This window comes from Piliocolobus tephrosceles, chromosome 10 (assembly GCF_002776525.5).
Source record: "Piliocolobus tephrosceles isolate RC106 chromosome 10, ASM277652v3, whole genome shotgun sequence".
NCBI lineage: Eukaryota > Metazoa > Chordata > Mammalia > Primates > Cercopithecidae > Piliocolobus > Piliocolobus tephrosceles.
The window spans coordinates 57694215-57766303 of record NC_045443.1 but is presented as its reverse complement, the minus strand read 5'-3'; positions in this window follow the sequence as shown (position 1 = coordinate 57766303).

The following is a 72089-nucleotide window of genomic DNA, read 5'->3' as shown; positions in this document are numbered from 1 at the left end:
CACCCTCCCACTGCTTTGCTGGCTTGTATGCACACAGACAGACCTTGTCTCCCCTTCCCCACTGGTGTGAATGTGTACCTACTGGGCCACTGCTGACAGAGTGAGTGCATACCCCTGGGCTCTCCCCCCACCAGCAAGAGCCACTGCCAACTTAGGTGCCAATACTGCCACAGGTACAAATTTGCACACAGAGGTTGGTGTAGCTAACAGCACCTTGCAGCAGCCAATGAGCACACACCTCACTGTGCTGCCACTGCTGCTGTCATGTGCAATTGAGCACAGATCATGCAATCATGCTGTCACCTCCCTGATGAAGCACTTTGACAGGCACCACCCATAGGAGTGTTGTGGCCAGCAGTCTGGGAATACCACAGAACCTCCAGCACAGGAGGTTACTAACCTTGAGAGACTAGAGAATAAAGCTGTGGGCCTAATACCAGTGCCCCAGAGTTTGATCATGCAGATGAGGAGTGCTGAGCTAAGCCTTGTCTCCCTATAATCTTCCAAAAATGAAGCCAGTTGACTAAACCCACCTTATACCACAATCAAACCTGTAAGGGCAACAGAGAAGATCCCAACCAAAGGACAGCAACATCAAAAACTGAAGGAACATCAGCTCACACAGATGAGAAAGAACCAGCACAACAACTCTGGAAACTTAAAAAGCCGGAGTGTCTTCTTACCTCCAAATGACTGCACTAGTTCCCTAGCACTGGCTCTTAACCAGGTCATAATGGCTGAAATGACACTGAGTTTTAGAAAAAAGGCAAAACTCAATCCAAACTTTTTAAGGAATACAATAAAATTATACAGGAGATGAAAAACAAAATGGCCACCTTAAGAAAGAACCAAATTTTTCTGATAGAGCAGAAAAACTCACTTTAAGAATTTCAGAATACAATCACTACTATTAACAGCAGAATACACCAGGCTGAGGAAAGAATCTCAGAGTTTGAGGACTGGTTTTCTTTAATAAATCAGCCAAACATAAATCAAAAAAAAAATGATTAAAGAAGAAATAACAAAACCTCTGAGAAATATGGGATTATAAAAGAGACCAAACTCTTAGAGGAAATAGAGAGAAAGCAAGCAACTTGGCAAACATATTTTAGGATATCGTCCATGAAAATATCTCCAACCCCACTAGAGAGTTCAGCATTCAAATTCAGAGAACTTCTGTGAGATACTACACAAGAAACCATCATCAAGGCACATAGTCATCAAATTCTCCAAGATCAAAATAAAAGATGAAAAGTTAAAGAGAGCAAGAGAGAAGGAGAAAGTCAAATACAAATGAAATCCCATTAGATTAACAGCAGGCCTTTCAGCAGAAATCCTACAAGCCAGAAGAGGTTGGGGGCCTATATTCAGCATTCTGAAAGAAAAGAAACTTCAATCAAGATTTTCATATCTAGTCAAACTAAGCTTCATGAGCAAAGGAGAAATAAGAACCTTTCCAGACAAGCAAATTCTAAGGGAATTCTTTACCACCAGACCTACCTTAAAAGAGGTCCTGAAGGGAGTGCTAAATATAGAAAGGAAAGACAGTTACCACACACCACAAAAGTATGCATGTACTATTGACACTATAAAGCAACTACACAATCAAGTCTGTATAATAATCAGTTAATAACATGATGACAGGTTCAAATTCATACATTTAAATATTAACCCTGAATGCAAATGGGATAAATGTTCCAATTAAAAGGCATAGAGTGACAAGTTAGATAAAACAGCAAGACTCAATGTTATGCTGTCTTAAGAAACCCATTTCACATGTACTAACACCCGTAGACTCAAAGTAAAGGGATGGAGAAAAATCTACCAAGGGAATTAAAAACAGTAAAAAGCAGAGGTTACTATTCTAATTTAACAACAAAAAACAGACTTTAAACCAACAAAGATAAAACACACACACACACACACACACACAGACACACACACACACACACAAAGGAAGGGTATTACATAATGTTAAAGGTTCATTTCAACAAGAAAACAGAAATATTGTAAATATATATCCACCCAACACAGGGGCACCCACATTCATAAAGCAAGTTCTTAGACACTTATAAAGAGACTTAAATTACTACACAATAATAGTGGGAGTTTTATTTATTTATTTATTTATTTATTTATTTACTTACTTACTTACTTACTTACTTACTTACTTATTTACTTATTTTTTGAGATGGAGTCTCACTCTGTCCCCCAGGCTGGAGTACAGTGGTTCTATCTTGGCTCACAGCAAGCTCCACCTCCTGGATTCACACCATTATCTTGCCTCAGACTCTCAAGTAGCTGGGACTACAGGAGGCACCTGCCACCATGCCTGGCTAATTTTTTGTATTTTTAGTAGAGATGGGGTTTCACCATGTTAGCCAGGATGGTCTCAATCTCCTGACCTCGTGATCCACCTGCCTCGGCTTCCCAAAGTGCTGGGATTACAGGCGTGAGCCACTGCACCCAGCCAATAGTGGGAGATTTCAATAGCCCACTGACAAGATTAGACAGATCATCAAACCAGAAGATTAACAAAGATATTGGGGATGTGAACTCAACACTCGACCAAATGGACCAAAGAGACACGTATAGAACACTCAATTCAAAAATAACAGAACATAAATTCTTCTCATCTGCACATGGCACACACTCTAAAATTCACCACACAATTGGTCTTAAGATAATTATCAGAAAATTCAGTAAAACCAAAATTATACCAGCCACACCCTTGGACAACAGCACAACAAAAACAAAAACCAATGTTAAGAAGATTGCTCAAAACCACAGAATTACATGGAAAATAAACAACTTGCTTCTAAATGACTTTTGAGTAAACAATGAAATTAAGGCAGAAATCAAGAATTTTCTGAAAATTAATGAGAACAAAGATACGATATACCAGAACCTCTGGAACATAGCTAAAGTAGTGTTAAGAGGGAAGTTTATAGTACTAAATGCAAACATCAAAAAGTTAGAAAAATCTCAAATTAACAACCTACCATGACACCTAGGGGAACTAGAGAACAAAGAGCAAGCCAACTCCAAAGCTATCAGAAGACAAGAAATAACCAAAATCAAAACTGAACTGAAGGAAACTGAGATGCAGAAAACCACACAAAAGATCAATGAATTGAGGAATTTGTTTTTTGAAAGAATAAATAAAGTAGATAGACTTCTAGCTAGACTAATAAAAAAATGAAAATCCAAAGAAACATAATCAGAAATGTCAAAAAAGACATTACCACAGGCCCTACAAAAATTTAAAAAAAGGAAAAAAAAAAAAAAAAACACACACACACACACACTCTGAGATGACTACAAACAACTCTATGTACATATACTAGAAAACCTAGAAGAAACGGGTAAATTCCTAGAAATATAAAGCCTCTCAAGATTGAATTATGATGATATTAAATCCCTAAACAGACTAATGTTGATTCCTGAGATTGAATCAATAATAAAAAGCCTACTAACTATAAAAAGTGAAAAATCAGAGAGATTCACAGCTAAATTCTTCAAGATGTGTAAAGAAGAGCGGCTACTATTCCTACTAAAACTATTCCCAAAAATTGAAGAGGAGGGACTTCTCCCTAACTCATGCTATGAGGTCAGCATCATCTTGATACCAAAACCTGGCAGAGACAAAATAAAGAAAAACAAATAAATAGATAAACAAACAAACAAACTTCAGACCAATACTCTTGATGTACATAGATACAAAAATCTTCAAAAAACATTAGCAAAAAGAATCCAGCAGCAAATGAAAAAGCTGAACTATCACAATCAAGTAGGTTTTATCCCTGGGATGCAAGGTTAATTCAACACACAAATTAGTAAATGTGATTCATCACATAAGCAGAGCTAAAAACAAAAATCACATGATCATCTCAATATATGCAGTAAGGGCTTTCAAATAAATTCAATATCCTTCAATGGCTAAAGACCCTCAACAAACTAGGCATTGAAGAAATATACCTCAAAATAATAAGAGACATTTACAACAAACCCACAGCCAACATCATACTGAATGGGCAATAGAAGAAATCCTCTTGAACAAGACAAGGATGCCCTCTGTCACCACTCTTACTCAACATCATATTGGAAGTCCTAGCCAAAGCAATCAGGCAACAGAAAGAAATAAAAGGCATATAAATAGAAAGAAAGGAAGTTAGGTATTCTTGTTTGCAAATAATATGATCCTGTATCTAGAAAATTACATAATTTCTGCTCAAAAACTTCTTGATCTGATAAACAATACCAGCAATGTGTCAAGATAAAAAAATGAATACACAAAAGTCAGTAGCATTTCTATATACCATCAACATAAAAGCTGAGAGCCAATTCAAAAATGCAATATTATTCACAATAACCACAAAAAAGAAGAAATGCCTAGGAATACAGCTAACTAGGGAGTTGAAAATCTCCACAATGACAATGACAAAACACTGCTCAAAATAATAAAAGATGACACAAACAAATGGGAAAACAGTCCAGGATCATGAATAGAAATAATCAATATTGTTAAAATGGACATACTACTCCAAATAATTTATAGATTTAATGTTATTCCTATCAAACTACCAATGACATGGCATCTGCACAGAATTAAAAAAAAAAAAAAATCCTATTTGGGCCAGGTGTGGTGGCTCACGCCTGTAATCCTAGCACTTTGGGTGGCTGAGGCAGGTGGATCACAAGGTCAGGTGTTTGAGACAAGCCTGGCCAATATGGTAAAACGCTGTCTTTACTAAAAATATAAAAGTTAGCCAGGCGTGGTGCCGGGCACCTTTATTCCCAGCTACTTGGGAGCCTAAGGCAGGAGAACGGCTTTAACCCTGGAGGCAGAGGTTGTGGTGAGCCGAGATACCACCACTGCACTCCAGCCTGGGTGACAGAGCGAGACTGCCTCTCAAGAAAAAAAAAAAAAAGACTATTTTAAAATTCACATGGAACCAAAAAAAGAGCCCAAATACCCAGGACAAGCCTAAGGAAAAATAAAAGGTGGAGGCAACACATTACCTAACTTCTATGCTAAAAAGCTACATACAGTATCCAAAATTTCAAGAAACTGTTTCAAAAACAGACACATAGACCAATAGAACAGAATAGAGAGCCCAGGAATGATTTTGGACACTTACAACTACTTGATGTTCAACAATGTCAACAATAGCAAGCAATGGGGAAAGGACTCCCTCTTCAATAAATGGTGCAAGGATAACTGGCTAGGCATACACAGATTTAAACTGGACCTCTTCCTTATATGATGTATATTATAAAAACACCCTCAAGATAAATGAAATACTTAAATTTAAAACTTAAAACCATAAAAAACTTGGCAAATAATCTAGGAAATACCATTCTGGACATAAGACTGGGCAAAGACTTAATGATGACGATACCAAAAGCAATCACAACAACAAGAACAAGAACAACAATAACAACAACCCTGACAAATATGGTATCTAAAGTGCTTCTGGGTAGCAAAAGAAACTATCAACGGAATAAGTTGACAGCCGACACAATGGAAGAAACTATTTGCAAATTATGCATCTGACAAAGGTCTAACACCTAGAATCTATAAAGAACTTAAATTAACAAGCCCCAAACCACCTCGTTAAAACATGAACAAAGAACATGAACAGACATTTTCCAAAAGAAGACATACATGTGGCCAAATAGCATATGGAAAAAAAGTTCAACATTACTATTCACTATAGAAATCTGAATCAAAACCACCCTGAGATCCCATCTCACATCAGTCATAATGACTATTATTAAAAAGTCAAAAAACCACAGATGCTGATGAGGCTGTGGAGAAGAGGGAACACTTATACGCTGCAGGTGGGGATATAAATACATTCAGTCACGTATAAAGCAGTTTAGAGATTTCTCAGAAAACTTAGAACCACCATTCGGCCCAGCAATCCCAATATTGGGTATATACTCAAAGAAATATAAATTATTCTATCATAAAGACACATGCATATGTATGTTTATCACAGCACTATTCACAACAGCAAGGACATAGAATCAACCTAAATGCCCACCCATGGTAGACTTGATAAAGAAAATGTGGTACATATACACCACAGAATACTACACAGCCATAAAAAAGAATGAGATCATGTCCTTTGCAGCAACATGGATGGAGCTGGAGGCCATTATCCTAAAAAAAAAATAACACAGTAACAGAAATCCAAATATGCTATGTTATAGGTTATGAGTAGGAGTTGAACTTTGAGTACATGTGGACACAGAGAAGGGAACAACAGACATCAGGGCCTACTTGAGAGTGGAGTGTGGAACAAAGGTAAAGATTGCAAAACTACCTATTGGGTACTAAGCTTATTACTTGGGTGACAAAATAATCTCTACACCAAAGTCTCATGACATGACATTTGCCTATATAAAGAAATCTGCACATGTACCCCACAACCTAAAATAAAAGTTAAAAAAAGAAAAATGAAGGACCTTGTAGTCCTAGGACCACCATAGTCTATAAAAAAAATATGTTTTTCCATTAATATTAATAGAATGAGGAATACAAAAGTTACTACTATTTATGGAGAGGAAAATAAAACTTCCCCCCAATTTTAAAAGGAAAAGAGTACTATATAGTTTCACTTATGTAATATCTAAATCATTACAAACCTATGGGTTTCAAGAATGAACTCTCTTCTGAATTTTGTAATGCACTCCTTGCAGGTAATGCCTTCAGAAGAGTCAACAGCAGTTACAGTGGCCAGCTTGTTTATTATTTTTTGATATGGCCAGTTTACAAGATGTTCAACAACTGAGTGTATAACGTTTTGCTGCAGAGTAAGAAGAAAGCCAAGTAGCATGGGCAGTGGGGAATGTGAGAGAAATACAAAAATATACTCTACGGGGCTATAAACATATATCTCCTTTTCTACAATAGGGGAAGGGCTACAGAGATTTGATAGGCAAGAAAGACTGTCATGTAGAAGGCTTTCTGTGGGGAAAAGAAAGAGAGATCAGCCTGTTACTGTGTCTATATAGAAAGAAGTAGACATAAGAGACTCCATTTGGTTTTGTATTTGAAATGCTGTTAATCTGTGACCCTACCCCCAACTTTGTCCTTGCAAGAGATGTGTGCTGTGGTGACTTAAGGTTTAAAGGATTTTGAGCTGTACAGAATGTGCTTTGTTAAACAAGTGCCTAAAGGCTGCTTGTGGTTAAAGGTCATCACCATTCTCTTAATCTCAAGTAAGAGAAAAACATTTGTCTCCTGCCTGTCGTCCCTGGGCAATGGAACATCTCCGTGTAAAACCCATTGTGTGCTTTGTTTACTGAGCAAAGAGAAAACCGCCTTTAGGAATAAGGTGGGATTTGCTGGAGCAGTACTGCTAAAAGGTTTATGGAGATGTTTGCATATGCATCTCAAGGCACAGCATTTTCTTTTGAACTTATTCAGGTCACAAAGATCTTTATCTATATGTCTTACTGCTGATTTTCTCCCTAAAATGATCCTATTGTCCTGCCACACCCTTATCTTTTTGATGGTAAAGATAATTATCAATAAATACTAAGGGAACTCAGAGACCCGGCCGGTGTGGGTCCTCTGTAAGCTGAGCACCGGTCCCCTGGGCCCCGCTTTTCTTTCTCTATGCTTTGTCTCTGTGTCTTATTTCTTTTTTAAAGTCTCTCATTCCACCTAATGAGAAACACTACAGGTGTGGAGGGGCAGGCCACCCCTTCAGCTTTCCTAATATATATTTGCTTTAAAATTAGTAGACTTGGGGTCTTGTGGTTATTTTAATATCATTACTTTTTTCACTGTTTCACTTCACTCGACTTTTTTATATATAATCATAAGAACTCATTAAAATGTAATAATATAAAGATTTATATACATGTATGTTTTATTATAAACTTCAGAAAGACAAGGGCGGCACTGGCCCTAAATTATGAGTCTGTGAAAGACTTGAAATTGAGAAGCTGGAAAGCAAAGTGAGCGTATCAGGATGTGCAGACTTAAATACTGCTGTTTGTAAGATCATTTTGTTATGACTGCTAAACTATTCTGTGGATAGAATCATTATAGGAACACTTTTACACTGTTGGTAGGATTGTAAACTAGTTCAACCATTGTGGAAAACAGTGTGGCAATTCCTCAAGGATCTAGGACTAGAAATACCATTTGACCCAGCCATCCCATTACTGGGGATATACTCAAAGGATTATAAGTCATGCTGCTATAAAGACATATGCACACGTATGTTTATTGAGGCACTATTCACAATAGCAAAGACTTGGAATCAACCCAAATGTCCATCAGTGACAGACTGAATTAAGAAAATGTGGCACATATACACCATGGAATACTATGCAGCCATAAAAAAGGATGAGTGTGTCCTTTGTAGGGACATGGATGCAGCTGGAAACCATCATTCTCAGCAAACTATCGCAAGAACAGAAAACCACATACTGCATGTTCTCACTCACAGGTAGGAATTGAACAATGAGATCTCTTGGACACAGGAAGGGGAGCATCACACACTGGGTCCTATTGTGGGGAGGGGGTAGGAGGGAGGGATAGCATTAGGAGATATACCTAATGTAAATGACGAGTTGATGGATGCAGCACACCAACATGACACATGTATACATATGTAACAAACCTGCACATTGTGCACATATACCCTAAAACTTAAAGTATGATTTAAAAAAAAAAAAAAAGACAACAACAACAACAATCAAAACACCTCACATAATTGTATGTTCCTTATTGGTTCAATCACAAAGCTTTTTTTATGTAATTGTTATAAGCTTAACATTTACAATTACCAAATTCTTTGTTCTTGTTGGAATCTCCAGAATATTCAAACTCACAGTAAAGCTAAATTGAGCCAAAGATTAACTGGTACTATATAACAATTACACAGATTAATTATATTATTAAATGACTACCCCCCAAATCATTTGTTTTGGTAGGGAAGGAGAAATTTTAAAAATAAATAATAAAATAAAACAAAACAGCAGAACTTTATTTATTCTTTTATTAAATACTGGACTCCATGGAACAGATTTTTATTTTTCTTGGCCACATGAAGATTTCCCTAGCATTTAAGAGTCTCATAGATTTCAATGGAACTGAACTGCAAGATAGGGAGTGAAGTGAAAAACTAAACCTGTCTGATGTTTCTGCTTTTGTCAGATATTTACTTTCTACGTTTGTTTTACTCTTTGTCAGGACAACTCCAAAGCAACACTTTATATCAGAAAGTTACTTTCTTGTTTCACCTTTCAACTGCCTGATTTCCAAAGGGAGTGGTTTTGGCTAGGAATAATTAAAGACAGACCTCAAGAAGCTTAGTGAGTCTTACAATCATCTACACAGTAGTAAATGACCAGATCAGCTTGAGGAAATAATGAAAGCACTGGCATCATGTCTACCCTATTCACTTCATTCAGAAATTATTTATTCCAATTCGGAGTTTCTGCTCATCAGATTTCTTCAATGACAATCACGTGACAAGAAAAAAAATTTCAGTTTTTATTGAAGTACATGTGTAGTGCCTGCAGTTCTGTTATTTCACCGCCCTTCTTTCTTCCACAGATATTTGAATAACAGACCTTATTTATTCCTGCCTCAGGGGAAAAGACCCTTCCTAAAATACGAAAAAAAAATCTTATTGGTCATTAAACAAAAACATGAAGAAGAAAGTTTGAATAGCCACTAACACAGCAACTTTTAGGATGAGAACTAAATATAGAAATCTCTAGAATGAGATTTTTTGGTCTAAATCAGGGATCAGCACACTATAGTCCACATACCAAATCTAATTTAATAGCTACTTTTGTATAGTTCCTAGTGATATATTTTTTTACATTTTTAGATGGTTAAAAAAAAGTCGAGACATTATTTCTAACATAAAAATATGTGAAATTCAAATTTTATTGTCTATAAACAAAGTTTTATAGGAACATAGCCCTGCTCATTCATTTGTGTATTGTTCATGGTTGTTTTTTTTCAATTCAGGGGCGGAGTTTAGAAGCTGCAACAAAGAATATATGGCCTGCATACCTGAAATATTCACTACCTGGTCCTTACCAGAGAAGAAAAAAAAGTTGTCCAACCTCTAATGTAAACTTTTCTCATTCACTCTCTTTTTTAACTTTACTAAACATGGTCATGTATCATGATAATGTGCTTGACTGGCTCCAGAGCTTCACTCTACCTGCATACTACAGTCAGTAAAATACTTACCTTCATTGTTACTGAGTCATTGTTTATATAGGAAGAAATGTTAAGAAGGCAACACGGTATAGAGTGATGCGGATTTTGAAATCACAAAGAGTGGGAATAAAGATACACAAAACAAGAGAATGGGAAGCGATAAAAATAACACAATTTCACGGTTCTCATTTCACTCCAAATGCTGTCCCAAATACTTTTTACAACTGTACATCCATTGAAGACTTACAACAATTTATTGTTATTTACTAATATTGGTCCATTTTATAATGTAGAAACTGAGGCAGAGAAAACACATATGATGACCATGTCCTGTATCCAATAGATGACAAAGCCCACAGTCAAAGCCAGAAAGTCTGTTCTTGACAATTTTGTCATTCTGCCTGATTAAGGAGAAAACTCCAATCTTACATTTGCTAGTTGTGTGGTCTTTTTTTAATGAAAAAAATATAATTAATTAATTTATGCATTATGATTTAATTAACAAACCTTATTTTATTTTTAAAAGTTTCATTTTAGGTTCAGAAGTATATGTACAGGTTTGTTTTATAGGTAAACTACATGTCACAAGAGTCTGGGGTACAGATTATTTTGTCACCCAGGTCGTAGGCATAGTACCCAATAGGTAGTTGTGTGGTCTTAAAGAAGTTAGATATGCTCTCTGAATACTGTCATTATGGTCTGTATGTAGAATTACAATACTTAATGCAACTTTGTATAGTTGAAAGAAAATAAGACATTTCTAAGAAGTTAAATTAATTTAATGCACATAAAGCACCTCTCCCAGGACCTGTCAAATTGTAGATACTAAATATAATTATCATTTTCTCCATAGGTATCATCAGCATCAATGTCATCACATGTTAAAGAAAAATGTACATGGAAATGCAAAGCAATGAATATCAGCCCCTGAAAACTGTAAAAGAGAGAGAGAAAATAAGATCAAAGACATAGAAGGATGACCATGAGAGAAAAGTCTACTTGATAAGACAGATGTGTAATCCATCAACTACAATAGCACACTGACAAACAACAGAGACATTTACAAAGTGCTACAGGAAAAAAAACAAAAAAAGAAAGGTCTTATATTCACCTTCAAAAAGAAGATAAAACTACTCAAAGACAATGAAACTGCAGCCTACGTATTGAAGTTCGAATAAATGTTCACTATGCAGTTGAGAATAATCCATACTAAAATAACAATTTCCTAATTTCTAAATGAAGGAGGGAAAGAATATGTGTTACTTGGAGCAGTCTGATATCTGCATCATGTGGTTGGTGATCAGACAATGAAAAAGAGGAGTTGAGATAATCCCTAGATACAATAAGTAGATGCAGATTTTGAAAGGTCAGTGCCACGATAAATAACTTGGAATGTATGTAAGCTTGGAAAGCCATTAAAAAAATTTGGCAAGAAAATGATATTACCGAGTTTGTCTTCAGAAAGAGCATTAAGATGATGGTGAGGAGAACGAATTACAGAATGGTGGTTCCACAAGGAAAATATACCAGTGAAGGGGTCATTGCAACTTTCTGAAAGAAAGAAAAGAAAGAAATCGTATGGTGCTGGGGAAAAGGAGAAATTGGTAATATATCAGAAGATACTTAGAATCCATTTCGACTTGGTGTTCCAATTCCTTTCCCTTGTATGTTCAGTCAAAGTGAGGTGGTTTCCTGGTCTAGGGCATACCCAAATAGTTTGAAGGGACTGGGGCATGTGAATGTTATGGAAAATATTCCTGACTTCAATGTGAGACATAGAGAAAATAGATAACATCAGAAATTGCGCCAGAAGTGAAAGCCATATTATAAAAATGACAGTGGAAGAGTAAAGGAGATAAGTATATGAGGTATATATGAACTTAAGTGATCAACATTTCATAAAAATATATACAATGCTTAACACATATGAATTGTATAAGGAAAGCGTATTTCTAGTGGAAAGCAAATGCCTTCTTATCAAAATATATTTCATTTACCTTTGTAATTTCTGCCTTTGATAAGTACTGAAGAAAGGGTTTAGAACCATTATTACAGACACTGAATAATTACACAGTGGGTTGAATATAATTAAACTCTCTTTGGACTCAGAATAAATATGACTTAAGAGATTTTTATTTAACTATAGGCTGTTCATTTATTTCATTTACCTTACTTCAAGAGAGCACCTGAGCGTAGTGAGTGGCCTTCTCATTGTGATGATTATGGAAGGCTGGATTTAAGTAAGTTAAAGAACTGATCCTGATAATCACAAAAACAGCCAAATGACGGTTTTTAAACACTATGCCACAAAATTACAGCCATTTAAACTTCTTTGTTTTATGGATTTCTAATAACTATGAAAAAGAATGTACAGATCTATAAAATGGTGAGAATATAACTGAGTTTACTACATTTATAAGCATATAATATAATCCCATATATCATGAATGATAAAATATTTATTATGAGTGAGTTTATGCTTTCTTTGATATGTAACAGACATCAAATCTCATTGTAGGAAACTGAAAAGAATTCCTGAACATATTCATGTTATTCTGTTTTTCAATATTAACAGAAAATTTCATAAGTTGCCATAGGTTACAAAAAGGTAAATAAATTCTACTTTGAAAGTAATATTTCATGTGAGCACTATATGTTCACATGTAACAGGATGACAAAAAAATGTAAAAATTTAGGCGAATTAGACTATCTCTGGCAATTGCTTGTTCAGTGCTAAATTCTAACAGGACATGAAAACATGCCATGGGAGCATATGTTTCAGGAAAACCTATAAAATATTTTATTCTGAATAGAATTATTTCTTTATAGTCAATAGATTTTTTATTGCAGTAAAATTCACATATATACAATTCAACATTTTAAAGAGTAATTCAGTGACTTTTATAACAGTCACTATATTTTGCAACCTTCACCATTATCTTATTCTAGAAATTTTTCTTTACTCCAAAGGGAAATCTGTATCGATTAAAGTAGTCACTCCCTATTCTCATCCTCCTCCATCATGTGGCAACTGCTAATTTGCTGTTTTGTACCTGTGGATTTGTCTAGTCTGGATATATCGTATAAGTGGAGCTATAGAATAAGTGACCTTTTGTATCTGGCCTCTTGCCATCATTTTTCTAATGTAAATTAATGTTACAGCATTTATTAGGATTTCTTTCCTTTTTGTGACTGAATAATGTTCCATTGAATGGTACACAATATATTGTTTACTCAATGTCCACCACTTGACATTTGGATTGATTTCCATCCTTAGCTATTGTAAATAGTGCTGCTATAAACATTTTTGTAGAAGTTCTTTTTGACCACCTGTTTTTAGGTCTTTTGGGTACATACCGTGCAGGGGAATTGATTGACCATATTGAAAGACTGTTTCACTTACAGGGAAGTGCCAAACTGTTTTCAAAAGTGGCTGTGACATTTTACGTTCCTATCAGCATTGCATAAGGTCTAATTTCTCTAAATCTTCAAACACTTTTAATTTTCAACTTTTAAAATAATTATAGTGATTTTTTTTGGTGGTGAGGAGTATCTCACAGTGGTTTTGATATGCATTTCTCTAGCTATTAATGATGTTGAACACTGTATCCTGTGCCCATTGTTCAAATATATTTCTTCTTCAGAGAAATGTCTATTCAAGACTTTGACAAAATTTTAATTGGGTCGTCTTTTTGTTGTTAACTTGAAATAGATGTTTACAATATATTCTGGATAATAGACCCTTATCAGATATATGATTTATGAATATTTTCTCTTATTTTGTAGGTTGTATTTTTATTCCATTGATAGTGCCCTTTGATGCACAGAAGTTTTAAATTTTGATCAACTCCAATTTACCTTTTTCATTGTTTGTGCTTTCGGTAGCATATCTAAAAAAATGAGTGCTAAATCCAAAGTATTGAAGATTTAATCCTATATTTTCTTCTATGTGTTTTATAGTTTTAGCTCTTATATGTAGTTTTTTGATCTATTTTGAATTGCATTTTTATACAATGTGGGATCAGTATACAACTTTGTTTTTCTGCCTAAGGATAACTAGTTGTCTCAGCACCATTTGTTGAAGAGACTATTCTCTTCCCAATGGGTGATATTTGCATTCTGGTTAAAAATGAATTTGCCATAGATGAAAGAGTTTATTTTTGGACTCTCCATTCTCTTCCATTGCATTGATATATATGTTCATCCTTACACCAGTACCATACTGCTTTGATTATTGCAGCTTAATAGTAAATACTGAAATAGGTACTTTTGAAAAAAGTTTTTATGGGTCCTATTTTCAAGTGACACACATACTTCTATTCATATTGGTGACAAATCAGTTATTTGACCATATCATATTGAAAGAGAGAATGATAAATTTAGTCTAGCTATACGGTCATGAGGTAAAGGAAATTCACTTTTAGAGAGCATCTAGTCAATTGTTACCACACTCATTAATATTAGCCTTGCATTTTATGGACCCCAAGATGCATAATCCCCCCAAGGGTGCCACTGAAAATTAATTTTTAAGCTTATTTATAATTCTTCACTACCTTCAAGGTTAATGTTGTGAGAGTAGTCAATATGTAACATCCACACTGGACAGGTAACCACTGAAAGAAAATATACTATTTCAGTGTTAATCATGTTGCCCACACAGGTATTGATGCTGATATATTTTAAATAAATGTATACAAAAGTAATAAAAATACTTGTTTATGAGATTCTATTGGCATCACTTATTCTTGGAAAATTAGACTGAGTCTTTTTTTGGAACATATTTGTTGCATTATATATCTAATCACAGAATACATAATTTTTATGGACCATTAGTAAGTTTATTCACCATAAAATGCATCATTTATGATTTCTGAAAACCAAGATTTTTTAAATCAACAATATCTGAAACCTACACCTTAATCTTCTGGCATCATTTACATACAAATTATTTAAGCACCCTGGAATTTAATTGAAAATTGTAAAATTAAATGATTTTAAAGTTTTTTCTATGCCATTTTCCTCAGAACTTCTCTTTTTTCCCTCAACAACATACTTTCTTCTTTTTCTAGTTATGACTCTTTCAAAGATCTGATTTGGTGCTGGACATTTCTCTAGGTCTCATCACGTAGAGATTTTCATAATGCATCACTGGCTTTTGCCCTTAATTTGACAATTCAGGTTAAAAAACATCTTAGGTCACTTTCTTACCTATAATCCCACAATGTCTACTACCAGTTACAGAAGAATATGAACCTAACAATAATTTTGGAGAAAAATTATCGATAAAAACTAATGAAAAATTATCGATAAAAACTAATGAGGTGGGGCGCTGTGGATCACGCCTGTAATCACAGCACTTTGAGAGGCTGAGGAAGGCAGATCACAAGGTCAAGAGATGGAGATCATCTTGGCCAACATGGTGAAATCCCGTCTCTACTAAAATACAAAAAATTAGCCGGGAGTGGTGGCACATGCCTGTAATCCTAGCTACTTGGGAGGCTGAAGCAGGGGAATTGCTTGAACCTGGGAGGCGGAGGTTGCAGTGAGCTGAGATCCCGCCACTGCACTCCAGTTTGGAGACAAGAGCAAGACGCCGTCTCAAAAAAAAAAAAGCAAACAACAACAAAAACTAATCGTTTGAAAGAGATATATCTCTATAGGAGTGGGTGTGATTTTTTGTTTTATTTTGTTTTTGTTTTTGTTTTTGAGTCAGAGTTTCGCTCTAGATGTCCAGGCTGGAAGTGCAACAGTATGATTTCGGCTCACTGCAACCTCCGCCTCCTCTGTTCAAGTGATTCTTCTGCCTCAGCATCCCAAGTAGGTGGGATTACAGGCACCAGCCACCAGCCCAGCTAATTTTTGTATTTTTGGTAGAGACAGGGTTTCACCATATTGGCCAGTCTGATTTTGAACTCCTGATCTCAGGTGATCCACCTGCCCCAGCCTCCCAAAGTGCTGGGATTGCAGGCATGAGCAACCACACCTGGCAATGATTAAAGCTTTCTATAGTGAGCTAGCGGTCCCTAGAATAATGTGAATCACAGGAGCTATTTATGAACCAGGCTTGGGAATTTTAAGAGTTCAGGTAATGTTAGCAAAAATGAAGTCATTCCACCTTTTGTTAATGTTTTTCCCAAAATTGTAAAATCATCATATGTTTCACTTGGCTTTTTTATACAACATGATTTTTAAAATGCAAATTCATTCCTAAATCTAACTATATTAATACCAGCTCTTCTTGCTAATGATCAAAAGAAGTTCATGTTTGCTTGCAGCAATGAGCTACAAACAGTTGATGGCATACTTGTGTATAGAGATATAATAATCTTTGAAAATATTATACAAATAGTGTAAAATGTACTTCCATATTGGTACTGTTCTACCAGATGTGGCTATGTGGACAGTGGGGAAGTCACAAAAACCCTTAGACTCAGACACTTCTTCAGCAAAAATTTATTCAGTGCCTATTTTGTGTTCATATTCCATACAAGGCAGTTGGGGAGCCAAAAATAAATCTAAAATGTTTTGGAACATTAAAAAACTTATAATTTAGTAATGAGTCATATAATGTTATCAAATGAGTGAAACCACATGACTCATTAATTAAAAAAGCAACAGATGTTTATTGAACAATTAATATGTATCAGTGATTGGCTCTGATAAAAATATATTTGAGATTTATTGGAATCTCAAGACAAAGAGGGTCTCCCTCTCCACTACAATACTCATACAAGTCTTATAAAAGAAGTAATACATGAGTTACAACTTCAAAGATAGGCAAATGTGATCCAAGCTGACAGGAGGTGGTAATGATGGAGAAAGACATTTAAGGCAAGAGGAAAAAAAAAAAAAAAACTAAGCTATTATAATAAAGTCCTCCATTAAAGTACTTCTAAGATTTCTTTTTGATTAAAAATTTAATATTATTAAATGGAATGTGGGACAATGTCAGATTAAAGTGGATTGAACTTTGAGTACATGAAAAATGAGAAGAAATGTTTTAGGTATTTTATTCTCTGTCATGGAGACTTGCAACCGAACTAGAAAAAGATTAGAAAGAAACATTCAGCATCAGGAGCATTAAAAAAAAAAAAAAAAAAAAGCAGGCATGTCATTCAACTTTTTTGAAAGTTTGACTTCTCATATAATATTAAGAATAAGAAATTAGCATAAAAATGTTTGTTAAAATGTGATGAAAAATAGTACCATGTAGAGGCATGCAGAAGATTGAGAGCATACTTTTTTTTTTTTTTTGCAAGCACTCAATTTTTTATAAATAGTTTTGAAATGTTTTATGAATTGAATTTTATGAAAATGAAACAGAAAAGTACTTTGGTCTCTCATTTTCTTCTGCAAGATTTATTGCAAGAGTACAAAGTAATTAAAAAATATGTTAAAACTCTTGTGAATTAGTCTTATATGTCAAAACACAATTGAAACTTCAAATAAATGATTTATTTCATCAATCTCAAAAAGGCAAACAATATTTAAAGCAGAAACAACCCCCCCTCCTTTTTTTTTTTTTTTGAGATGGAGTCTCACTCTGTTTCTAGGTTGGAGTGCAGTGGCACGATCTCAGCTCACTGCAACCTCAGCCTCCTGGCCTCCCGGGTTCAAACAATTCTTCTGCCTCAGCCACCTGAGTAGCTGGGACTACGAGAGTGCGCCACCACGCCTAGTTAAGTTAATTTATGTTTTTTCAGTAGAGACGGGGTTTCCCTATGTTGGCCAGGATGGTTTCCATGTCTTGACCTCGTGATCCGCCCACCTCAGCCTCCCAAAGTGCTGGGATTACAGTGAGTCACCGCGCCAGGTCCCCGATTTTTTACTGTGCCAAATAAATATTATATGTCATTTTTCAGAACTTTAAATAATGGAGAAATACAATAAGCGTGGATAAAACACTTCAGATCCTGAAGCAGTTCTTATCACATTCCTTTGCAAATGGTAGGCATTTAAAAAATATTCACTGATTGATTTTTAAAACTTTAAAATAAACTTCATTTTTCAGAACACTTTTATATTTATGTACATTACAAAGCTTTTATAGAGTACCCATAAACCACATACACAGTTTCTCCTGTTACTAAATTTTATATTAGGATGGTATACTACTTACAATGAATGAACCAATATTGACACATTATTGTTAAATAAAATCCCTCCTTTATTCAGATTTCATTTTATCTAATATAATTTTTCTGTTCCAGGATTTCTTTCAGGATACAGTACATTTAGACATCACATCTTCTAACATTTCTCCTAGCTATGACAGTTTTTCACTCTTTGCATCTTTGGGGGTGAACTTGAGACTTCTAGGGAGTACACGTAGAGCAGTATGTAAAGCTTTAAATCATGTAGTATGTAAAGCAGTAGTCCCCAACCTTTTTGGCACCAGGAACCAGTTTCATGGAAGACTATTTTTCCACAGACGGTGGGGGATAGTTTCGGGATGATTCAAGGGCATTGTATTTATTGTGCACATTATTTCTATTATTATTACATTGCAATATATAATGAAATAATTGCACAACTCACCATAATGTAGAATCAATGGCGCTCTGAGCTGAGGGTAATGGGAGACTGTGATAGATCATCAGACATTAGATTCTCTTAAGGAGCGTGCAACCTAGATCCTTCACATGCACAGTTCACAATATGGTTACTGCTCCCATGAGAATCTAATGCTGGAGCTCAGGCAATAATGCCACTGATGGGGAGCGGCTGTAAATACAGATGAAAATTTGTTCGCTGGCCCTCTGCTCACTGCCTGTTGTGCGGCCAGGCTACCAGTGGTCTGTGGACAGGGGTTGGGTATCACTCTATTGTGATTTGTCTGGTTTATTCTCATAACTAGACTATGCTTATAGGTTTGGAGAGGGAGAACATTGAACTGTTTTTATTTCATTATAGGATGACATGACTTATAATTGTGGATGTTGACTTTGATCATCTGGCTGAAATAGAGTATATTAGGTTTCTCCACTGCAAAGCTACACCTTTTCCTCCCTATTCATATGGCACTCTTTGGAAGGAAGTCACTTTGTGCAAACTACACCTAAGGAGTAAATAGTTATACTTCCTAGAGGGCAGAGTTTCTACCAACAATATTTGGAATTCTTCTGCATGGGACATTTATCTCTTCTCCCTCATTTATTTATATATTAAATCATTGATCTATATTAGTGTGGATCTTATATTAGTAAGTATATATTTATATTATATTTAGGCTTTTAAACCAATATCAAAACTGCTTTGGTGGTGGTTCAAATTGTTCCATCTTGGACCACTGGGAAAACTTTCAGTTGAGCGTTGTTTCTTTGACAGCTTATTACTGTGTTTGCTTGTTGGTTGATTGGTCTTTAGCATTTCCTTGATCTCTGGAGCATTACAGAAAGCTCCAGGCTCATCTTTTATGGTTTCTGCCCTAGGCCTAGGAAACCTATGTATTCAAGAATACCTGATTTGTCTTCATGGATAAAAGTATAAATATCATCAATATCTGGGTATGAGGTATACTCACTGCTGCCAGTGAGTTCTTCCTTGTAGGCATTTCCAGCTGACAAAGCAAGGAAATAAATGTTTAAATACTAATTCAAGTATATATAGATATTTATAAACAGCTCTCTATGCAAAGATCTGTATCTATATAAAGTATCTATATAAATGTAATCCATGACCACATCAATAGTTCTATCTTCTTCCCCTTACTTATCCGTGACCTTCCATTAGAGCATTCAGAAATACCCCACCATCTACCCTACATTTATATAAAGTCTAAATTCATATACATATGTAGCACTACAAACATATTTAATTCATACTTGCCTAGTAACAACTTTATTGACTAGAAAAGTGGGCTTCTGCTTAGACTTTTTGTTGTTGTTGTTGCTTGTTTTGCCTTAAACTGTAAAGACTCCACCAATTCCCAAAGTTATATAGTTCAGCATTTTTCCGTTTCCATCCACTTCAGTGAGGTTGTTTCATACATTTGTTATATAGTTTGTTTGACATATATTGAATCCACCCTGAGATAATCCCACAAAAACTTATAGATTTGTTTTCTTTTTTACTTTGGGTATATTCAGGTTCACTCTTCTGTACTGGAAAGTTCTATGAGTTGTTAAATGTCTAGTGTCACATGGCTACTACTACAGCATCACACAGAACAGATGTAATGCTCCAAATAATCCCGTGTGCCTTATCTAGTTAGCTCTTCTTCCTCTTCCCCAAACCTCTGGCAATGGTTGATATTTTACTGTCATTATAATTTTGTCTTTTCAACATTTTGAGAATGTCACGTAGTTGATATCATACAGAATGTAGCATTTTCAAACTGACTGCTTTTAATTAGTAATGTGCATTTAGGATTTGTCTATGTATATTTATGGCTTTATAATTTCTTTCTTTTATCACTGAATAATCAAGTGATAGAAATATACATATGCAATGTAAATTTGTATGGATATACTGTAGTTTGTTCATGCATTCATTTGTGCAGGACATCTTGATTATTTCCATTTTAGGGTGATTATTAACAAAGCTGCTATAAACTTCCACAAGCAGGTTTTTCTGTGGTCTTAGGTTTTCAAATAAGTTGGGTAAATACCTAACAGCATATTGCTGGATGATACAAGAACACCATGTGTATGTTTAACCTTGTAAGAAACTAACAACCTGTCTTCCAAAGTTCCTGAACCATTTTGCATTCTCACAATGAATTAGAGTTCCTATTGCTCTGCATTCTTGGAGATAAGGGTGCTATCAGAGTTTTCGATTTTAACTATTCTAATAGGTCTATGTTAATTTTGGTTTGAAATTTCCTAATGAAAAATAATGTTGGGTCTTTTCATATTTGTTATTAGTATATCTTCTTTGGCATGGTGTCTGTTAATATCTTTCTCCTAGTTTTTTAAATATGGTTGCTGATTTTCTTACTGTTTGTCTTAAGGGTTTGGGTATGTTTTAGATACAAGTTTTTTACAAGAAAGATATCTTAGAAATATTTTATTTCAATCTATGCTTAACTTTTTATTCTCTTAATACTGTGTTTTACAGAGCAGAAGTTTTTATTTTTCATAGGGTTCAACTTTTCAATGTTTCTTTCATGGATTATGCTTTTGGCATTGTATCTAAAAGTTAATTTTCAAATCCAAGGTCACTTAGATATACACATATACTCATAAAAACATAAAATTTTATTTTGTTTATTAGTTCCAGAATTTTGTTGATTCATTGGAATTTTCTTCATAGATAATTATGTCATCTACAAAAAAGGGATAGTTTTATTCTTTCATTTGCATTCTCTATCTCATATTTCCTTTTCATTGTCTTAAAAAATTCCCATTATTTTCAATTCCTTTCCTAAGTAATACTTCAATTACCATGTGAAATAGTAATGGTGGGAGAGGACAATTTTGCCTCATTCCCAAGAATATGGAAAACATCTGGTTTCTCATCATTCAGTGTAAAATATTACACATATTCTGTCTGTAGATTTTTAAAAAATCAAATTGGGAAAGTATCTTCTGTTACCCTTTTGCTAGGAGGTTTTCTTTTAATGACGAATGGCTGTTAGATTTTTGTCAAATGCTTTATTCATCAATTGATAGAATCATATGATATTTCTTCTTTTTCCTGTTGATATGGTAGATTGTATTGATTTTTGAATGTTGTACCAACTCTGCAAACCTGGACTAAAATCTCTTTGATCCTGGTGTATAATCCTTTTAATCACTGTTGAATTTACCTTGTAAATGTTTTGTTGAGAAATTTGCATATGTGTTAATGAGAAATATTTCCCTGTAGCCTTCTTTTTTTATAATAGCTTTATCTGTTTTTAATATTAGGTATTCCTAACTCATGGAATAAGTTAGGAAGTATTACTTCTGCCTTTATTTCCTTAAAAAGTTTGCATCAATCCTTTAGAATTGATTTTTTTTTCCCTTAAAGATTTGGTAGAATTCACTAGCAAAACCATCTTGGTCTGGTGCTTTAATTTTTGGAAGCTAATTAATGATTCAATTTTCCTAGGCCTGTTCATATTGTCTATTTCTTATTGTGTACATTTTGGTAGTTTATATCTTCCAAGGAATTGGTGCATTTCAGCTAATAAATTTGTAGGCATAGTAGTTTTGTAAACCTTATGTCCATAGCCTCAGTAGTGATTATCTTTCATTTTTGATATTCGCAACTTGTGTGTTCATTGTTTCTCTGCTAATGTCTCCAGAGGTTTATAATGTCTGTTGATTATTTTTTAAAGATCAGGCTTTGGGTTTATTTAATTTTGTATTGTTTTTCTGCTTTCAATTTTATTGATTTCTGCCCTAGCATTATATATTTTGTAATATTTGCTTTGGGCCTAATTCTTTTGTGTGTCTAATTTCCTAAGGTGGAAGCTCCAATTATTGATTTTAGATCCTTTTAGTCCTATGAATTCCCCCTTTAAATTTATCACTGCAACACACAAATCTTGATAAATTATATTTTCAATTTAATTTTGTTCATTAAAAAATTCTCTTGAGAGCTTTATTTGACCTGTGTGCTATTTATAAGTGTATTATTTAACCATCACATATTTTAGATTTTTCTTACTGTTACTGATTTTTATCTCAATTTCATTGTGGTTTGAGAATACACATTATAAAATGTTGACTCTTTTAATTTTATTAAGATGTGTTTTATGACCTGGAATGTGGTCCATCTTTGTTAATGTTCTATTTGAGTTTTAAAAGAATGTGTATTATGCTTTTGTTGAATAAATCATTGTAAAATGCCAACTGGATCATACCGATAATGCTGTTGAAGTCTTCTATATCCTTACTGATTGTTTATCTGCTTTATCAATTACTAAAAAAGGAACATTAGTCTCCCACTGTAGTACTGAATTTATATATTTCTTTTGTAGTTTTATCAGTTGTTGCTTCATGCACTTTGACACTCTTGTTAGAGAAATATACATTTGAAATTGTTACATTTTCTTGGATAATTGACTTATTATGAATTAACCTCATTTTTCTGTGTAATCTATTCTGATGTCAGCTTTATCCAAAATTAATAGAGTTACTCCAGCTATTTTTGAATTGGTGTTAACATGGTATACGTATATCTTTACTTTTAACTTGTGTGAGTGCTTATATTTAAGGTAGGTTTCTCAAAGACTATGTATATTTGATCTTTTATTCACTCTGAAGATCTCTGTCCTTTAATTGTTGTATTTACCATTCACATTTAACGTGATTATTGATATAGTTGGGTTCATATCTACCATCTTTCAACTGTTCCATATAAATTGTATTTCTTTTATTATTTCTTTATTTCCTTATGTGGTTTTAATTGAGCACTTTATTTCATTTTATTTTCCTTTTTAGAATAATATAAATCTGTGTGTGTGTGTCCTAGACTTTGCAATATACATTTTTAACTAATATAAGTTGACCTTTAAGTAAAACTACCTGCTTCATGGGTATCACCATTAACTTATAACAGTATCCTCAATCTCTCCCCGACATTACTGGCATTGATTTTACTTATCCATATACAATAGTAACCAATACAATTTTACTATTACTGCTTTAAACAAACTTTATGTTTAAGTTCTGCTTAGAATAATAAAACATTTTATTTTACTTTATTATTGTTCTGATGCTCTTTTCTTTCTTTATGTGAATTTCTTTCTTTCCTATATCATTTTCTTTCTCTCTGAAGAACCTCCTTTAACATTTCCTATGTAGAAGATCTGCCAGTAGTAAATTATATCAGTATTTGTTTGTCTGAGAAATTATCTCCCTTTGTGTTTTGAAAGATAATTTCTCTAGATATATGATTCCTCTTGCTTGCATGGTTTCTAATGGGAAGTCATCTGTGGTTCTTATCCATATTTTGCCATAGGTAAAATATTTATCCTCTCACTTATTTCAACATTTTATTTTCATCACACTGTTGTGTCGTTTGCATATACTATGCCTAGCTATAACTACATATATAATATACAATGTGTGTATGTGTATGTGTATGTATGTGTGTGTGTGTGTGTGTTTATTTATTCTGCTTGAAAGTTTCTTAGTTTCTCAGATTTTTAGATTTGGGTCTGCCATTAATTTTGGAAAATTCTTGGCCATTATTTCTCCAAAAATATCTTTTTGACAATTTTATCTTTCTTTTCTGATATTTCAATCATGTTTATATTATGCATTTCAAAGTTGTTCCACAGATCTTGCATGCTTTGTTGCAGGTTTATTTTTCTTGTTTTGTTTTGTTTTTTCTCCTTTAAGTTTAATAAGTGTTTACTGACATGTCTTCAGGGTAATCAATTCTTTCTTTCATTGAATCTAATCTTCTGCCATCAAAGGTATACTTTACTTCTGCTACAGTATTTTTCTATTTTTGCATTTTCTTTTGAAATCCAATAAAACTAGATTTTTAAATATTCTTTGTTATTTAGTTTTCATCTTAGTTTATATCACCTCTCTATTCCTGTGTGTTGTCTACCTTATCCATTAGGGCCCTAATATCTTAGTCATTGTTATTTTAAATTATCCAATAAGTTCAAAATCTTTGTTAACTTGAAATCTAACTCTGAATCAGTCTCTCTGGACCACTTTTTGTTTGTTCTTTTAGCATGTTTTTAATTTTGTGTTTAATCTTGGTCATTATGTATCAGGTAATAAAAACTGGGGTAAACAAACTTTTAGTATTAGGTTTTGTTTATTAGGCAAGGGTTTGAATTGTCTTTAATTTTTGTTGCTTCTCTAGGAGTAGAGACTTAGAATTCCTTTAGTGTCTTCATTGTCTTATCTGTTGACTTTGAACTTTCCTAAGAACTTCTTTTGAGATATAAGTTTGAACTCCTTTAGCTATAACTCACTTTTATCATACTGAAACTCTGTGACTATGATGATGAGGTATGAGGGAGAAGTATATCTTTTAATCTTTTAATTAAACATCAGTCTTTTGTGGGCCTCAGTACATGGACTATGACCTTTCCACATGTATCTTAGCTTTCTTCCCCTCTTCCCTTAGCTGAGATCAGAAAATCAAAAGGGGCTAGGCGCGGTGGCTCATGACTGTAATCCCAGCCCTTTGGGAAGCCGAGGCAGATGGATCATGAGGTCAGCAGTTCGAGACCATCCTGGCTAATACAGTGTAACCCCATCTCTACTAAAAATACAAAAAAAAAAAAAAAATAAGTGGGGGGGGGTGGGGGGGGAGGGGCGCCTGTAGTCCCAGCTACTTAGGAGGATGAGGCAGGAGAATGGCATGAATCTGGGAGCTTGCAGTGAGCCGAGATTGCACCACTGAACTCCAGCCTGGTCAACAGAGTGAGACTCCATCTAAAAAAAAAAAAAAAAAAAAAAAAAAAAAAAAAAAAAAAAAAAAAAATTCCAAAAGGAGCTGGAGTGGAATAAATGATCTTCCCCCACATGAGATAAGACTCTGCTAGTCTTTTCCCTAGAGAGTAGTAATTTGTTACAGAAGACATCCTTGGACATTTAGTAATGTTTGCTTTTCTCCTCTTCTTGCCAGAACCATGAGGGTATCCTTACTGGCTTCTGTCATAACACCTGGCGGAATTATTGTTAATTATGCTAGGAGTGATAATGCATGAACACAGAACACCATCTTTAAACCAGCACTTTAGGGAGTATCTTTTGAAAATGGATAACTTTCCTTTTTATAACTTCTATAGATACTATTAAATAAAAACTTTAGATAAATTAAATGTAGCTGAGTTTATTCAAGCAAAAAACTATATGAATTGAGAAGCACTCAGAACCAGAAGAGGCTGAAAGCTCCAGCAACATGGACAGACAGTATTTGTAGACAGAAAATGGAAGTGACATACAGAAACAGCCTGATTGATTATAGCTGGACATTTTCCTCATTTGAGTGTGTTGTGATAAGGCATTTGCCTTATAGGGACATGATCTGGTCAGTTGGTAGCCTGGAAATAGCTGAAGCTCACTTGTTGTGATTGGCTGAGACTGAGCTATTTGTTACAACAATGTACTCTTAGGCTACAGCTTGTTTACAAATTAAGTTAGGTTTCAGTTTGCTACGTAGGGATTCAAAGTATCGAGGTACCTCAGGCAAAACTTAATTGAATTTAATAATACAAATATGTTTTATTTAAAAAAATGTATGTGAAAATCAAAACATCCTGAGAGCCAGGCACCTCGTATACTGCAGAAAGCGAAATTTCACAGCACATTAAGAAACCAATAAGAAAGAAAAGTGGGAATGTAAAATGATAGAGCAGCCATGGGACACAGTACTGAGATTCCTCAAAAATTTCAAAGCAAACCTACCACATGATTCAGCAATTCTGCTTCTAAGTTCTAATTCAATTCTAATTCAAAAGAATTGAAATCAGGATCTTAAAGAGATACCCACACCTCCATGTGCCCTGCAGAACTATTCACAATAGTCAAGATATGGAAACACTTCAAGTATTCATCAATGGATGAGGGGATACAGAAAATCTTTGTGTGTGTGTGTGTGTGTGTGTGTGTGTGTGTGTACACGCACACGCGTGTATATATATATATATATACACACACACACACACACATACAAATAGATGATAGACAGATAGATAAATAGATAGAGATCTGTAACAGAATATTATTCAGCCTTAGAAAGGAAATCCTGCCATTTGCAACAACATGAATGAACCTGGGGGACATTATGCTAAGTAAAATAAAGCAGTAAGAGAAGGAAAACTATTGCATGATTCCACTTATGTGAATTATCTATAATAGTAAACTCATAGAAGCAGAGAATACAACAGTGGTGGTCAGGGGCTGAGGATGGTGGAAGAAGTGGGGAGTTGTTCTTCAATAGGTATAGTTTCAGTTATGCTAGATGAGTAAATTCTAGAGACCTGCTATATATAGCATACTAGCTGTAGTTAACAATAGGATATGGTGTATGTCAAAATTTGTTGAGGGTAAGTCTCAGGTTAAGTGTTTTTATTCACAGAAAAAGGGAGGAGGAACACAAGGCAACTTTGGGAGGTGATGGATACGTCTATTGTTTGATTGTGGTAATGGTATCACAGGTGTTTGCATATGTCCCAAATCATAAAATTGTATACATTAAATCCACACAATTATTTCCCTATCAAAATATACCTTAATAAAGCTATTTAGAAAAGGATATTTATGAATATCATCTGATAGGTTAAGTCTTATTTGAATGTGGAGCTGTTCTAAATACATTAGGTATTATTCACTTTCAAAATCTATTAAAAGCTATGTTTTATTAATATTTGGAATTCTAATAACTTGATACCAAAAGTATCAAATACAACACATAGAAAAAATTGTTTTTATTATAAAGCTTGAAAACATTTAAAACTCACAATTGAGTTATATATGACTTAAAAAGGTATTTTATTACCGTACCAATTCACTCTTTTCTATTTTGAGGGTGTAGAAGTGGCTAAGAGATATAAAATTGGAATGGGTTTAAAAAAAAAAAAAAAGAGAGAGAGAGAGTTCTACTGTTTTCATCAATTCTCAGTAATAATAGGTACCAAACAAAATATTGGAAACTTGAACCAACAAACAACGTAGATGGCTCTGATCTAATATTGTTATGGCTTAGTCAGACAAGAAATGACGTGCTATTGTGTTTCCTGTGTTCAGACCATTTAGTATAAAGCAGTTTTTCAGTTTGAAATAAAGAGTATAAACAAAGTGAGAAACTAATACAGAAAAAAAAAATCACCTAAACTGTTTTGGCAAGATTGGGTAAATTATGGACTCATGGGTTTATCATTTCAGATAAAAAGCAGTACAAACCCAAGTGGCATTAAACACTGTGAATTTTTAAGAAATAATCATGCTTTATCCTTTGGTTCTAATGTACTGTATAAATTCACAATCCTCTCTAATGGCCTCTGCATTTCTCATTTCCTTTACACAGTGGGACAGTATTATTTTTGCAATCCTATTCTGAAATAGAACTTTGGATGCAAAGAAAAAAATATGTATATATTTGTAATTTGCATTTTGCTATTATTTAAAACAGAAATAAAATAGGCTATTTTCTTGAAGAATAAAAAAAAAATGGAATTACTGTTATTTCTACATTTTCTCCAAATGTAAGTCATATCCCATCCAGAGAAGCTGCAATTCTATTTTACTTGGTAGAACTAATTCAAATACCTAATTTTTAAAATTTCTAAATTCAAAACTTAATAATTTTTACACATACAAATGTTCTTAATTTTTACCCAGATTTTCATGTTATGGGTCTGAAATTTTTAGCTAGCTTTGTAGTCTCTTGAGATCAAAAGGTTATTACCTAAAGTAAATCAAAAAGAAAACCTATGAGTTTGTATGTATGAAACAAAAGAACCTACATAATTTGGTCAGTAGAATTCAGCTTCTGTCAGAGCAAGACAGAAAAGGGTGGAGGTCAGTTCCTAGAAGCAAACAGGAAATATCCTTCATACAGTGTGTGCTGATGTTGCCATGCTGATACACAGAACCAATTGAACCGGTTACTGACTTCTCAGCTGTAATCAGAAACCTCACATCATACATAGATCAAAACATATTTCTTCTTTGTACTTTTAAGGTTTGAGAGACTTCAGTGAAATTTTCTTCTTATGTCCTTTTTGTGGCCTTTGTTTTTGGAGTCTGCCACAATATCAAAAATATAAAAATGAGAACAACATTAAGGCCAGAGCATATTATAAACAAAATATATTTCTCAAACATTTTATTTTCTCTTCTTTTGAGACAGAGTCTCACTCTGTAACCCAGGATGGCATGCAGTGGTGTGGTCATGGTTTACTGTAGCCTCAACTTCCTGTGCTCAAACAATCCTGCTGCCACAGTCTCCCAAGTAGCTGGGACTACAGGTGCACACCAGCATACCTAACTAATTAAAAAAAAATTGTAGAGACAGGGTCTCACTCTGTTGCCCAGGCTGGTCTCAAACTCCTGGGCTCAAGCAACGCTCTGGCCTTAGCCTCCCAAAGTGCTGGGGTCACAGGCTTGAGTCACCATGTCTGGCCTCCAAACATTTTCTTCACCTGCTATATATCTAGATTCTATGAGATTTCTAGATAGCCCAATAATAATGAAATTCTTAATATGATATCCTGCTACATATAATTTTAAGAGGAAGATTATTATTTTTTTCCTGAGACAGGGTCTCACTCTGTCACCCAGGTGGATGTGCAATGGTGTGATCACAGCTTACTTCAGCCTTGACCTCCCAGACTCAAGTGATCCTCTCACCTCAGTCTCTCTAGTAGCTGGAACTACAGGTGCATGCTGCCATGTCTGGCTAATTTTTTTTTTTTTTTGTATTTTGTGTAGAGATGGGGCTTCTCCATGTTGTCCAGGCTGATCTGGAACTCCAGGGCTTAAGTGATTTGCCCACCTCAGCCTCCTAAAGTGCTGGGATTATAGGTGTTAGCCGCCACACCAAGCCAAGAGGAAGATTTTAATTTACACTAATATGAAGAATGTGAATGTGTACAGTAATACAAGACCTTCAAATAAATTTAGTTGCCTTTCTTCTAATACACATACACATGCACACATACACACACACACACACAAGCACACATACGTTACCTGAAGATTTAGAGGCTAGCTTTGGAATGTATATTACTTTTCTTTTAAAATAATTTTTCAAATATTATATTTTAAAATTAAAAGAACTAATTGCACTATATCCTGAACATGTCATTAAACACAATATTAAATGATCGTCAATGGATTAACTTGAGTGTTCAGATTTCAGTACTCATGGATCTGATTAGCAAATAGCTGTCTTACTCTTTGCAGTGTATTGGAGAAATTTGAGAAAATATTTCTACTTTTTGCATGACTTCAAATAATTAATTTCTGTCTTTTTATGTTTATTCCCTTCTGCTCGCCCAGGAAAACAAAAATTCCAAACAAATCAGGAGCAGATGTTTTTTCCTGACTTCCAGTTGGTGAAGCAGTTCAACTCTGGAAATAACGTAGCTTCGTGCACTTTTTTCCCCTTCATTTGGCTGATGGTCCCTTTCTATTGTTGAATTGAAATCCATTCTTTCCTTGAGGGCCTATTCATATCTCTAATGCCAAAGTGTGAATGGTTTATAATAAGCCAGGTCAGGGGTTTTATTCTACAGCTGTTTTCAGTTATTCAAAACCACCATGCATGCAAAAGAAAATACTAACCTTGCACAGTGTCATTGCTTCCTCCCAACCCCCAACCCATTATTATCAATGAGCCATTGTGCAGATTCTGCTACTTAAGCAATCTGTTCTAGTTATAATCATGGCCATTCTGTCCCCTAACAAGTACACTAAGTCCATTCCTTCCAGCAACTGGTTGTGCTATTCAATCTAGTTAGTTTTTATGATGCAATCTTCTGAAAATATTGCTTGCTTAAAACAAGAAAATGAACAGATATTTGAATCGTAGATGCTTGTTTGCAGTTACATCATGGAATGGAAATAAAATCAATATGTCATTATAAAGGAGCATCTAGCAAAAGATACCAGAAGTGTGTAAACAAATGTGAATCAACTACCAAAAGATTGCTGGAGACAAGGGTAATATTACCTCATAACTATAGGACAGTTTGTATCAGATTATGATATGAATCCAAATAAAACAAACTGTAGAGTTTTTCAAAGGCAGACAAAATGTCATTATTTTTAATTCCAGAAGGAGGGAGATGTACAAGGAAAGGATATAAAACAAACTCTTAACAATGTGTGTAAAAGTTACTTTGACTTCAGTAGAGAAACATGTTGTACTGTGATTATGGTTTGCCACAGACTGCAGAAAACACGCTGTTTGGTGGATTACTTTTTATGTATATATCTAACATACACATGCATTATCATAATTCTTGTTATTACTGAAGGAGTTAAAGGGTTAGACAACATTCAAACACTGTGTTTCTGCATGTCTTGTGAGCAGGTTACTTTGTCCTTTATCATCTCTAAAGATGTTTGTATAGCAGATGGCCTTAGGAGATACAGACATCTCCAGAGCCAAGAGAAGGTTATTTACTGCATTATATATGAATGCTTTCCCTCTAGATAAAAGGGCAATATGGTTTATTAACTATTATAAAAGATTTAGGTTCCTTAAACAAAGTGTTTCCCTTGTATAATGTCACACATTATCGTGTGTAGGTGGCATATGGTCCATTCTGTGGCATTCTGTGAGAACAGGAACTTTTGGAACAGATGCAAGAATGCTGATATTCTGGCTACTGTGATTTCTATGAGTAATAAACTGGACTTCATCTTTGATCCAGGAGTCTTTTGTCTTCTACCAGCATCCACAAAAAATGTGGATGATTTGTTAGCTTCCAAATAGGATAAAATCTCAGACTCTTCGTTCTTGATAGTCAATATTCAGAAGTAAAGACGGTTAGAATTAGTGTCACAAAGAGGAGGTATAGTAGTGTCACATTTTGAATTCGGAGACACTTTGAAAATATTGACCTTTTTAAGATGGTCAAGGTATGTCCTAAATTATGTTTTTTTCCTAAAGAAAAAGAAAAGTATGCAAATGATACTTACACAAGATGAATATTACTGCATATTACCTTTTTCCATGCTAATCCTCTAAACAGACTTGCTTAGTATCATCCAGTTGCCACAATCCAGTCAATATACATTCACTTTCATCTTTAGCCCTTAAACTTATAAGAATTGTAAAGATGTTAATGAATTATAAATACATTATGCAATTAAATTAGGGGCAGGTATACAAGGAAAAGTGAGAGGTGATGCAATAAAAATTATTTAGATTTTTCAGGCTTATTTATTGAGATACTACACAATTTATGTACCTTACCTAACAAGAAAATTGAATCTCTGTAATCCTGGAGATTAGGAAATTTAAAATTAAGTATTTACAATAATACAAATACAGTAATACAAATTGAGTCTGTATAAAACACTGCAAAATAGGCATTTCTATTTTATGGATGAATAAGATAACACTCCAGAAAAATTAAGGAAACATACTTAAAATGTTTTCATTTTTACATGGAAGAAATGAAAATGTGGACTCATTTTTGTTGTGCTTAAATTTTCATGTGTTTTGACACTATTTCACTGTAAAAAACTTAAGAGCAGAATGCAGCATTGGCTGATTCAGATTAATCAATGCTGCAAAGATATAACAGCTATAACAGAAGTATATACTGAACACAAGTATATTAAATATCAGTGTGTACAGTGAACTGCACATGGGCATGTGGTTCCTCCACAGCAAATATGAACACACAAAACAGATTATAAGAAGTGAAATGTCCATTTCAATGCAGCTTAAAGAACTGAACTCAGGAACATATATAAATGACTCTCTGGGGATTCTCTGAAATACTTTCATGAGGGACTGGCCTTTCTATAATTGTTAAATAGAGAAAAATAGAGATAGCATATTATGGCCCTGGTTTTAGTAGTCAATTCTGGTGGCTGGGGAAACAAAGAGTTATATCTCTCTTTCCTGTCTTCTCCAAATGAGTATAAGTTTTTAAGGGTAAGGTCTCTGTGCTAGTCATCTGTGTACTCCCAGAAATTAATACAGTGATTGTTCCATAACAGCTACTAAATAAATGTTTAATAAATTAATTAATGAATAATGATAAGTGAAACATTATCTATTACTCCAAAGCTTAATATAGTCCCAATGTTAAAGTTAAGGTTGAAAACTTACTTTAAATAATGTTAAAACTATCCAACTTTTGATTGAGAGAAAATAAAGGCAAAGCAGAAAAAAGTGAATATTAAGCTACTAGATTGTTTTGTTTGAGGAATCACCGATCAGGATTTGCAGTGCAAGAGGTATTTTCATGATATGATTACATTAGATTATTTTTTTAAATAATTAGCAAGTTTTCAGCAAGCATAGATTGGACAACGAATCTGTGTCATAAGTAGCTTTGAGGATGCTATATCCTATAGTATTATATAAAGATAAGTAAATAATAGTACAGCCATGAATTGTAACAAAATCTAGTAGAGAAGAAAGAAACACAAACTAATAGTAATAATGCCATGCCTAGGACAATGAGCAAGCTCAGGACAGAGGAAAGAGTGGCACCAGTGCATCAGAAAAGGATCTTCAGATGAGAAAATGCTGGAGATGAGTGAATGTCCCCATGACAAAATGGTGTTCACCCACACAGTTTCATACCTAAGTATTTTCACTTCTCCATGAGAGACCTTATCTGTAAATACTTACAATCCCTGTAGGCTCTCCTCATTCTCCCATCAGAGCACATCAAAATGCATTTATCTTTTTAATTTTCACAGAAACTTTGCCAGTGTGTGTGTGTGTTGAGAAGGAGTCAGGGAAGCAGTAACAGTTATTACTGACTTAATAGTAAGAAAAGGAAAACATAGTAAGAAAAGTGACATTAGCAAGGTGGCAGAATAGGAGTTCCCTGGCTCCAGTCCTGCTAAAGTAAATCCAACTAGCAACTATCCACAGATAATAATATCTTTATGCATATTTCAAACTGAGGAGTGAGGCTGATACAACCTTTTAAGCCATGGAACTGAGAAAAGCTGCATTAGAAGACTAAGAATTAGTTTCACCTTGACCATGCCTCCCACAAATTGGCATAGAACCAAACAGAGAGGATTCCCCTAGGCTCATAGTTTCTACAATGGAAAAAAGAGCTGAAAGCAGACATCTAGCATCCCTAGCATTCTGGGACAATTCACAGGAGGCCCATTTCTATATAATTTGTCTTAGTCTGTTTTCTGTTGCTATAACAGAATACCACAGACTGGATAACTTATGAAGAAAAGATATTTATTTCTGACAGTTCTAGATGTTGAGAAGTTCAAGATCAAGGGACCACATCCAGTGTGGGCCTTCTTGCTGTGTCATAACATAAAAGAGGGCATCGTCCGGGCGCGGTGGCTCACGCCTATAATCCCAGCACTTTGAGAGCCCAAGGTGGGTGGATCACGAGGTCAGGAGACAGAGACCATCCTGGCTATCACAGTGAAACCCCGTCTCTACTAAAAATACAAAAATTAGCCAGGCCTGGTGGCGGGCGCCTATAGTCCCAGCTAGTCAGGAGTCTGAGGCAGGAGAATGGCGTGAACCCAGGAGGCGGAGTTTGCAGTGAGCCGAGATCCTGCCACTGATCTCCAGCCTGGGCGACAGAGACTCAGTCTCAAAAATAAAATAAAATAAAATAAAATAAAATAAAATAAAATAAAATAAAAGGGCATCACATGGTGAGAAGGCAAGAGCTTGTGTGTTAGCTCAGGTCTCTCTTCCTTACCCTACAAAGCCACAAGTCTCATTGAGAGGTCCCACCCTGATTACTTTATCTAATCCTAATTACCTACCAAGAGCCCAAGCTCCAAATACCATCAACATATTAATTAGAGTATTAAGTTTTCAATATGTGAAAGTGAGAGACACATTCAAACCATAGCATCACCTCAAAGGAAATATTGGCAGTATGGGCAGGTGTAGGCCACTGGGGGCCAGCTAGAAACCAAGAAGCAAGATGGAGTTAATAGTGCCTAGACTTTGGCAGTTGCTCTGCATTCCAGCCAACAGAGGTGCCTGACTTAAAAGCAAGCAAGCAAGAGAATCATTCGACAGAAAGTGTGGCCAACAGGTCTGCCAGGCTCTAGTCCTTTGTCAGGTTTTCTGCTGAACTTTTGTCCCCTGCATAAGGCTTCTCCAGGCCAGGAGACAAGCCTATGATTGTGCATATATGAAACTACAAGAAAATAAAATTATAAGCCAATATCTATAACAAAAATAGATGCAAAAATCCCCACAAAAATACTAGCAAACTGATTTCCACAACACATTAAAAGATTTACCACAATCAAGTGGGACTTACCCCTATGGTGCAATAATTGTTCAACATTTGGAAGTCAATAAATATGATATACCACATGAACAGGTTAAAAAATAAAAATTGTACAATTATCTTAATAGATGCAGAAAAAGCATTTGAAAATAAAATCAACATTCATTAAGGCAACAACTCTCAAAAATATGTATATAAGAAATGTATCTCAGTACAGTAAAGTTTATATATGCAAGTTCACTGCTAACATACTCAGCAGTAAAAAAGTTGAAAACTTTTTCTTTAAAATCAAGAAAAAAATAAAGATTCCCACACTCTCACCACTTCTTTCCAAAATGATACTGGAAGTCCAAGTCAGATGAATTAGACAAGGGAGAGAAAGAAAAAACATCCACATCCTAATATGAAATGAAGATGTGAAAATGTCTCCGTTTGCTAATTTCATGATTTTGTATATAGAAAACTCTAAAGATTACACACACACAGAGAGACAGAAGATTGTTAGAACTGACAAACAACTTTAGTAAAGTTTTAGGATAAAAAACTAAGATATAAAAATTAGTAGCATCTCTATACACTAAGAACAAACTATCTGCGTTAGGTTGATCTTGCATTACTATAAAGAAATACCTGAGACTGGGAAACCTATAAAGAAAAGGGATTTAATTGGCTCACAGTTCTGCAGGGAGTACAAGCATGGCTCTTGCATCTGCTACCTTCTGGGGAGGCTTCAGACAGATTTTATTCGTGATGGAAGATTAAACAGGAGCAGGAGCAGTTGTATCACATGGTGGGAACCGGAGTAAAAACAAGAGACAGTGTAGCAGGGGAGGTGCCACATGCTTTAAAATGACCAGATCTTGCAAGAACTCACTATTATGAAGATAGCACCAAGTCATGAGGGATCCGCCTATGACCCAAACCAGACCACACCTCCAGCATTGGGAATTGTTAATTCAGCATGAGATTGAGGCAGGGACAAATATTCAAAATATATCTGTTCACCCCTGACCCCTGCCAAATCTTGTCCTTCTCACATTGCAAAATATAATTATGCTATTCCAACAGTTTTCCAAAGTCTTAACTCATTCCAGGATTAACTCAAATGTTTAAAGCCCAAAGTCTCATCTGAGACAAGGCAAATCTTTTCTTCTTATGAGTTTAAGAAATTCGAAACAAGTTATTTACTTTCAAAATATAATGTGAGTACAGGCATTGAGTAAACATTCCCATTCCAAAAAAGATAAATCAGCCAAAAGAAAGGGGCAAAGGGCTTTATGCAAGTCTAAAACCTACCAGGGCAGTCACTAAATCATAAACCTCCAAAATAATCTTTGACTCCATGTCCTGCATTCAGGTGCACACTGGGCATCCTGGGCACACTGGTGCAAATGGTATACTTCAAAGGCCTTGGGCATCTCTCTTTGTGGTTTTGTAGGGTGCTGCCCCAGTGGGTGCACTCATGGGTTTCCATCAAGTACCTGCAGCTGTTCCATTCTTAGGGGGCAAGCTATCAATAGATCTACCATTCTGGGGGCTGAAGGATGGTGGCCCTCCACATAACTCCAATGGGAAGTGCCTCAATTTGGACTCTGTGTGGGGCTTCACATTCCCCCTCCTCACCTCCCTAGGAGGGGTTTTCTGTAAAACTCTACCCCTGCAACAGACTTCTGCCTGGACACCTAGGCTTTCTCATACATCCTCTGAAATCTAGGCAGTGGCTAAAAGGCATTCTTAAACTCATCCATTCTGTGCACCTACAGGCTTACCATCACATGGAAGCTGGCAAGGATTATGGCTTGCCTTCTCCAAAGTGGCAGCCCAAGTTGTGTCTGGGGCCCTTTGAGCCAGAGCAGTTGGAATGTGAAGAGCACATTCCTGAGGCCATACAGGGCATCAGGGCTCTGGGCCTGGCTCATGAAACCAATTTTACCTCCTCAGCCTCTGGGGCTGTTATGGGAGTGCCTGTCGCAAAGGTCTTTGGAATGGCTTCAAGATCGTTTACCGCAGACTTGGATATTAGCACTTTGCTCCCTTTTCGTTATGCAAATATCTCTAGCAAGTGGTTGCTCCACAGTCTGCTTGAATTCCCCTCCCAAGAAAAGCTTTTTCTTTCTCTGCCACATGGCTTGGCTGTACATTTTCCAAACTTTTATGCACTGCTTTCTTTTTAAATACAAGTTCTATTTTTAAGTTATTCTTTTTTTTTTTTTTTTTTTTTTTTTGAGGTGGAGTCTTGCTGTGTCACCCAAGCTGGAGTACAATGGCATGACCTCGGCATCACAACCTCCACCTCCCAGGTTCAAGTGATTCTCCTGCCTCAGCCTCTGAGTAGCTGGGATTACAGGCATGCACCACCATGCCTGACTAATTTTTGTATTTTTTTTTTTTTTTTAAGTAGAGATGTGGTTTCACCATGTTGGCCAGACTGGTCTTAAACTTCTGACCTCAAGTGAGCCACCTGCTTCCGCCTCCCAAAGTGCTGGGATTACAGGTGTGAGCCACTGCGCCTGGCCTAAGTCATTCTTTTGCTTCTGCATCTGAATATAGGCTGTTAGAAACAGACAGGCCACATCTTGAATGCTTTGCTGCTTAGGAATGTCTTCTGCCAGATACCCTAAATTATCACTTTGAAGCTCAACATTCCACAGAGTCCAATAGCGGGAGCACAATGCAGCTAAGTTCTTTGCTAAGGCATATCACGGGTGACATTTACTTCAGTTCCAAATAAGTTTCTCATTTCCATCTGAGTATGTTAGCAGTGAGCTTGCCTATATGACCTTTATTGTGTTGAGATACATTTCTTACACATGTATTTATGCCTTCCGTAACAGCAGCAGAGGCCAAGGAGGGAAAAGTGGTTTCAAGAGCCAGGCCCAGGGCCCTGATGCCCTGTTTGGCCTCAGGACAGTGCTCTTCACCTTCCAGCTGCTCTGGCTCTAGTTGTGGCTCAAAGGGCTCAGACACAAGTTGGGCTGCCACTTGCATACATGCATAAGACTCTCTCATTTGAAAATATGTCATTAAGCAATTGTAATAAAAGTAACATGGTATTGATATAAAAACAGAAACATGGACCAATGGAAAATGATAGAAAGCTCAGAAATGAATCCATATATTTATAAGAAATTGATTTTCTACAGAGTTACCAAGTAGACACAGTAGGAAAAGGACAGACCCTTCAATAAATGTAGGGAAGTCCAAATTAAAATTACAATTAGGTATCAACTCGGACATATTAGAAATGCTGTGATAAAAAAGATGCAAGATAAGTGTTGATAGGATGTGGAGAAAAAAACTGAATACAGAAGCAAAACAGTGAAGTTAGATCATTATTTCACAGCAAATATAGACATCAACTCAAAATCAATTAAAGAGTAAAATGCAATATCTGAAACTCAAACTACTAGAAGAAAACATAGGGTAAAAGCATTGGTCTAGGCATCATTTTTTGGATATAACCCTGAAGGCACAGATAGCAATGGCAAAAATAGACAAATGAGGTTGCATTAAACCTAAAACCTTCTGCACAACAAAGGAAAATCATAGTGTAGAATTTGCAAGCCATATAAGTCTGACAAAGTGTTAACGTTAATATATAAGGGACTTTAATAAAAAAGAATAGCCCAGTTATAAAATAGGCAAAGGACCTAAACAGATATTTCTCAAAATAAGACATACAAATGGCAAATACGTTTATTAAAAGAAAATGTTTACCATCACTAATCATTAATGAAGTGCAAATTAAAATTGAAATGAGATATCACCTCACACATGTTAGAATTGCTATGATCAAAACAATGCAAGATACTTGTTGAAAGGATGTAGAGAAAAGAAACCCTTGTATACTGTTGCTGGGACTGCATATCAATGTAGCAGTTATGGATTAAGCTATGAAGAATCCCCCCAAAAAACATAAAATAGAAATACTATATGATCCAGCAATCCCACTTCTGGGTATATATCCAAATAAAATGAAATTCAAATGAAATGAAATGTATATCATAGAGTGTCTGCACTTCCATGTTCATTACAGCATTAATCACAATAGCAAGGCATGGAATCAATTAAAGTGTCCATCAACAAATGAATGATTGAAGAAAAGGTAGTATGTATACACAACAGAATACTATTCAACCTATTAAAAAAGCTGTTATTTGAAATAACAGGTAAACTTGGAGGACATTATACTAAGTAAAATAAACCAACCACAGAAATGCCACATAATCTGACTTACATGTGAAATTTAAAAACGTCAAACTGACAGAAGTAGAGAGTAGAATGGTGGTTACCAGAAGCTGGGACGGGTTGGGGAGATGTGGAAATGTTGGTAAAAGGGTACAAATTTTCAGTTAGATAGCAGTAATACATTTTCGAGTTCTACTACACAGCAGTTGACCATATGTAATGATAATGTGTTGTATATTTCAAAAATTTTTAGAGTAAATTTAAAAAATTTTACCACAAAAATTGTGAGTAGATGAAGTGTTAGATACATTAGCTTGATTTCATCATCCCACATTGCTTACATATATCCAAACATCACATTCTATAATGTAAGCATTTACAATTGTTTTATATGTACAATTCATATTAATTTTTAAACAGAAACACAGTAAATTCAAATAATTTAAGTTTGAACTTCTATTAAATTTTAAAATTTATTAAAAAAGTTGGTGAATTTTAATTAAATGTGTCAATTGTTAAGATTAAATTTAAATTAAGATTAGGCAGTTGTTTCTCAAACGAATCCTTAGACGTCTGCATATTTATCAAATGTGTTTGAACTAAATGCTGAAGATTATATGTGGGAAAAGTTTATAAACTCTAGCCTCCTCCTTTTTAGATCAGAGCTCCCCTTCTTGTTTGTTTTCGATATTGTATTTCTTTTTAATATTTCCTAAAAATAAATATTTGATGATATCCAAAGCGTGAACTCTACTTTAGTCTCTACAGAATAACCTCTCTATTGTAACATTTCTGAAAATTTTCCCCAATTTGACATTCTTCTCAATAAACAATAAATAAACTTTGATTAGTTTTGTAATCTTTATTTGAATATTTAATTAGTGATCATGATGGGACCTCAAATATACGTCTGTGTATGTTTGTTTGCATGCCTGTTTGTTTGTACTATAATATCTCTAACTGTTTTGTCATATGAAAATTCTTCAATAACAATTATCTTTCTACATGATGCACACAGCCTGTAATAACAAGTAGACCAAATTTAACTCAATTTATTCCATTCAATTCTGACCATGTGATACAAATTGGCACTTGATTTAGGACAAATAAAATGTATGACAACACAAATTTTCTAACTTGGGAAATCTTAGAAATAGCAAGACATATTAAAATGACTTTTAAAAACAAATGTATAGCTTTTCAATTTCTAGCCAATGCTATGTAATTAATGTAATTCTTAGTTTTTTAAGTAAAACTATCAAAAAATCTATAGCAAGAGAGGATTCTTGGAAGATGGTGGAGCAGAAAGTATCAGACCTATGTCTTCCCACCTAGATAGTTGCAGTTTGGATAATATAGATGAAATGAAAAAAAGCCATAGGAAAACAAAACCTTAAAAGACTAAATTACGAATAGTTGGAAAACCTGAATAGAACTACAAGTAGTGAGGAGATTGAATCAGTGATCAAAGTGTTCCAGGAAAGAAAAGCCCTGAACCTGATGTGTTCATTGGTGAATTCTACCAAACATTAAAAGAAAAACTAACACTAATCCTTCTCAAGCTTTTCTCAATACTTAAAGGTGAGGGAATGCTTACGAATTTATTCATTGAGGCCACCATTATCTTACCAAAGCTACACAAAGATACAACTGGAAAATAATAAGACAGCTCAATTTTTTTGTGTGAATATTGAAGAAAAATTCACAAGAAAATCCTAACAAACTAAATTCAGCAGCATATTAAAAGGATTATATAATATGACCATACAGATTTGTTATTGGAATGAAAGGATGGTTGAACACATGAAAATTGATCAATGTAACAAGTCACATTGACAGAAAACACACACAAAAAACAATGATCATCTCAATTTTTCCAGAAATTGGATTTGACAATATTCAACTCCCTTTCATAAACACTCAACTAACTATAAGCAGACATAAAATCCTTAAATATAATAAAATCTTACATATGAAAAACCTACAGTGAAAATTATATCAATTGTGAAAAACTAAAAATGTTTTTTCTAAGATCAAAAACCAGGCAGGGATCTTCCCTTTTGCCACTTACATTTAACAAGGTACTGGAAATTCTAGCCAGAGAAATTAGGCAGAAAGAGAAATAACAAGCAACAAAATTGGGAAGGAAGAAGCAAATTTATCTCTTCTCATACATGATACCATATCATATTTAGAAAATTCTAAAGCTTTGAGAAAAAAAATCTGTTAGAACTAAAAATGATTTCAGCAAAGTAGCAGGAAACTAACTCAACACACAAAAATCAGTTGCATTCTATTAAGTAACAACGTATAATCTAAAAAGAAAATTACCAAAGCAATTTCCCTTATAATAGAATTAAAAAGAATAAAACACTTACAAATTAACTTAAACAAGAATTTACTGGCATGAATACAAAGACTAGTGTAGTGAAAACAAACATTATTAAAAGAAATTTTAAAAAGATATTAAGAAATTAAGTTATATACACTCTTTAAAAAAACTTAATTTTTTAGGATGTCAACAGTACCCAAACAATCTACAAATTCAATGCAATTCCTTTCAATATCTTAATTATATTTTTTTCAGAAATAGAATAACCATTCCTATAACTTATATGGATTTTCAGGGAACCCTGAATGGCAAAAACAATCTTCAAAAACAACAGAGTTGGAGGAGTCACACTTCCTGATTACAAATTTTGCTACAAAACTCTGCTATCCAAACAGGGTGGCACTGGAATAAAAACAAACATATAAAACAATTTAATAAAATATAATGGACAAAGAAAAAAACTCTTGCATATGGTCAAATGATTTTGATAAAGATGCCAACACCATTTAATGCCTAGAAAACAGTCTATTCAACAAAAGGTGGTGAGAAAATTGGATGTCCACACACTAAAGAATGAAGTTGAGCCCTCACCTAACACTATATACAAAAATAAACTCAAAACGAATCAAATACCTAAATATAACAAAAGTGTAAACCATTTTGAAGAAAACTGGACAAAATCTTCAGTATATTGGATTTTGCAATGATATTTTGTATATGACACCAAAAGGCACAAAGAGCAAAAGAAAAAGTTGATAAATTTGACTTAATCTTTTTTAAGGAGTATCAAAAGGCATCATATACACAGTAAGAAGGCACCTCACACAATGAGAGAAAATATTTCCAAATCACATAACTGATAACTTAATGTCTAGAATATATGGAGAACTACTAAAACTCAACAACAAAAACAACCAACCTGATTCAAAAATGGGCAAAGGCTAGGCACGATGACTCACTTTTGTAATTCCAATACTTTAGGAGGCTGACATGGGAGAATCACTTGAGGCCAAGAGTTTGAGACCAGCCTGAAAAGATAGCAAAACTCCCATTTCCACTTAAAAAAAAAAAAAAAAAAAAAAAAAAAATCCAGGCATGGTAGTGTGCTCCCATATTCCTAGCTACTTGACAGGCTGAGGTAGGAGGATTGCTGAAACCCAGGAAGTTGAGGCTACAATGAGCTAGGATAGCACAACTGTACTGTAGCCTGGGTGATAGAGGGAGACCCTGTCTCAAAAAAAAAAAGAACTGAAAATTGAAATACCCATTTCTTTAAAAGAAACATGCAAATGGCCAAAAGCACATGAAAAGATGCTCAGTATCACTAATAATTCGGAAAAGTATATCAAATCCACACTGAGATACTACTTCACACCTGCTAGCATACCTATTAAAAAAATCAGAAAATAACAAGTGGCTTTTTAAACAAATACATCCTGCTTTATATAGATGAAGCTGAATATTTTAGATATCAGGAGATTTGTATTTGTTGAGACAATATAATAGTAAGCTCTTCTTTGAAACACAATTAAAACTCTACCATCTTAACAATTCCTCACAGAGTCAGTCCAAGAAGATCGCCAAATCTCACTGACCTTGCTCCAAAACAATTGCACTAAAATACAAAGGATACTGTTTATAGATATTTAAAATAAGTAATAATAAAATTAGGCTTTTAACCACTCATTATTTATTCACATCCCAAAGTTCCAAGTAACTATTAAACCTATAATTTTTAAACAAGGTATTACATTTTACCTGAGTTAAAATTATTTTCAAATTTAATTTTTAATTTCTATGTTTGATTTCAGAATAACATTCGGAGGCTCTTCCAAGACACTACCTTCTGTTTTTGTTTTGTTTTTTTTTACTTCTTTCTAGGCAAATTGATCAGTGGTGTTTTGAGGATTGGCTCTGTGCCCAGTTTCCACAAATGCCAAAGACTTCTGTGCACCAAGTTAATTAAAATTGACTGCTTGTTTTAGGCAGAAGAAACAGACTGAATGCTGGATAGTTCTAAAGAGTGATTGAATAATTTAAGCAAACAGGATAACCTGCCTTCAAGCTAAAGAATAAAAATACTTTACTATGTTGCCTTTGCTCAAATAAAAAGCTTTTTAAAATGTTGTTTTTAATTGAAAAATGTGAAATATATACCTTAGTCAAATTGAAAATGCTACATTACTCATTAAAAAACCAAACATATGCAAACCATCACTCTCACAAAATCTATAAATTAGACTTTTTGACGGCCGATGTTTTTAAAAAAATATTTGTTTAGGTTACCAATATATGCTAAATTTATTTTACTACTTTCTATATCAAAAGGCATATTTTCTAAAATTAGGTTCATATATGTTATCAATTAACATCTAATTTTAAAGGAGGAGACAAAATTTGGAAGCTTAGGAAAACCCCAGCAAACTTACTTTTAATACAGTGAATTAGTATGCAAATACTTTTAAATAACACTCTAAATGCTTGTGAAAATTCTATAGATTCTTTTGCACTAAAGACAGTTACCAACTTACATACTTAATGTATGATGTTAACATGGCTTAATGAGCTGAGGGTTGACTCTGTAACCACCGTTTGGTCACTTTTGAGGCAAGAAATGGAAGACTAGTAACATGTACTGAGAGGTTACTAATCGGCAAGGACACTACCAGTGACAGTATATTTAATGCATATTATTGTTTTAATTTCCTCTATAACATTATGAAATGAATATTCATGTGCATATTTTACAGATAATAAAACAGAGAAGCAGAAATGGAAAGTAACTTTATCAATGCCAGAAAAACCACAAGGATTAATTTGTGCGACTTAATATTAATTTAATTATTTAATTAATTTTGAATTTGAATGAGTCCGTGAATTCATTCTTTTCAGATTGTTTAACTGTAAGTTACGTAGAATGAATTCTTAAATGGGATACCCTAAAGACCCAGGGATACTTAGTATCAAGAACCAATGAGCTACCTGAAGCCAAATGCTTCCAAATTGCCAATTTCTTTATTCACTTGTTCAGAATATAAATATGTTTGAATGGTTTTTGATGCAAAACATTACATTAGGTTAAGAATACACCTCATTGGATAATGCTGATAATAATAATATAAGTAATTATGATAATATTGATGTGCATAAGGCAAAATCTTTCGAAAAACCCTTATAGTCAAACAAATTGCATTTTCTTTAGCTTACTGCAGAAATAACTTAATCTAAGGAAATATAGATGTTTCAGAAAAAGGAAGTTTACATGAATGGCTATAGGATTTGAGATTGTCTTGGATGGTTAAAGAAAAATTAAGAAATTGGAGTCCTGGGCCGGGCGCAGTGGCTCACTCCTGTAATCCCAGCACTTTGGGAGGCTGAGGCGGGTGGATCACAAGGTCAGGAGATTGAGAACATCCTGGCTAACACAGTGAAATCCCATCTCTACTAAAAACACAAAAAATTAGCCGGGAGTGGTGGTGTGCGCCTGTGGTCCCAGCTACTTGGAAGGCTGAGGCGGGAGAATGGTGTGAACCCAGGAGGTGGAGCTTGCAGTGAGCCGAGATTGTGCCACTGCACTCCTGCCTGGGCAACAGAGCAAGATTCCGTCTCAAACGAAGAAATTGGAGGCCCGGATTGAATCTCTTAAGAAGTGGGGTTAATATGGATATATGATATCTTGGCAACCACTTAGTTGGTGGAAGAACTAAACAGGTACTAGAGTTATAGTACTAGTAAAAAATAATAATAAAATAAAAAAAGCAGAAATTGGCCATTTTTGTCTCAAAAGAACTTGTTATTTTTATAGTTATGGAGAACCTTGTCCCTGTCTTGTTTCTTTCAGCACAGTAGCATGGCCTTGTCTATGTCTTGATATAAGAATGGCTTATGTTCTCTGGTTATCAGCTGAAATAGTCTCAATAATAACCAAGGCTGTTTTTTTCCAACTGTTCACTGTATGCCTAGCATAATTCTGAGCTTTTTACCTGTGTTAATTTTAATATTCATAAAATACATAAGATAAATGCAATTATTATATTATTTCAAAAATAGAGATGGTAAGATGCAATTATTATATTATTTTAAAAATAGAGAAGGTGAGAAAGGATAAGCAACTTGACCAAGGTCACACACCTGGTAAGTAGCAAAGCTAGACATAAATACTAAATATGAACTTCCTTTTATTTCTCTGTATCATACAGTCACTGTCCATTTGTCATTATTTTTCCTAACATGCTATTGCTTTATGCATCAACATATCTCCAGTATAATTATTTACAACTCATAATTTACATGGAACTAAATTAAAACTGAATTCTGATCATATCATTTTCTCTTTTTAAAGTATTTTGTTAGTTTCCATTGGTATAGAATAAAGTCTAAATTTTTGAAACTATATTCAATCTTTGCATTATATAGTCTCACTCTTTTCCACATTCCTAACGTAACTTTTTGCCCCTTTCACGCACCAACAAATACTTTGTTTGATAGATTTTTGCCAATGGTCTTCCACCTTCCTGTAGGTGCTATTCTCATTAATGTCTCAATTGTTTTTAACAGCTATTTTCTACTATGTTAAATACTTTTGTCCATGTCTATCTTAGAAACCTAATTCAATTTTCAAACTCAATTGTCACTCTCTCTGCAATGTCATCCTCAGTCCTCTTAAGCAATTTGTCATTTATTATCATGATCCCTTTTTATCACTACTGCAATTTAATTTGTAACTGTCAGTATTAGTCAAATGATAGCTACATAGTTATTGCTCAACTAATATTGTAAAATCAATGAATAAAGAAAAAATTAAGTAATATATTTTGAGGAGGATAATGGATTGCATCTATACTTCTTTATTATAGGCAAAAGACTTTCTGAAACTTTTAAATCTCAGTTCATGAGCAAATAAAATTGGTGTGATCAACATTCTATCTTAGTATTTCCTTGTTCCAATGAAGATTGCCCTCAATAGTATGTTATTGGTAGAAATATTTTGTTCAAATACTGGAATGAGTGGACATATCTCACAAAATTGAAAAGATGGAAAGAAACTTAGATATCTTCAAATCTAAAGCCCCTATTCTAATGTTAAAATAAAAATATTCTAAGTCATTATTACTTGTGATACATTTGAGTTACTAATACATGTAGGAGGAATTAAAAGAAGTTTACACATTTCCCCATCATTCCCCCAACACTGCCCTTCTCCCAGATTGAACAATACGCAGCGAAAAGGAAGCTGAAAGAGCTCACATGCTCCCAATGGTAAAACCCACACATCATCCCCATCTCCATCCCTCATCCCTACAACTAGGGCTAGAATATAACCTTGTCACCAGGGCAAATTGGTTAGGAGGCCAACTGTGAGAGGGATGCTATAATACAAAGAAAAATATTAATAATCTTTTATCAATAGACCTCTGGGACTAATTATATCATGCCTTATATATCTTTATGTCATTAACAACAAAAACCCCAGGCCTCCTTTGTATTCCTTATCTAATGTAACTTTTATCCTTTTTAGCCTCTGCATGACAATTTTCTTCCTATTGTTATACATATTGCAGATTCCATGAATCATTTTTACTATGGCCTCTAAAGCTCACACACTACCATCAGCAATACCAGCTAAATCTTCAACCACTTTTCGGAATATTCCCTTGACTTTCTCATTTTTATTGAAATTTTGACTATTCTTTGATGACATTGTATCTCTTGCTACCTTCTCTTTGGTGACTCTTTCACCTTTTATATCCTAACTACCTTGAATTACATGCCCTTGTATTTTATCATCCTCTAGTTCTACTCGTTTCAGTCATCTGTCCATCTTTATGGGACATATTTATGATAACTGCTTTAATAGCCATGTCTCCTAGTTCAATATTTTTCTACTGATGGGGGTTATGCTTTCCTATTTTTGCATGCATAATTCTTGATTGGATGTAGGCCATGATGGGTTTTATATTTTAGGTTCTGGTTTCTATACTGGCATATGATTAAATTACAAGAAATTTGATTTATTTTGAGACTTTCTGTTAAGATTTGTTATGGTGAATCCAGAGCAATCTAATGACTGTCGAGAGAAAATTTAAACCACTAGTAAGGTGATATTCTTCCTAGGATTTTCTCCCATGCCCCATTACCACAGTATCTCCCCTTCTGGCTCATGAGAACACAAATTATTCCTAGATTCCTGTGAGTTCCTGAAACTGTTTTCCCTGCTACTTACAGGTGACATCTTATTCTTTCTCTAGTTTGTATCATGTCCTCTTAAGCATGTGGCTATCAGTACTGAATCAAAAAATTAAAAATTTCCTAATATCTGCAGAGCTTGCTGTAATTGTGCTTACTTTGACTATGCTAGGGCCTTGGAAATGATCTCTAGGTAGCAAACTACTACTATTCTGAAATTCATTTGTTTTCATTCTCTGAGGAATTACAGTCCTGTGTTGTATGTTATCCAATTTTGAAAGTCTTCATTTCATACATGCATTTTGTCCACCTTTTAAGTTGTGTATCTACTCCCTCTTACTCTGTCTTGCCCAGAAGTAGTTTCTATCTATGTTGGTTTTTAATTTTCAGATTTTTGAGGCTCTCAGATTTTCTTTTTGTCATGAACTATTAATTTGTATTATTTCTAGAGAACACGATCTTTACATTACAGATTTTTTTATAGTAAAACGTTTTTAAGGCCTAGTGTATAGTCAGCTTTATAAACTATTCCATGTGAGCTTACGATGCATGTATATTCTGTAAATGCTAGGGCCAATGTTTGCAAATCTTTTGTCAGTTTTATGCAGTTTGTTATTTGTATTTCTTTCTGAATTTTCAACAACTTGAAAAAAATCTTTATTCTTTTTTCTGTCACTTATACTTTTTGTATGTGTTTTGTTTTCCTCAGCAGGGCAACTTTACTTCTGCAGAAGGGTACTGCCTGCATCTGAGGTGATCGCAAGAGCACACCGAGCAGGGTAGGACAGGGGTTTTCAATCCCTAAAGCAGTTCCTGTTCTTGCATCCTTTCCCCATTGGCTGGAGTTGGACTGCACAATCTAAGCTGACCCAGTTGACTACTACTTTGAATTGAATATGGCTAACTAGGAGGGAAGGGAGGGACTGTCCATTACCAATTAGGTGGAAAAGCACACCTGGGTGAGGGAAAGGCAGGAGGGATTGTTTACAGAACAAGAAAGAATGAGGAAGTTTGAAGAGGAACTTATTGTTCCTGATAATTTTCCCCTTCTTGCTTTTATAGTTTTTCCTCTTCAAATTTTTCTAACATAATTTGGCTGTGTTGTTGCTCTTGGTTATCTAGGAGTAGGAGTTTATCTGAATAGGGTGGGGGAGAATTGAGGGAGGTTTTGGTAACAACTGTTTCTATAAGCCTTTGCACCAACCCACCAATACAACCTACAAGAATGAGTATACCTGTAACAATTGCAAGAGAAGTAAATATTGAAGTCATGAGTACAAAATTGTATATCCTCATATGAAGTATTTCTTATTTCAAAAGTTGTTGTGATACATTATAAAGCTGTCAAATAAAGCAATAATTTTAAAATATTTTGAAAATACTAATTTTAAAATCTGAATTTTAAATTGCTAATTTGTTCCATTTACATTTAACACAATTCTTGACAAAGATATATTTCTAATATGTTATTTGCTGCTTTCCATTTAAGCTGCTTGCTTCTCTTTTTCCACTTTTCCTGTCATCGTTTAAATGATTTCTTCCTTTTTACTCTGTGTAATTCAGAATTTATATAATTTGCTGTATCTTCTCTTTCTTACCCCTAATACGTTTACGTGTATGCTGACAAAGTAAAAAGCTAATGAAAATACTTCTACCTACAAAACAATGCAATAATTTTGAATCATTTTAATGTCAAGTAATATTGTTATTAACATTTAATGCCAGTTCAATATTTTTGTCCATTTTTTAACTTTTACATTTTGACAATTCTGTTAATGTGTTATGAATTCAATGTTCATTTTATTGTAGCATACGTATCAATTTCTTTGTTGTCATTTCTTATACTGCATATCACTCATTTTTTTCTGAGATTATATTTCTTCCTTTTCCAGGAGGTTTAGACATTTCTTTGGTGAGGATTTATTCATGGAAAATGCACTTGCCTGAAATGCTTTCATTTTGCTTTGGTGCTAAAAAGTCAGCTTTTCTAATTAAGGTACTTTTGTGAAAGGTATTTTTTCTTAATGTTTTGAAAAGTAACATTCTACTTTTTTCAGGCACCTCTTTTGCCATTGATAAGTCTGGAGTCAGGCTATTATTGATGCTTAACTAATCAAACTCTCCTTTCTGTCCTATTTATCTTAAAACTTTTCCCTGTATTAGGTGTTAGTTTAACTGCAACAAGTCTAAGGATGTGTGTGTATGTTTTCTTAATTTGGTTCATAATATCTAACTTTTATTGATTTTGTTTTAAATTCCAGGAAGTTCTCTTTATGTGTTAACTTATTTCTTTACTCTTTCTTCCACTTTTTCCTTCTGAAGTGCTATTTAGATGATTCTGGAACCTTTTTCATGTTCCTTCAGTTGTTATTTCTAATAATATTTTCTGTTTACTTTTTGTCTTCTAAATAATTTCATCAGCTCTATTAAACAGTTTACTTATTCAGCTACATCTATTGTTTCTGTATTGAGTTTTACTTTTAATGTAATTTTTATATTTAGAAGTTCTAATTTGTTCTTTTCAAAGTTGCCTACTATTTTATAGTATAGGTTATTATTTAGGTTTTGATTATATATATGCACTAACCATTTTATTATATTCATATTATACATATAATTCCATTATCTGAGATCCATAAACATCTAAACCATGCTGATAGATTTTTATTTATTTCTCTCAAATATCTCTCATAATTATTTTTCTTGTGTGCTTTACATTAAATTATTAACTTGTGGTTCATAGAGTTTATCTATTAGAATTTTGAAAGGCCTGATTTTAGATTGTATTTTTTAAGAATTGAATTGCTTCTACTTATGAAAAACTCTATATCCAGGCAAAGCCAATTTCTTTGACTAACTTTTGTTTTGAGGGGCTTTATTTTTTTGCCCTTCCAGAGAATGTAAATCCAAATGAAAATCTCTTCAGAGAGCCCGACTTTACTTGTGAATTCTCATAGGAATTTTTGGGAAAATGCTATCTTCCTTTGTATTCAGATTTTATGATTTATTTTTATAGAAGCTGTGGCTCTTTAGGAGTCATATCTTTATATAGGAGTCCTAGTTCTAACTCATAATTTATGTAGGTTCAAACCTTAGTTTTCAAAAAAAGTAAGACCAAATTGTTACTGCCAACCCAAGAACAAAAATAATGTCGAAACAGAAAACTTCAGTGCTAGCTAAGCTCAATCTATGTTTGTCCTGGAGGCATTTACAGATCTTCATAACCCAGGAATCTGGGATTTAATAACTTTGGGGAACATGTAAGTAGGTCTACACCTCAAATCCTTTTTCCAACACAAACTTCAATTTATTTCGTTGGTGGTCTGCTGTTATTTTGAGTGTTGTGTGGGGTCCAAGGTACTAGAGGGCTTCCAGCTCTACTCTAGGCTTCCAGCTGTCCCCAATCACCTGTGACAAAGAGATAGTCTCCCATGCTTTTGTAGGTCCCTAGTGGTGAACAGATGTTTCCAGTTACTCAGTGGTAGATTCATGGTAGGGGAACAAGATTTCTCGGTTCTTTTCCAGCTTCAGTCTTCAGCTGGTCCTACGTGCCTGAGCCTTTCAAATCATTTCTTAAATCTATGAGCTTTTGGACATGACATTGTTTTCTGTTACTACCCGGATGGAACATATCTTTTATCTTCAGGACCCTGGGCCCAAGGGATAGTCTGATGATCTTCCATGTAATCCAAAAAGTAGATGATTTTTGCTTCTTTCTCTCCCTCAGAAGTGGTGGATTTTGCCTAGGATTTGGGGGAAGAATATTTCCCACCCTTTTTCTAGTGGTGGAATGTTTTGATTCTGCCTTCTCTTGGGAATGAATCTTCACCTAGTCCTAAGCAGTAGAAGATTTTCTACTCCTCCATCAGTTTAGATATTTTTGTTTGTATGTATGAAAGAAGAGTCCAGGACAGTGGGCCAGATGTTTTCTCATTGGCAGCCAATCCCTACTTGCATGTTGACTCCATTGTTGGGGGTTCTCTTTGGTCTCTTGCTCTGCCTCCGATCTTGTTTAATAGTACCTGGTACTAGCCTGTGGAAATCAACTTTAAAGTGAGTGCTGTTCAACAGGAATAAAGTTTCTGTTATAGAAGATGAATAAGTTCTAGAGATCTGCTGTGCAACATTGTGTCTATAGCTAACAATACTGTTTTGTGCATTTAAAATTTATTAAGAGGGTAGGACTCATATTAAGTGTTCTTAGCACAGTTAAAAATATTTCTCTTTAAAGAGAAAAGAACAGGAAGTGGGTGCAGACCCAGTCTGGCTCACCCAATCATTCTATACAATCTGGGTCTCCCAATTATTCTAAATTATCACTACTCACACTAAGCCCTTAAGAATTTGTTAAAATTCAAGTTCATTTTCCTTATCCTCTTTTAAGATGGTCACTTCTTTCTCCTGGCTTTGCAAAAGATGAAATGGTTTGTGTGTTGTGTCTCTCATTGTAGAGTTGGGCCACTGGTATTCACTTCTTTTGTTTGCTTGCCAACTATGCTCTCTAAGGGGATGAAGAAAAATTATGACTTCATAGATTGTCTAGCTTGTTCTTATTCTTAAATTTAAATTGGAGCTATACTAAAGTAATTTAGAAATAGTTAAAATATCAATCAAAATACAGTTATATGGTATACAACTTAATTTGATCATACATATTTCTTTCATTGAGATTTTACACTTTTTCATTTGTTTTAAATAATTCTTAGAAATTTATTTTTAAGAATTTTATTATATGCAGATACTGAAAGGGAAAGTTTTCTGATATCAATTTCTAGGTCATAAGTAATAATGTGTTCTAAGTCTATAAACTTTATATCTATGATTTATTAATTTGAAGTCTTTTAGGTTTTACTATTACCTTTTGTTATATTTATGTTATTTAATTACATCATTTGAAATAAGAAATTGCTGAAAAAAGAAAGTGGTTTATCTCTTCCTTTTCAATGTTTACATCAATTATTTCATTTTCTTATCCTTTTATCATACTCACTAAAATACAATTCCCAAACATGTTAAAAATAAAAGTCATAGACAATGTCTTTGTTTAGTAATATTCCCTTTACTATTAAACATATATTGCCTCTGTGTGTGTGTGTGTGTGTGTGTGTTCATTGTAATCATCTTTGGGGAAAAAGACCTGCTTATGTACAATTATTATGCAACAAAATGTGGTTGGATTTTATCTGTTACTTTAATCAGAAATTCAAAATGAATTTCTACATTCTTATTTTATGTTGGTATTATAATATAGTTCAGACCTTCTGGATCAGTATTTATTGGGGAAAATTCACAGAGATATGAGTAGTAAGAGGTTTTCCTGTTGTCCATTAGTCTGAGCAATGATCAAGTAGGCCAAATTTTTAGAACAAACCCTCAGGCTGAAATGTTTGTAAGTATAATTCAATCCAATGTATTATTAGAGAGCTGTGCTCCACCCATTTGGTTCACAGCAATACAACAGAGAAATCAAAATCCATAACCAGTGCTTACTGTTTGGGAAAGCCATAAGATGATCAGAGGCCAACTTACAAGATTGCACTTGCATGACCTTATTCTGGCATCCCAAAATTTATGATAGTAGGATCTTCTTTCTCTTGGAGGTTCAGAGGCTACAGTGTTAGTTTAGCGTATGATATGATAAAACCTGTGAATAAAACCAAAAATGTAGCATTGTATAATATTAATCGTCTTTAGCACTATGTTGCATCCATCTTCCGTAGAAGTACCATCAAGTTTTGCAGAGAGCCAGCTTGCGTGGAAACACTCAAGGAATTTTACACTGAACTCTCTCAATATGTTTTAGAATTAATGTTATTCTGTTTTTAAAAACGAATCCAGGAGATTTATATGCATTTCTCAGACAAGGTGTATTTTAACTGACCTTGTAATTATCTTGAGTGGATATAGCATAGCTTTAAACATGTCTCGTTCTGATAGGTTTTTAAGGTAATTTTAATCACTTTTCCAATTTTTCTCATGATAATTGATCTCATCAATTCTCTTTAGGTCAATTTTGGTTTAAAATTATTTTCACCATCTTTAAAAATTTGTTGTCACGATGTTTCATGGGCTACTTTTTATATAAATCTTATCTCTCTTGTCTCTTTGGGTAATATTTAAGTTTTAAATCATCATAATCCATCTCTTATTATATTTATGTGTCTTCTGGTGTTTTAAGATAAGTAACTTTTGAATTCATTAACATTATTAAAACGTGTTTTTTTTTTCTATTTTATACGTTTTCATTTTATATTTGTATAGTTCCTGGTTCATTTTTTTTTCCATATTATTTTATAAAATTTTCATATTATTTCATAAATAAGTTTATTTTCATATTATTTTACTAGCTTTTAAAAATAAACATATGATCTCTATGATATTAATTGTGAAATTTGGCACTAAAAATAAGACTATTTCTGAGTACAGATTTCACTAAGTTCCATGTTTCATAGTACAAAAAGCATTTACTATTTCACTTTTAGATCGTTAATAACAATCCTTATAATTAGTTCATTTCTTTTACTTCAGAATAACCAAAATGTATTTATCAAAATCCATATGTTATGATACATTATTCTCATTGGTCCATTCAGACCTTTTAATTTTATTTTGTTTTCATTTTTTATTTATATTCATTACATAGCTATCACTATCTATCTAATTTATATGTCTGTTTAACTACATGCTATATACTTACTTAATATTCAATAAAACACTTCTGTGCCCAAAATTAAAATCAAGAATTAGAACATTGAAAATAATTAACATCTATGTATACATCTTTCATATTTCAAGTAGTTTCTAATTTCTATTATAAATTCTTTTTTGATCCATGAATTGTATGTAGGTGTATTTTTGAATTTGCAAATTATGTTTTGACATTATAATTTTTGTTTCTGATTGCTATATGTCTGAATGCATAAGCTACATGATTTTTAATTTTTGTGGGTACATAGTAGGTGTATATATTTATAAGTTACATGAGATATTTTGATACAGGCACAGAATGCATAATAATTACATTATGAAAACTGTGGTGTCTATCCCCTCAGACTTTCATCTTTTATTTTGCAAACAATCCAATTATATTTAGTCATTTTAAAATGTACAATTAAATAATTATTGACTAGTGTCATCCTGTGATACTATCAAATACTAGGTCTAATTTTGTTCTAACTAATTTTTGGACCCAATAACCATCCCCACCTCCCCTACCCCTGGCACTCTCAGCCTCTGGTTACCATCCTTCTACTCTCAATTTCCATGAGTTCAATTGTTTTGATTTTCGGAACTCACAAATAAGTGAGAACATGCAATCTTTGTCTTTCTGTGTCTGGCTTATTTCATGTAACATACTGAACTGCAGCTTCATCCATATTTTTGCAACGACAAGGTCTCTTCTTCTATGGCTAAATAACACTGCATTTTGTACTACATTTTCTTTATACACTCATCTGTTTATGAATCTGTTCTGCTTCCTGGTTATTGTAAACAGGGCTACAATAAACATGAGAGTGCAGATATTTCTTTGATATACTGATTTCCTTTCTTTGGATTTATAGCCAACAGTGAGATTGCTGGATTGTACGGTAGCTCTATTTTTCGTGTTTTGAAGAAACTTCAAACTGTTCTCCATAGTGACTGTATCAATTTGCATTCTCATCAAAAGTGTATAAGGGTTCCCTTTTCTCTACATCCTTGCTAGAATGCATTATTGCCTGCCTTTTAGAGAAAAGCTACTTAAAGTGAGTGGGGTATCTCATTGTAGTTTTGATTTGCATTTCTCTGATGATCAATGATTTTGATAAACTTTTCATATACCCATTTGCCATTTGTATGCCTTCTTTTGATAAATATTATTAGATGTTATTCCTATAGAGTTATTTGATGTCATTATATATTCTGGTTATTAATCCCTTGTCAGATGAGTAGTTTGCAAATATTTTCTCTCATTCTGTGGGTTGTCTCTTCACTTTGTTGATTATTTCCTTTACTGTGCAGAAGGTTTTTAACTTTATGTGATCCCATTTGTCCATTTTTGCTTTGGCTCACTGTGTTTATAGGCTATTACTCAAGAAATCTTTGCCCAGATCCATGTCCTGGAGACTTTCTCCAAAGTTTTCTTGTAGTAGTTTCATAGTCTGAGTTCTTAGATTCAAGGTTTCAATCCATTTTCATCTGATTTTTGTATATGGTGAAAGACAGGGGTCTAGAGTCATTATTTTGCATATGGATATTCGGTTTCCCTAGCATCATTTATTGAAAAGACTGTTTGTTCCCCAACGTATGTTCTTGGCAGCTTTGTTGAAAATGAGTTTACTATAGGTGATGTGGATTTGTTTCTGAGTTCTCTATTGTATCTCGTAAGTCTGTGTGTCTGCTGTTTTTATGCCAGTACCATGTTGTTTTGGTTATACAGCTCTGTAGCATAATTTAAAGTCAGATCACGTGATCCACTCAGTTTTTTTCTTTTTACTGAGGATAGCTCTGGTTATTCTGGGTCTTTTTTGGTTGATATAAATTTTAGTATTGTTTTTTCTATTTCTGTGAAGAATGTCATTGCTTTTTTGATAGAGATTATATTGAATCTGTGGATTGCTTTGAATAGTATGGACATTTCAACAATATTGATTATTCCAACAATGAGTATGAAATAACTTTTCTTTTTTTTTGCTTTCTCTTCAATTTTCTTTGTTATTGTTTGGTAGGTTTCATTGAGAGATCTTTTATTTATTTGGTTAGGTTAATTCTTAGGTACTTTACTGTATTTCTTGCAATTGCAAATGGGGTTATTTTGTATTTCTTTGCCAGAGTGTTTTCCTTTGGCATATAAAAATACTACTGATTTTTTATCTTGCTACTTTACTGAATTTATCAGTTCTAATAGTTTTTTGGTGGAGTCTTTAGATATTTACAAATTTAAGATTATATTATCTGCAAACAAGGATAATTTGACTTATTTTCTAATTTGATGCGCTTTTTATCTTTATATTGTCTTATTGCTCTAGCTAGGACTTTCAGTACTATGTTGAATAACGGTGGTGACAGTGGATATTCTTGTCATGTTGCAGATCTTAGAGGAAAGACTTTCAGGTTTTCTCTATTCAGCATGATACTATCTGTGGGTGTGTCATATATAACTTTTATTATGTTGTGGCATTTTTCTTCTAACCCCAGTTGTTTTTAGGGATTTTATCAAGAAGGAACATTGAATTTAATCAAATGCTTTTTCAGCATCAATTGTAATGATTATATGGCTTTTGTCCTTCATTCTGTTTATACAATGTACCATATTGATTGATTTGCATCTGTTGAACCATCCTTGTCTGTGTTGGATAGATCCCACTTGCCTGATTAACGATCTTTTTAATGTATTGTGGAATTTGCTTTGTTAGTATTGTGTTGAGGATTTTTGCATCAATTTTCCTCAGAGATATTCATCAGCAGTTCTCTTTTTCTTATTGATATGTCTTTGTCTGACTTTGGTATGAGGGTAATACTGGCCTTTCAGAATTAATTCAGCAGTGTTCCCCTTTACTTTATTTTTCAGAACAGCTTCAGTAGGATTGGTATTAGCTCTTCTTTAAAGGAAAACTTGGTAGAATTCAGCAGTGAAGCCATAGGGTCCTGGGCTTTTCTTTACTGGGAGACTTTTTATTACAGCTTTGATCTCATTACTTATTTTTGGTCTGTTTAGGCATGGATTTCTTCATAGTTGAACCCTGGTAGGTTGTATATATCTAAGAATTTATTTACTCAAGATTTTCCATTTCATTGTTGCTTATAGTAGTAATTAATAAGTCTTTGAATTTCTGTGGTATTAGTTGTAGTATCTCACTTTCTCATCCGTGATTTTATTTATTTGTGTCTTCTCCCTTTTTTCTTCATTTGTCTGGCTAAAGATTTGTCAATTTTGTCTGTCTTTCAAAAAAACAACTTTTTGTTTCATTCATCTTTTGTACTGTTTTCATTTATTTCTTCTCTGATAATTATTATTTCCTTCTACTAATTTTGTGCTCAGTTGGTGCTTCATTTTCTAGATCTGAAATATGCCTTGTTGGGTAATTTATTTGAAGTTTTTCTTCTCTTTTGATACAGGCACTTATAGTTATAAATTTTCCTCTTAGAACCGCTTTGCTGTATCCTATAGGTATGGGTACATTGTGTTTCCATTATCATCTATTTCAAAAAAAGTTTCAATTTTCTTCTTAATAGCTTCATTGACCCACTGGTCATTCAGGAACATATTGTTTAATTTTCATGTGTTTATACAGTTTCCAAAATTCATCTTATTCATTTCTAGTTATATTCAATTGTGATCAGATAAGATGCTTGATATAATTTCAATTTTTTGAATGTTTTAAGACTTGTTTTGTGACTTAATGTATGGTCTATCCTTAAGAATGATCCATGTACAGAGGGGAATAATATGTATTCTGCAGTTATTGGATAAAATATATTGTAAGTATCTATTAGGTGCGTTTATTCTACAGTAAAGTTTGATATTTCTCTGTGATTTTCTGATTCAGAGATGGTCCAATGCTGAAAAGTGGGAATTTGAGGTCTCCAGCTATTACTGTATTGGGGTATATCTTTAGCTCTAATAATATTTGCTTGATATATCTGAGTGCTCTCGTGTTGGATGTATTTATATTTACAATCATTATATCCTCTTTCTGGATTAACCCCTTCATCATAATATAATGACCTTCTTTGTCTCTTCTCACAGTTTTTTCATATATTTTGTGATATAAATATAGCTACTCCTGCTCTTTTTTGGTTATCACTGGCCTGAAAAATCTTTTTCCAGTTTTTTATTTTCAGCCAATGTGTATCTTTACAGGTGAACTGTGTTTCTTGTAGGTGAAAGATCATGAGGTCTTATTTTTTCAACCATTCAACCACTCTATATCTTTTGATTGGTGAGTTTAGTTCACCTACAGTATTATTGATAGTAGGAACTTACCTTTGCCATTTCATTTGTTTTGTGGTTGTTTTGTGCGATTCTTTTTTCCTCACTCACTGTCTTCCTTTTAGTGAAAGTGACTTTCTCTGGTTATATGATTTAATTTCTTGTTTTTCATTTTTTTGTGTATCCATTGTATGTTTTTTGATTTGAGATTACCATGAGTCTGGCAAATACTATCTTATAAGCCATTATTTTTAATGGATGACAACTTCACACTGATTGCATAAACGAAAAAACAAACATGCAAAAGAAAACTAATACAAACTTTATACTTTAACTTCATCCCCTCACTTTTTAACTGCTATTTCTCTTTATGTTTTATTACACTGTTTATGTCTTAAAAAGTTGTTGTAGTTATTATTTTTGATTTATCATTTAGTCTTTTGATTTAGGGTAGAAGTACATACATACTGCAATTACAATGTTATAATATTGTGTACTTTTTTGTGTGCTTACCACTACCACTGAGTTTTATACTTTTAGATGATATCTTCTTACTCCTTAACATCCTTTTCTTTCCTATTAAAAAACTACCTTTAACATTTCTTATAGGAAGGTCTGATATTGATGAAATCCCTTACCTTATTTTTGTCTGGGAAAGTGTTTATTTCTCCTTCATGCTTGAAAGATATTTTCACTGGATACAGTATTCTAGGGTAAAAGGATTTTTGTTTTTTCCTTCAGCACTTTAAATATGTCATGCCACTTTTTCGTGGCCTGTGAGGTTTTCACTGAAAAGTCAGCCACCAGATGTATTGGAGCTCCTTTATATTTGTTTCTTTTCTCTATCTGCTTTTATAATTCTTTCTTTACCCTTGATCTTTGAGAGCTTGATTATTAAATGCCTTGAGGAAGTCTTCTTTGGGTTAAATCTGATTGGTGTTCTATAACCTCCTTGTACTTGAATATCTATATATTTCTCTAGGTTAGGGAAATTCTCTGATATTATCCCTTTAAATAAACGTTCTACCCCTATCTCTTTCTCTACCTCCTCTTTAAGGTCAATAACTCTTAGATTTTCCATTTTGAGTCTCTTTTCTAGATCTCATAGTCATGATTGCTTTATTCTTTTTAATTTCTTGCTTTTGTCTCCTCGGACTGTATTTTCAAATAGTCTGTCTTCAAGCTCATTAATTCTTTCTTCTGCTTGATCAATTCTACTATTAAGAGACTCTGATGCATTCTTCAGTATGTTATTTGCCTTTTCAACTCGAGAATGTCTGTCTAGTTCTTTTAAATTATTTTAGTATCTTTGTTAAATTTATCTGATAGAATTCTAAATTTCTTCTTTGTGTTATCTTGAATTTCTTTGAATCTCTTCAAAGCAGCTATTTTGAATTCTCTATCTGAAAGCTCACATATCTCTGTTTCTCCAGGACTGGCCCCCGGTGCCTTATTTACTTCATTTGGTGAGGGCATGTTATCCTGTATGATGTTGATGTTATAGATGTTCACTGGTGTCTGGGCATTGTTGAGTTGAGTACTGATTGTAATCTTGTAGTCTGGGCTTGTTTTTGTCCATTCTTCTTGAGAAGGTTTTCCAGATATTTGAGGAATCTTTGGCCCCGAGCCTAATATCACTGTGGTTTTGGCAGACTCATTGAGGTACCACGTTGGTGGTCTTGGAAAAGATCCAGATAAATTATCTGGATATCAGGCAGAGATTCCTGCTCCTTTTCCTTTCTCACAGTCGCTCTTTGTGATGAGCTGCCTGGAACTAGGGGTGTAGTAATGCAAGCACCTCTGCTTCCACCATTACTGGCACTGTGCTGGATCAGACCTGAAGCCAGCACAGCACTGAGTCCCTCCGAAGGCCCTCTGTAACAACTAGCAGGCTACCACCTATGTTCACTCAAGACTCTGGGACTCTACAATCAGTAGATGGTGAAGTCAACCTGGTATGTTTACTTCCTTTCAAAGTGGTGAACTGCCATAGGCCCTGGTCAGTTCCAGAGATGCTCTCTGGGAGCCTGGAATTGGAGGAAAAAAAAAAAAAAAAAAAAAAAAAAAAACTTAGAAATGTACCTGATGTTCTATTCCACTGAAGCTAAGTTGGCACTCAAACCAAAATACGAAGTTCTTCCCACTCTTCCCTCCTTTTTCCACAGGCAGAGGTTCCTCTCCATGTTCCCTCCGTCGCCCCATCCCCACAGAGGTTTCTGCCAGGCTACCATGGCTGTTCACTTAAAGCCCAAGGGCTCTTCCATTGGCTTGTGGTAAATGCTGTCAGGCCTGGGATTCACCCTTCAGGGCAGTGGACTTCCCTCTGGCTCAGGGCAGGTCCAGAAATGCTGTCCAAGAGCCTAGGCCTGGACTCCGGTTCCCCAGGGACTTTCCTGTTGCTCTACCTAACTGTGATTGAGCTGGTACCTAAAGGGCAAGACAAAGTTTACTTTATGATTTTGTCTGCTTTTCTCAAACAGAAGAGGTCTTTCACCATAGTCGCCATAGCTAGGAATGTGCTGGGTCACACCTGAAGTCAGCGCACAAAGCCCAAGGCCCATGGCATACTACTTGGGCATCACTGCTGGCTATTCAGGATCCAAGGATTCTCTAGTGAGTAGGTGATGAATTCTGCCGGGACAGGGTCATTCCCTTCAAGGCAGTGGGTTCCCTTTCCCTCCAGAATTTATTTACAAATGTCAGTCGTGGGCTAGGATGTGGAACTGGGGCCTTAAAACTCTACCCAGTGCCCTATCCTACTGTGGCTGAGCTGGTATCCAACATGCAAGACAAAGTCTTCTTTACTCTTTGCTCTCCTCGTCTTAAACAGAAGGAAGGAGTCACTTTTGTTGCTGGGAGCTATGCTACCTGAGGTTGGGGGAGGAATGGTGTAAGCACTCCCTTAGCCACCCCTGTGGGTTACTCTCTAGGTCATGTGCCACCCTATTCCACTGGCTCTGAGCCCAGCATTCCTTGTATTCTAGATTGAGTTTCAAGTTTATCTGGGACCCCAGAGCACTTCAGCCATCGATAGTGAGGCTTGCTAAAAAAAACTCAAGGTCCAGCCACTGGAATGAGTGATTTACCTCTGGCTAGGTCTGATCTAAATGCTCGCTCTGTACAAGGGTACTGGCTGAACCCAGTACAGCCTTACTCTCCACTGTGACAAGGCAGCACTAGCACTGAGTTCAATATAAAGGCCCCCCAGTCGCTGTGTTTTTCCTCTCCCCCGTGCACAGACGTTCTCTGCTGGAAGGCCACTGCTGAGGGATGGGGGAGTTAAGGCATCAATGATTCAAGCTTGTCTCTTCTACCTTCTTCAATGCCTCTTCTAGCGATATAAAGTTAAAACCAGGTAGTATGATTGCTCTCAGGATTTTTGGTTCATGTGATGCTTGTATGTGTGTGAGTGTGTGCATACAGTAGTTAAAATTCGGTGTCCCTGTGGGGGAGAGATGAGTGGTTTAGGCTTGTATTCTGTTATCTTGCTCAACCTCCCCATACAATTCTTACTGCTATTTAATTGAGCAAGAGCAATGGAGACCTATATTTTTTGAAACGTTTAGCATTTTTAGAAACTTCATTTGTTAAAGTGTCATGTATATGTCCCTTAAAGTAAGCTTGCAGATACGGCAATTTTATATTTCATGGTTCCGTTTTTCTTTAGTTTGGTTTTGTGAATATAGGTAATTTGCGTTGATAATGATTTGTTTTACTACTACTAATTGCCACTGTGTTATTACCATAGGAGAGAAAATAATTGATACATTTTCTTCTTTATTTCAAGATCATATAAGTAGAGTATTAAAATTCAGAGTAGTAGTAAGATAAACTAATAGCTATGAAGTTTTAAGGGAACCTTTTTTTTTCATTTAGAATTAAGGATGGCATAAGCAACATTCCCTGCTCTTTTGTCTGTAAACAGGTAATTTTTTTTTTTAAGTCTATCTTTTCCTAAGGGATTGAGAATTGGATAATTTTACTTAGGATGGAACACAGTTCAAGCTTCCTGCCTCATGCAAGCCCGAGTATCCAGGTATTGTTTTTTATTACCCTTCAATTACCAAACTCACCAAAAGCCCAAAGCCTGTTGAAATAGCAACTTTTGCCTATAACTCTGACTTTTATCATCTCTCTTAATAATTTGCCATTGGGGATATTCATTCCAGCATTATAATATTAACTACATAAGTAAAAACACATTTGGTCTATTTTGTAAATTTCTGGATGTCTTATTAAAAGAAAATCTTTTAAAAATAAACCTTATAATATATTCATAAAAAGAAATTCAACAATCTTTCTCAAAGTGCTTTTATCATATCTTCCCTTGAAACTTAAAATGGCTCTTTTGTGTTTCCTGAATCACTTTTTTAAACATTAAGTAGTTTTATTTTTTTTTTTTATTATAGTGATGGGGCCTTGCTTTACTGCCTAGGCTGGTCTCAAACTCTTGGGCTCAAGCAATCCTCCCGCATCAGTCTCCCAAAGTCCCGGGATTAAAGTCATGTGCCACTGCATCTGAGCAATTTTGAGAACCATTATGAGGTGAACTCACACAATGCATTTCAATTTTTTCCTTACTACTTTCATTCTCTCACCTTTACCCCGTCAGGTCAACATGCTCACTTTTCCTAAACAAGTGATACTATTTACCTTATTTATACCATTTCCAATGCTAGAATATACCTCACTTAGAATAATTCCCTTCCTGCTCTATTAATCCAAAATCTGACCAGGTTTTGCATAATCATTGTAAAATTTTTCTTTTTTTAGGGGGACTTTTATGACTCTGCTGCTTTCATATTAATATACATAGTATCTTCTTGTTGCTATCAATTTTTTCAGATCTTATTTTACTCCTGTGAGGATATGAACTTGGTGACTGGAATGCCAGATTTAATAAATAAAAAACAAAAACACAGGACTCCTTAATTGAAATTTCAGATAAACAACAAATTTGATTTCTTTGGCAATTCAGCTTAGTGAACAAACATATTTTAAAAAATTACTTTATGTAAAATTATCCATGTGGTAAATACAAATGTTAAGAAAAAAATAGATACTACTTGTTAATTTTTGACCAAAGTAAATCTTATACAGAATATTTAAATCTACTCCATTGTTTTAGACATGCTTATCGATGCAGTTATGAGAAAAGTTGTCTATGAAATGCATTACTTGCAAAAATATAACTTTATTTTTAAGCAAAGGCACTTGTTAAAGCCTCTTATATTTTCTTGATATTTATTAGTCAAAAATAATACTTAAGGTATAATATTTATTCTTCCCACATGGTAATCTGCGTGTCTGAGAATCTTTGTCATAAAATAGAATAAATGTGATTTTAACAACTTAATGGTAAGAGTCCTCCTCTTATTGGTAAAAATTGCTTATTGTTAGTGGATAAGACATTGAGGTAGGCTTTCTCTCAGACATTACAAAGAATATTTGTGGGACACATGGACATTTATTAACAAGAAGCATTACAGAACATCTTTGAAAAAAGTTTATTCATAATATTCAATGGAAGTAAAACTTTACTATACAAGAGGGTAATTTTTAAATTAATTTCTGAAATGTTTTTCAGCCATATCTTTCTGCAGGATGTTCAATAGAGATGAGCCAGAAGCCTACCTGCAAATGCATTTAGATATAAGTGTTTTAACATCAGAGTTACATCGTCAGACATGAAAGGGAATTTCCATAATATTTAGTCTAGCATTTGTACTTTTGTAAATTAAAAATGTTTAGCCTAGAGAAGGTAAATTTTCTTCACAAACGTTAGAAAACTAATTAATAGTGTAGCATAAATGGCAACTGGTGTTTGTGACTGCTACTTAGAACTCTTTCTACGACTACACTGTACCTCTTTTATTGGAATATTAGCATGTAATGAAAACAGACTGACTCAGAATAGATACTTTTCCCCACAATAGGTGAATTCCCAATAATTAGAGTTAAAGTGAGCTTTAAATGGTCTTTTCTTAAATTTCATTTAGTTGTCTTAAAGTCATTTCACCTATACACTGTGCAATTTTTTAAATGTTTTTTTTCTAATTTTTATGACTTAAAGTAGCTGTGCATTATTTTTGATATTCTATAGTTCCCAGTATTGTTGAATTTTAGGGCTTATATTTTTAAAAGTGACTCTTATTTTTCCAAGTCATCAATGCCTAAGTCAACATGGAAATATTAAAAAACAAGAGGGGGAAACAAAATACAAACCCGAAAAACAAAAACAAAACAAGTAATGTCTTAATGTAAATATACTACTTTGCTACATTGTTTCTTGGTTTGAACTATAAAATAGTCTCTCTACAGAAATCAAAGGAAATGAGAAAGTAAAACACTGAAGAAAAAGCTCGCAGCACAATAGCTCATCAGCACATATATTTATAGAGGGCACAGAGCTTTGAGATTACATCAGTAACATGTGGTTCTGCCCCCATGAGCTTGTTTGCTGAAATGACGGTTCTTCTACTGTGTTTTCTCTGGTTTAAAGGACTTGGAAAGTCAACACCACCTCAAACTATATTCTTTCTGTTTCTCATGTTTCTGGCTTTCGGATGATTGGGAGACCAATGTTGGCTAACTGACCTGTGAACCACAGAAACTCCAGATTTTTCTGCCACCATTGTAGCTGTTCTCACCCCTGTGGTGAAGCTTTCCCACTCAAAAGCTTTGTAGTTCATGTGTAGCATGAGGTAAGAGAAGTTGGTACACACCATGTCCCAGAAAACATCTAACAGTGCTGTTGTTTCTTTTGGCAAAAAAGTCCTCTGCCTTCTTCACAGAAGAATAAACATCACCTATTTTAAAGCTCTTTAACCTAGCCACATGCATTAACTAAAATGAGAACTTAAAACCAAAACACTTAGAATGATGGGAGAGTTCCATTTAGGGTAAAAAATAATAAATGCAAATTGGGCGCAGTGGCTCATGCCTATAATCCTAACAATTTTGAAGGCCAAGGCAGGAGGATTACTTGAGCCGAGGACTTCAGACCTGCTTGGGCAACAAGAGGAGACCCCATCTCTACAAAAAATGTAAATACTAGCAACACATACTGGCACATGTTTGTAGTCTCAGCTACCCAGTAGGTTGAGGTAAGAGGATCACTTAAGCCCAGAGATTGAGGCTGCAGTGAGCCGTGACTGTGCCACTAAACCCCAGCCTGAGCGACAGAATGTGACCCCATCACACACACACACAAAAAAGAATAAATGCAATTACGTTTTAAAAAATATTTTCTCTATGAATATAATCTTATATAGTCATGGTTTTCTTGCTCAGAATGTGTCAGGAGATTTTGCAGAGGCAATGTCCCTTCCTCACTTAACTTTTTTCCTGGATAAGTCAGAGAAGTATACTTGGAATTTTGTATATCAGTTTAAAAGGAAGTATTTTTCAAAAACTGTGAAACTGACTTTGTATCCTGTTTCTCACCATTGCTTTCTATCCATGACAACAAGAGAACCTGCTTCTTCGTTTTTTAATTTCTAAGCCTATAATATCAGAAGAAGGACAAGGAATAAATCAGGGATAATATTTGATTGTACCTAATTACCTTATTTCCTTGTAAGGCAAGTTCAGGGAAGGGAGAAACTTATTATTTGCCTCAATTGCTGTGTTTTCCTTTTGATTAAAAGAAAGTTTGCCAATGCTTTGTAATAAATATATTTTGTCTAGGTTTCTCCGGTACTAACAAGCCTATTATTCACATTCTCATGTGAACAACACATTTCACTTTATAATACTTCTTACTCTATTCAGGCATATAGTAGCATCAACAATGTAATATAAAATCTTATCCATACTAGGATAATACAGTTTGTATATCCCAATGGGCCTTAAACATAAAGAATGCTTTAAGAACTCTCCATATAAACATCTTCTTAAGTACGCGTGCAGTTGTTCATCTCATCAATATCATTTAAGTGACTGCCTAGAACAGGTGCTCTATATATTTTTGTAGGTGTTTTCTTCAGTGAAACTCCCCTCAGACACAATCATTTCCTGCTGCTTTGCTGCTAGGCAAGCACCTTTCCTGCTAAGCTCTGCCAGTCTCTCGCTGGTTTTTTCTTCATTTCCTACAGAGTTGTGAGAAGTGTCAGTTCTCAGAGATCAGATGATATAATTGTCTCTTTAAGTCCCTATTTTTATCTAGTAAAAACTCGAATCAACCTGAGTTTTCATTCACATCTATGAATCTATCCTTGGAAGAAAATACGGGAATTTCAGAGATATGTATCTTTATAACTATAGGACATGGTGTCTCCAAGTCTAATTTGCAAAGTACACAGGAGCAAATGTCTTTGAGGCTGAAAGACCCTATGACTACCGAGATTGATGACAGTTGTCCTGAAAGCTTCATTACATATCATGCATTGCCACTGTCACCTCCCCAACTTCCACTACTAGTGTAATTTACATAGCTGGAAATTTGGAAATGATCAAGGAGCACAAATATGACTGTGCACATGAGCACACAAAGCATGTCACCATCACAGAGAGAACATACTCTCTTTCTGATGTGTTGCTTTAAAAGATAGAAGATAATTTGAAAAAGTTGGTGCCCCTAAGGTACCTGGCATAAAGGGCACGATCTCTGTACAGTAGGGTTACCTTGGTCAGACACTTGGGCAACAGAAAGCAGCTGAGGCTCTGACAAAGTCACTCATCTCTGATGGTCTTGGCACCTCTATTATGGAAATTGGAGGCATGGGGGTAACTTTGCTGAAGGCTGACGGATTCACTTCATCTAGCTTGTTAACTTGCACAACTCATGACCACTGATGCATATTTGTGGTAAAACCTCCAGGATGCTAACAGTATAATATTCATTCAATGAATGAATTCCAAGTGCTACAAGGTAAAATGGTGCCTTTTGAAGTGCTGTATATTCTCAAACAACAATGTTAGTGTGTGGACTCCACATTTTATCAGCCTTTAGATTTATTTTTATAGCCAGTTCTCTATGGTGCAAATTGCTACCAGGAAAACTGGGTCAAAAGTTATCTATCCTCCAGGCAAGCAGACTTTGGAAACAATCTGGCTTCTGTCAGTGCCAATATAATTAAACAAAGAGGATTATGGAGAATAGATCAATGGTTGCCAGGGGTTAGTAACAGTGGGATGGGGTACTGTGTGGAAGAGTGATGTGGTTTTCATAAAAGGGCCACATAAGGAACTTCTGTGGTCATGGAGATATTCAGTATCTTAACTGTGATGTTGAATGACAGATGAGATGAAATCGTATACAACCAACTAACACACACACACACACACACACACACAAGAGTAAAACTGGAGCACTTTGAATAAGATTTATTGATTGTATTAATTTCAATATCTTGGTTGTGATATTGTTACCATTGGTGGAAACCAGGTTAAGTGTACACTATTTCTTAAAACTATGTGTGAATTTATAAATTTCATAATAATAATATTAATTAAACATTAATACCCAAAGGAAGGAGACTTATGCCCTACCTCCTGTCTTTTAATGCCCTCACATACCTCTAGGTAGATTCTTGGATGCAAATATATAAAACACATTGCCAACGCTGTCAGCAATATCCAAACTATAAAGGATAAAGGGCATTTTAGAGATAGAGTATATAAATATAACTACTATACCACAACCCAGGTCTTGGCACAGATAAAATATCCTATTTCATATATTGGAGAAAACTATACTATACAATATCTCCAGAGAATTTAAGGGCAATTTAAAGCGAGAAAGCATAAGGAAAAATTATAAGTGATGGAAAAATCATATTGGTCTGTTTTTATATTACTTCTATAATTTTAATCATTGTATGACTTTGAAAGTCACTTAATCTTTCTGATAATTTGTTGTCAAAAGAAAAATAGTATCTTCTTTCATAGGTTTGTTGTGGAGGTTACATAACATGCTGCATGAGAAAGCACTTGCACAATCTCTGATACATAGCAAGAACCTAATTTATTTCGGTTGGATTGGAATTGTATTGACTGACAGGAAAAGAAGCAAACAAATATAAGTCATGGGAAAGAAAAAGAGGAAGGAATTTTTTTTTTTTTTTGATACTTTAAGTTCTAGGGTACATGTGCACAACGTGCAGGTTTCTTACATATGTATACATGTGCCATGTTGGGTGTGCTGCATCCATTAACTCGTCATTTACATTAGGTATATCTCCTAATGCTATCCCTCCCCCCTGCCCCCACCTATGACAGGCCCCTGTGTGTGATGTTCCCTGCCCTGTGTCCAAGTGTTCTCATTGTTCAATTCCCACCTGTGAGTGAGAACATGTGGTGTTTGGCTTTCTGTCCTTGTGATAGTTTGCTCAGAATGATAGTTTCCAGCTGCATCCATGTCCCTACAAAGGACATGAACTCATCCTTTTTTATGGCTGCATAGTATTCCATGGTGTATATGTGCCACATTTTCTTAATCCAGTCTATCATTGATGGACATTTGGGTTGGTTCCAAGTCTTTGCTATTTTGAATAATGCAACAATAAACATACGTGTACATGTGTCTTTATAGCAGCATGATTTATAATCCTTTGGGTATATACCCAGTGATGGGATCGCTGGGTCAAATGGCATTTCTAGTTGTAGATCTTTGAGGATTTGCCACACTATCTTCCACAATGGTTGCACTAGTTTACAGTCTCACCAACAGTATAAAAGTGTTCCTAATTCTCCACATCATCTCCAGCACCTGTTGTTTCCTGACTTTTTAATGATCATCATTCTAACTGGTGTGAGATGGTATCTCATTGGGGCTTTGATTTGCATTTCTCTGATGACCGGTGATGATGAGTATTTTTCATGTGTCTGTTGGCTACATAAATGTCTTCTTTTGAGAAGTGTCTGTTCATATCCTTTGCCCACTTTTTGATGGGGTTGTTTGATTTTTTTCTTGTAAATTTGTTTAAGTTCTTTGTAGATTCTGGATATTAGCCCTTTGTCAGATAAGTAGATTGTAAAAATTTTCTCCCATTCTGTAGGTTGCCTGTTCACTCTGATGGTAGTTTCTTTTACTGTGCAGAAGCTCTTTAGTTTAATTAGATCCCATTTGTCAATTTTGGCTTTCATTGCCATTGCTTTTAGTGTAAAGGTCATGAAGTGCTTGCCCATGCCTATGTCCTGAATAGTATCACCTAGGTTTTCTTCTAGAGATTTTATGGTTTTAGGTCTAATATGTAAGTCTTTAAATAATGGAAATTAGCATCTTACGGGAAAACTGTTAGATAAATTAAGATTGAAATAAAAGCTAAAGGCAAAAGACCAAAATGTGATATTTGGATCTTAGGCATGATAGGCAACTTCTTGAATGATGTTTGTCCTTGTAGTTTAATTTTGATAAGTCAAAACACTATAAAATATTAATGTATCCAGTTATTATTATATTGTATGACACATAGTGAGGGCCCAAATTTTTTTAGCAAACAAATTACTTACTTGATAGTAGGTCAATTGAAAAAAATGGTGGGCATGAATAACTAGGAGCACTGCAAAGTAACTTCAAATAATGGAATTAGACTATATTCCTGGTAAATGTTTTTAAAAATAATAATCTGATATCTTATTTGGGAGGAGTTTTGGGTACTATGAGTTTAAAAGGCAAGGGAACAATGTTATAAAATCTAATAAATCGTATAAATAAGTAATTTCTGTCATCTAGTCATTTGACAACGTAAGACATTCTTACAGAAGAATGAAGATGACTATCCAAACACTCTCCGGCGGACAGAAACTAGATGTCTCACGGTATGGCCCATTTGATCAGGTGTTCCCTATGGTAAAATCCAAACTCACATTTGGTTTCAATATAGAAGACATAAGTTATTTTATCTTTGAGACTTGCAGTGGGATTTTACGGGAGAGGTGATATTTGAGCTGGATTTGAATTTCAGATAATATGAAGAAGAAGATTCTGTGAACAAATACATGGAGTTTATAATATACTGGGAGAAGTCACTAGCAGTACTTTGTGGGAGCAGCCTAGTTTATGTAGATAGAAGAGGAGGCTAAAAAATATTTTGGCTCCAGATACTAAAGAACTATAAAACTCATTAAAGTACTTTAAAGCATGGGGGTAACACTAGATGTACGTTGCATAAACATATTTTTCGCTATGTTGAAGAAAGATTAAGAAAGGGAGACAAAAATATTGGGAAGATCAGTTAAATGGTTATTAAATTTAAAAGGGTACAAAATGATAAATGGCAATTTGAAGAGAAAATTAAGAGAGAAAGCCAATTCAGGAAAGAGTGTGTGTTTGTGTGTGTGTGTGTGTGTGTGTGTGTGTGTGTGTGTTTTCAAACTGATAGACTTCCAAAAATAGCTAATTATTTAAAAGGGAGAGTACAGGAAATGAGAGAAACAGAGAAATCTTACGGTGTGCTTTTTTTTTAAAAAGGGTAGAGAGTGATAGTGTTCATAAAGACAATAATAATAGTAATAGTAGTAGTAGTACATGCATTATTAGTAATGGTAACAGTAATTCCTTACTGTACCACAAACTCTATAAACTGAATGGTGTCATCACTAATTGTCAAGTGGCATTGAATACATTATGTAACTTCTATGAGATTTAATTTATTCATCTTTAAACAGGGTAAGATCATTTGACATACAATTTAAGTGAAATTAAAGATCTCCATTTTAAAAATTATAGAAAAAGTTCAAAGTCACTTATCTGATAAACAGAGTCAGGGTATGATTTCTAAGTATATTATTCTGTCTTTAAGGAAATGTGAAGAGTGGGGAGTTGAAGAAGGATTGAGAGATAGCTGGAACAATCACCATGAGGATGGTGATGATGATGATGATGACAATGACAACGGTGGTGATAATAATACTTGTAGAGTCTATGTGAGGAACCAGACATTGTTCTAAGTATTTTACATATATTAATTCATGTATCACTATTGAGAAACCTATACATTCAACACTGTCATTATCATCTCCAATTTAGAGGGCTCCATGGTGGCCCCCAAGTAGGTATGTCCATATCCTAACCCTGGAAACCTAGGAATGTGATTTTGTTTTTGGAAGAGAGGTCTTCTCAGATTTTACTAAGTTAAACATTTTGAGATGAGACTAACTTAGATTACACAGATTGTTCCTAAATATGCCCTTACATGAGATAGCAGAAGAAAAAGCCATAGGAAGACAGAGGCAGAGATTGGAGTGAAGTAGTCACATGAAATGCTGATGGCCACCAGAAGCTGGAAAAGACAAGGACGAATTCTCCCCTAGAAACTGCCCTACAAACTCCCCTAGAAACTGCAGCACTTTGATTTTCTGTTTCTGGCCCACAGAACTGTGAAAGAATGATTTCTGTTGTTTCCAGCAACCCATTTTTTAGTGGTAGTTTGTTACAGAATCCCCTGAAAACTAATGTGCCAGTTATCAATTTATTGCTTCTTACCTCCAAATTCAA